The sequence below is a fragment of the Bubalus kerabau genome, chromosome 1 (assembly GCF_029407905.1).
Source record: "Bubalus kerabau isolate K-KA32 ecotype Philippines breed swamp buffalo chromosome 1, PCC_UOA_SB_1v2, whole genome shotgun sequence".
NCBI classification, from domain to species: Eukaryota; Metazoa; Chordata; class Mammalia; order Artiodactyla; family Bovidae; genus Bubalus; species Bubalus kerabau.
In genome coordinates, this window is record NC_073624.1 from 237,846,342 (window position 1) to 237,906,809 (window position 60,468).

The 60,468-nt window shown below is 40.2% G+C and overlaps 1 protein-coding gene and 1 pseudogene across 1 annotated transcript; both read right to left on the bottom strand.

Moving 5' to 3' along the window:
- Nucleotides 1-2,710: 2,710 nt before the first annotated feature.
- LOC129631670 (hepatitis A virus cellular receptor 1-like) lies at nt 2,711-27,144 on the bottom strand. Its single transcript, XM_055552872.1, has 8 exons — nt 27,120-27,144; nt 23,014-23,268; nt 17,357-18,712; nt 16,213-16,308; nt 13,049-13,104; nt 7,349-7,463; nt 6,426-6,462; nt 2,711-3,848 (listed from the first exon to the last, which is right to left on the bottom strand). Exons 1-8 carry the CDS (start codon nt 27,142-27,144, stop codon nt 3,746-3,748), a joined length of 2,043 nt encoding a protein of 680 aa, XP_055408847.1. The 3' UTR covers nt 2,711-3,745.
- A 17,043-nt stretch (nt 27,145-44,187) lies between these two features.
- LOC129631730 (plexin-A1-like) lies at nt 44,188-46,163 on the bottom strand (annotated as a pseudogene).
- Between the last annotated feature and the right edge of the window lie 14,305 nt (nt 46,164-60,468).

Below are 60,468 nucleotides of genomic sequence, written 5' to 3' on the forward strand. Positions count from 1 at the left end.
AATAAAATAGAAAGCCCAGAGATAAATCCATGCACCTATGGACACCTTATCTTTGACAAAGGATGCAAGAATATACAATGGAGAAAAGATAATCTCTTTAATAAGTGGTGCTGGGAACATTGGTCAAACACTTGTAAAAGAATGAAACTAGAACATTTTCTAACACTATACACAAAAATAAACTCAAAATGGATTAAAGATCTAAACCTAAGACCAGAAAATATAAAACTCCTAGAGGAGAACATAGGCAAAACACTCTCTGACATAAATCATAGCAGAATCCTCTATGATGCACTCCCAGAGTATTGGAAATAAAAGCAAAAATAAACAAATGGGACCTAATTAAAATTAAAAGCTTTTGCACTGCAAAGGAAACTATAAGCAAGGTGAAAAGACAGCCTTCAGAATGGGAGAAAATAATAGCAAATGAAGCAACTGACAAACAACTAATCTCAAAAATATACAAGCAACTCCTACACCTCAATTCCAGAAAAATAAATGACCCAATCAAAAAATGGGCCAAAGAACTAAATACACATTTCTCCAAAGGAGACATACAGATGGCTAGCAAACACATGAAAAGATGCTCAACATCACTCATTATCAGAGAAATGCAAATCAAAACCACAATGAGGTACCATTTCACGCCAATCAGAATGGCTGTGATCTAAAAGTCTACAAGCAATAAATGCTGGAGAGGGTGTGGAGAAAAGGGAACCTGCTTACACTGTTGGTGGGAATGCAAACTAGTTCAGCCACTATGGAGAACAGTGTGGAGATTCCTTTAAAAACTGGAAATACAAAACTGGAAATTGCGATATGATCAGCAATCCCACTGCTGGGCATATACACTGAAGAAACCAGAATTGAAAGAGACACATGTACCCCAATGTTCATGCCAGCACTGTTTATAATTGCCAGGACAGGAAAGCAACCTAGATGTCCATCAGCAGATGAATGGATAAGAAAGCTGTGGTATGTATACACGAAGGAATATTACTCAGCCATTAAAAAGAATACATTTGAATCAGTTCTAATGAGTTGGATGAAACTGGAGCCTATTATACAGAGTGACGTAAACCAGAAAGAAAAACACCAATACAGTACACGAATGCATATATATGGAATTTAGAAAGATGGTAACAATAACCCTGTATGCGAGACAGCAAAAGAGACACAGTTGTATAGAACAGTCTTTTGGACTCTGTGGGAGAGGGTGAGGGTGGGATGATTTGGGAGAATGGCATTGAACTGTGTATATTATCTTATGTGAAATGAATCGCCAGTGCAGATTCGATGCATGATACAGGATGCTCGGGGCTGGTGCTGGGATGACCCAGAGGGATGGGATGGGGAGGAATGTGTGAGGGGGGTTCAGGATGGGGACCACATGTGCACCTGTGGCAGATTCATGTCAATGTATGGCAAAACCACTACAATATTATGAAGTAATTAGCCTCCAATTAATATAAATAATGGGCCAAAGAACTAAATAGACATTTCTCCAAAGAAGACATACAGATGGCTAACAAACACATGAAAAGATGCTCAACATCACTCATTATCAGATAAATGCAAATCAAAACCACTATGAGGTACCATTTCATGCCAGTCAGAATGGCTGTGATCCAAAAGTCTACAAGCAATAAATGCTGGAGAGAGTCTGGAGAAAAGGGAACCCTCTTACACTGTTGGTGGGAATGCAAACTAGTACAGCCACTATGGAGAACAGTGTGGAGATTCCTTTAAAAACTGGAAATAGAACTGCCTTATGATCCAGCAATCCCACTGCTGGGCATACACACTGAGGAAACCAGAAGGGAAAGAGACACATGTACCCCAATGTTCATGCCAGCACTGTTTATAATTGCCAGGACAGGAAAGCAACCTAGATGTCCATCAGCAGACGAATGGATAAGAAAGCTGTGGTATGTATACACAAAGGAATATTACTCAGCCATTAAAAAGAATATATTTGAATCAGTCCTAATGAGGTGGATGAAACTGGAGCCCATTATACAGAGTGAAGTAAGCCAGAAAGAAAAACACCGATACAGTATAGTAACGCATATATATGGAATTTAGAAAGATGGTAACAATAACCCTGTGTACAAGACAGCAAAAGAGACACTGATATATAGAACAGTCTTATGGACTCTGTGGGAGAGGGCGAGGGTGGGGTGATTTGGGAGAATGGCATTGAAATACGTATAATATCATATATGGAACGAGTTGCCAGTCCAGGTTCGATGCACGACACTGGATGCTTGGGGCTGGTGCACTGGGACAACCCAGAGGGATGGTATGGGGAGGGAGGAGGGAGGAGGGTTCAGGATGGGGAACACATATATACCTGTGGCGGATTCATTTCGATATTTGGCAAAACCAATACAATATTGTAAAGTTTAAAAATAAAATAAAATTAAAAAAAGATTTATAAAAAAAATAAAATAAATAAATTTATATTTAAAAAAAAAGCATCCAGCCCTCATGGACCACTTTGGTGTGAGTAGCTCTGAATGTCCCCCAAATTACTCAAGCATGAGTTATTTCAGGGTTTACTCAAAGTGAAATTAATCTCCAGTCTTTTAACTGTTCATGTAGAAATGCTTCTAAATGATTAAAATTATCCTTACATTTAGCCTTTGTCTAATTCTCCTGGGAAAACCAAAATTTAATTAAGTTGTGAAAAAGAAATATAACACAGGTATTGATTCAATATGAAAAAGAATTTTTATCCTTCCAAAACAATTCTAAAATTTTTATCCTTCCAAAACAATTCTAAAAATCAAAGTGGTTTGAGGACAATTTAGCATTTTGTAGAAACTGGTAACACTCTCAAACAATACTATTATATTTGCAAACTCTATTTTCTAAAACAGAAAGCCTCTTTTGCTACTCCCTTCTTCTCTTTTTTCCTTGTATTTATTTCTGCCCTGACTCATTCTAAAAATCAGAGCCTCCCAGTTGTCAATATAAGTACCTAGAACTGTGGCACTGAGGTAGCAAAAATATCATAAATTATATGGCTATTGATTTTCTTCTGGTGCCTTCATAGTCTACTCAATACCATTGCTTCTTCTAACTGCTAAAATACCATCCTCCTCCCAAAGAAAGCATTTAATGCCTTGTATTTCCAGAACCCTGAGAAACCAAATTTGTCTATAATGGGAAAATCACACTCACCTACATTTTTCTATTGGATAAATAGAAACCTGTACACACCATGATTTGAAACCTTGAGGACCCTATGCAATATCACATTTGGAGTCACTTTATTAAAAAAAAAAAAAAAAGGGACAATCATGAAATGCTTCCATGTTAAGTCCTCTAAGTCCCAGACTAGATGTTCTAATTCTAAGTTGTTTTCAGGTATTCTTGACAGCCTTGGTAACTGAGGTAGAAGTGTTTTTTCTATCTTGCCAATGAGAATTCTTGATGGAAAACAGGATTCATGAGATCTAAAGAGAATGTACAATTCTAAGAAGTATGTTTCATGTTTTGAAGAGACCTCTGCAATGATCAGAAAGTTTGAGCCAATTTAGTATAAAAAATTAGGACTCTGTGACAGTGTTGACTTTACACAGTTGACCTAGCATCACTCTACCCAGTGTCCCTGACTCATAGGAATGCCATGGGAAAATGACTGAAAAATTCTGCAGCTGATTGACAGGACTCTTATATGGTGCCTGGTCACTGTCTGCTATAGTCAAGGGCATAATACTTTAGAATCTGGATCCAGGACCTAGTGATAGTCATCAATAATGTAGACATTGTCTTCTGCTTGGATAGGCTTCAGAGCTGCATTTTTCAAAGCTCCAATGCGAGTATCTTTCAATGGAATCACACTGTAGAAACAATAACATGAGTAAGAAAAAGAAGATCAATTCTCAGGTATGAGCAGCATATTTGTTTATATTCATTCAAGGCTGGGTATTTGCATTTCTCAGAGCCCCACTCAAACATCCTATGAAATGAATAGAAGCTTCCAGAATTGTGAATATGAAGTTACAGGAAATTATTTTTGATAAGGAGGTAGAAAGTCACACCTTTTGGTTTCAAAAATCTCACACTGGTCTCTTTCAAGACACTCCTCATGCAATAGAACACAAAAATTTATAATCTACGAAGACAAATACCACACATCAAATTGAAGTATTAAACCAGGATGCACAGTCTCAAAGATGGCCAGAAAATGGTTTGGCTGGTGTTTTTCTACTTGAGGACTGTGAGCCTTTAGTGAATGTTATTTAGTGGTATGTATCCTGTATTTAAGATATATATATATATATATATCTTATGAATATGAATATATGAATACAAAATATCAGAGCATATCAGATGTAGTAAAATAGTATTGCTTCACCTAAGCATGTTCTAGATCCCAGAGTCAAAAATCACACCCTGCCTTAACAGTCAAAATTAGAAAGCCATGGGTTAGATGAGTTTTATAACATGAATGCTCACACATCAAGTGTACACAAAGGTCATTTGTGGAGTTTTAATATCAAGGCTTTTTTAGAGGTTGTCTGTAGGCACCATTTTTATTACCTAAGCCTGCCCAGAAAAGAAATGCACTGAATCATAGCTGAATGATGAAATAACATCATGAGGAAATACACCTTTTTGTTTTGTTTTGTTTGATTTTCTATATTATACAGCATCTTCTACAATAAATATTTTCTTTTCTATTTAGTTGATTAAAAACTGAAACTTTAAAAAAGTAACATTGAAAAAACAAAAATGAACTAAAAGGATGTTATCATTCATAGTTTTCTGTCTGTAAAGAGTACTTTTTTCTTTTTCCCTCTTGGAAGACAGTCAAAAACTCCTAAAAGTCTAGTTTTGGACTCCAGGGGACCTCTGTGTGATATGACATTGGATGTCACTTAACATCTCTAAACCTGTTTTCTAATTAGTAAACTGATAATAATACTACTGCCTGTCTCACAGGTTTATTGCTGTGAAGGGCATGTTTGCAATAATAAAATCCAGCATCTATGAAACACTTGCAATATGCTGGAGATTATTCAAGGCATATTTTGTGGACTGGCTCATGTGATTAACTCAGATATAGGAAAGATTGGGTACAAACATTCAATGAAAGAGAACTAAGAATAATGGATGGCAGTTAAAGAGGGACGAATTCGGAATCAAAGAAAGACTTGACTTAAAGCCCAAGCTGGACCAGATGAAGCAGTTTATTTTGCTGGAAGTCGGTAGTGGTTTCCTACCTTTACAGAGGCTTGGGGAAATGACTGCAGGGATGCATACAAAGAAGATTTAATTTTTGACTGGGTGAAGGGGTAAACTTGCAAAACTGTAAATTGAAATGCCTGTGAGGCCAGACAACTAATGTAAATGAACAGAGCAGGCTGGGTATGGAATAATAGGGGATGGTGGGAACTGTGGGGAGCCGGAGGCATGTCCCTACCCACTGCCTTTGCGGGTCTTAAGCCTGGAGGTGTCTTCCTGCAGATTTTTGCAGAGCTACCTTCTGCTAATTTGAGGTTCACTCACATAGCCTACTGCCCTGCTCCAGTATTCCCCATGGTATTTCTCTGGAAGTTCTATGCTGCTACTCCTGCTAAGTTGCTTCAGTCATGTCTGACTCCGTGCGACCCCATAGACAGCAGCCCACTAGACTCCTCTGTCCCTGGGATTCTCCAGGCAAGAATACTGGAGTGGGTTGCCATTTCCTTCTCCAATGCATGAAAGTGAAAAGTAAGGGAAGTCGCCCAGTAGTGCCCGACTCTTAGCGACCCCATGGACTGCAGCCCACCAGGCTCCTCTGTCCATGGGACTTTCCAGGCAAGAGTACCAGAGTGGGGTGCCATTGCCTTCTCCGGGAAGTTCTATAAGACCCTGCTTATTCGTTTATATGTTTTCTGTCTGTTCTCATCTTTTCAGAATATAATAGAGATTCAATACACATGCAATAAACAAAACACTGAATGAAATCAAATAACAAACTAAACAACCCATTCAAATGACCCCTGAAACAATATCTGCAATTTAGTTCTCTTGCTCTAACAGATAAGGTTTGAGGTGTTATTTCTGTAGCAGTTATGACACAATTCCAGGGAAATATAGAGGTGCTTGGAGAAGGAAATGGCAACCCACTCCAGTATTCTTGCCTGGAGAATCCCAGGGAAGGAGGAGCCTGGTGGGATGCCTTATATGTGTTCACACAGAGTCGGACACAACTGAAGCGACTTAGCAGCAGCAGCAGCATAGAGATGCTAAAATCATCACTGGAAGGTTGAACAGCAATGGAGGTGCTCTATATACTAGATTTTTCAGGATGCAGAGTATAAAATGGAGAACTTGGAAGGAAAAGAGGAGAGGGACAGAGAAATTTTCCTTATGTTTACTAGAGTAAGAACATCAAAAGGCATTATTAACACAAACCATTTCAAACTTACCGTAGTAGCTCCGCCTTGCTCCCCAGGCAAAAATATCCTAAATTGAGGGGGAAATGAAGAGAAAATTAAACAGGCAAGCCAAAGAGTTCATGAGATTTTTTTTCTAAACCAGTATATTATTACCATTATTAGTTTAATATGAGCAAAATCAGTACAGCTCTCAGATTCTAAAAAAAAAATTAATTTAGAAGAAAGAATATTTTTAAAAAGGAGAAAAAAAAATCAATCTGACCCTAACGTGATAACTCCAGGTAACTTCTCTTGAATCTCCAGGAGCCAAGTATACCCTTGGTATAGAGTATCTTGTGATTCGTAGGTTTAGTGTATTGGCCTACATGCCCTAGCTTACTTTAATGCCATTATATTTCACGGAAAAGAAACCCTGAATATTGTGCTTCTCCCATAGAAGACAGGTTTTACACACACATACACACACAACTGGTGGAAGGAGACCACAACGTGCTGGATGACTGTCATGTGAAACCCTTTGTTCTTCTCCTAGCTCTGAAATCATGTACCCTCCTAATGTCTCTTGTGCTTCTTCTATTAAGTGGGTGTTATAAAGCCATCAACAGTTTTACTCCCGATAGGGATAAAATATTGTTATTGAGGGAATAGGAAAAGAACAAAATGGGAGGGAACAAATGTTGTATATTACAGTGGCTTTTGGCTTCCAAATCTCAACTTTACACAACCAGTGCTTATTTCTCCATATTTAATTTCTCCTATCTAGAATTTAAATATCATGTTTATGGAATGATAAATTTAAAATAAATAAAAAATTAAAAAAAGAACAAGGCAAGAACCAAGGAAGTTACGTGAAACTGATATCATATCAAATGTAAAGCCATATGTATTTGCCGCAAGAATACTCCTGTGGGCTCAAGAATATTTCTGAATATTTCAGTCCTGAGGTGACTTACTTCTCCTAATCCAGAATACCACAAACATGACCAACAATGCTAAAATAGTAACCGAGATTCCAATGTAGACTCCCTTGTTGGTGCTCATCCATGTTTCCTGTGCCAGCGCCTCAACCTACAGAAACATCAGCAGATCAAACACAAAACAGAAAAATAAAACAATCTTTTTAGAGTTATAGGCAGAAAACATTTCAGAAAATAATATACCCAGGCAAATTATTGTTTATTGGCCCCTGGCTACTTCTGGATCATGAGGGATAAGACCAAGTGATGTACAGTTATAGACTTATGATGAAATTCTAAGACAACTCAAAATTCAAAATGTATTTGTGGGTGGTGGAAATGTTTACATCTTACATGCGGTGGTATTTAGACAAGGGTACACATTTGTTAAAACTCAAACGGTATGCTTCAAATGAGTGTGCTTTATTATTATAAATTATACATACTGTAAAAAAAAAAAATAAGCTCTTTTCATAAATAATCCTCTTCAGTTCAGTTCAGTCACTCAGTCGAGTCCGACTCTTTGCGACCCCATGAATCGCAGCACGCCAGGCCTTCCTGTCCATCACCAACTCCTGGAGTTCACTCAGATTCACATCCATCGAGTCAGTGATGCCATCCAGCCATCTCATCCTCTGTCGTCCCCTTCTCCTCCTGCCCCCAGTGCCTCCCAGCATCAGAGTCTTTTCCAATGAGTCAACTCTTCCCATGAAGTGGCCAAAGTACTGGAGTTTCAGCTTTAGCATCATTCCTTCCAAAGAAATCCCAGGGCTGATCTCCTTTAGAATGGACTGGTTGGATCTCCTTGCAGTCCAAGGGACTCTCAAGAGTTTTCTCCAACACCACAGTTCAAAAGCATCAATTCTTCGGTGCTCAGCCTCCTTCACAGTCCAACTCTCACATCCATACATGACCACTGGAAAAACCATAGCCTTGACTAGATGGACCTTTGTTGGCAAAGTAATGTCTCTGCTTTTGAATATGCTATCTAGGTTGGTCATAGCTTTCCTTCCAAGGAGTAAGCGTCTTTTAATTTCATGGCTGCAATTGCCATCTACAGTAATTTTGGAGCCCAAAAAAATAAAGTCTGACACTGTTTCCACTGTTTCCCCATCTATCTCCCATGAAGAGATGGGACCGGATGCCATGATCTTCGTTTTCTGAATGTTGAGCTTTAAGCCAACTTTTTCATTCTCCTCTTTCACTTTCTTCAAGAGACTTTTTAGTTCCTCTTCACTATCTGCTATAGGGTGGTGTCATCTGTATATCTGAGGTTATTGATATTTCTCCTGGAAATCTTGATTCCAGCTTGTGCTTCTTCCAGCCCAGCGTTTCTCATGATGTACTCTGCATATAAGTTAAATAAGCAGGGTGACAATATACAGCCTTGACATACTCCTTTTCCTATTTGGAACCAGTCTGTTGTTCCATGTCCAGTTCTAACTGTTGCTTCCTGATGTGCATATAGGTTTCTCAAGAGGCAGGTCAGGTGGTCTGGTATTCCCATGTCTTTCAGAATTTTCCACAGTTTATTGTGATCCACACAGTCAAAGGCTTTGGCATATTCAATAAAGCAGAAATAAATGTTTTTCTGGAACTCTCTTCCTTTTTCCATGATCCAGCGGATGTTGGCAATTTGATCTCTGGTTCCTCTGCCTTTCCTAAAACTAGCTTGAACATCAGGAAGTTCATGGTTCACGTACTGCTAAAGCCTGGCTTGCAGAATTTTCAGCATTACTTTAATAGTGTGTGAGATGCGTGCAATTGTGCGGTAGTTTGAGCATTCAATGACATTGCCTTTCTTTGGGATTGGAATGAAAACGGAAATTTTCCAGTCCTGTGGCCACTGCTGAGTTTTCCAAATTTGCTGGCATGTTGAGTGCAGCACTTTCACAGCATCATCTTCCAGGATTTGAAATAGCTCAACTGGAATTCCATCACCTCCACTAGCTTTGTTCCTAATGATGCTTTCTATGGTCCACTTGACTTCACATTCCAGGATGTCTGGCTCTAGGTGAGTGATCATACCAAAATGATTATCTTGGTCATGAAGATCCTTTTTGTACAGTTCTTCTGTGTATTCTTGCCACCTCTTCTTAATATTTTCTGCTTCTTTTAGGTCCATACCATTTCTGTCCTTTATCAAGCCCATCTTTGCTTGAAATATTCCCTTGGTATCTCTAATTTTCTTGAAGAGATCTCTAGTCTTTCCCATTCTGTTGTTTTCCTCTATTTCTTTGCATTGATTGCTGAGGAAGGCTTTCTTATCTCTCCTTGCTATTGTTTGGAACTCTGAATTCAGATGCTTATATCTTTCCTTTTCTCCTTTGCTTTTCACTTCTCTTCTTTTCACAGCTATTTGTAAGGCCTCCCCAGACAGCCATTTTGCTTTTTTGCATTTCTTTTCCCTGGGGATGGTCTTGATCCCTGTCTCCTGTACAATGTCACGAGCCTCTGTCCATAGTTCATCAGGCACTCTATCTATCAATCTAGGCCCTTAAATCTATTTCTCACTTCCACTGTATAATCATAAGGGATTTCCTTTAGGTCATAGATGAATGGTCTAGTGGTTTTCCCTACTTTCTTCAATTTAAGTCTGAATTTGGCAATAAGGAGTTCATGACCTGAGTCACAGTCAGCTCCCAGTCTTATTTTTGCTGACTGTATAGAGCTTCTCCATCTTTGGCTGCAAAGAATATAATCAATCTGATTTCAGTTTTGACTATCTGGTGATGTTCAAGTGTAGAGTCTTCTCTTGTGTTACCTCCTTTACATAGCTTAATTTTAATTCTAAAGAAGTCCCACCAGGTAGGTATTTTAACAGAAAGGAAGTGGAAAATCAGAGAAAAAGATTAAGTCTCAAGTCTCCTCCTGCATAAGAGTTTAATCTCTGGAGTCAGAATCCCAGATTAACTTTTATTTAGTTGCTCTGTGACCCTAGCAAGTTATTTAGCCTCTCCAAACCTCTTTTGCAGTCAAATGCAGATTAAATAGGGTTCTTGGGAAAGGTACTTCAGGTAACTCCTGATAAACACTCTGAGGAATACAGAGGAGGGTGACCTAGCCTCTGAGCTGTCCTTGCCTAAACGGAAAACAGTCAGTGCCCTGGAAGGGAAAAGCTGTGTTATCACCTTACTTGTGGGAGGGAAAGCAGTTAGATGGAACACAGGCTTACAGGAAGCCATCTTTGCTTGCTTTTTAAAAAATATTATGTTACATAAAAACTGGAAGTTCATTTTAGAGTGTGCAGCTCAGGATAAAGAAAGGAAAACAAAAATCAATCATAATTTCAACATCCAGAAATAGTTACTATTACCATTTTTCATTACATACTCTTAGAATTTTATCTTTCTAGTAGTTTTCTTAACAGACACAGTTACCATATCCAATGTATACTACAGTATATACATCATTTTACCTTGTATCTATAATCTATATATAATAAATATATATATATTTTTTTAAATTTTTGGCAATGCTACATGGCATGTGGGATCTTAGATCCCTAATCAGCCATCGATCCTCTACTTACTTCATTGGAGGCATGAAGTCTTAACCATTGGACTGTCAGGGAGGTCCCAATGCTATCTGAAAAGTTAGTTTCTTCATTTAACAATTGACACTGTCTTCTCATGGCAGTAAGTACACTGAAGTGACACCATTTTTAATGGCAATAAATGCGCATGCTTAATTGATAAGTTATTAATCTCTTATTATTGAACATTTAGGTTGTTTATAACATTTTCATGATTATAAACAGCAGCAATGTATATCTTGTTTTATACATCTTTATGTATATGTTCATTCTCCTCTTAAGATACAGCTCAAGAAGTTGACCTACTGGGTGGAAATATAGGCTGCTTGGTTTCAAGATACCCGGGAGACACCTTGATATCTTCACGATCAAGACACAAAAATCCCACGATTGTACTACCACCTATTGAGAACTTGCTTCTGTATTACTTACATTATATAGAAGAGATTAATTGCTATTGAATATACCTGTCCTGCAGGTAACTGAGGTCAAAAACAATCTTCTCATTTGCAGTGTTTGTTTCTTTTTTTAAAACTAGCATAAGTCTGACTGACATGACATTTACATGGTGGCAGTTCTGCTATTTAACAAGCACAACAAATTCAGCCCATATCCAGCAGATCAATCAGTACCCATATCATCAGAGTGACTAAATCTTTCATATCATTCCTATGTGGTAGTGTTCTCATTGTCACTAAGTTATGCAACATAAGGCCATTTGACGTCACATTAACCCCACTTTGCTTAAACTTGAATATCTCTTATAATGTCCATGCTGCAATTTCTCACCACTTGCAATCAAGATTACTCTCATACCTGAATCTGTTCATGTTTTTTGCTTCTATGAGTTATTTGCACATAGTGAAAGGAAAGTTGTTTCACCCAAAGGAGCCAAAAGTGAAAAATCTCACTGATAAATTCTTCTAACTTACACACAAAGATGAGGCTTTGATGAACATCATAAGACTATAATCCCTTGGATATTTCCCAAGCTAATTGTGGGAAAAGTGCAAGAACAAATTACAGATTACAAAGTTGTTGAAGACCTTAGGACCTTAATATGTCATCATATGGGGAGGATCATATATAGAAAGACTCAGCAGTGGCCTCAAAATTTCTCTATAGGAGGAAAATTGGATTGGAAAAGGATATTAGGGGGCCAATGTTTAAGGAACCACACTTTCGCTGACATAATATTTTTGGTGGGGATGGCTCTCATTCCACTACATCAATTCAAGGCTTATTATTTCTCTAACAATGATCTAAGTCTTTCTTAGTATGTAATGTTAAGTCACTATGCCTGAATTAATTCACTCTTTTTTTCTTATTTTCTGGTCAGGGGAAATTCTGTCTTGGGTGTATATGTGTGTCTAGAGAAAAATATCACTTTTCAGGTATTTCTAACAAAGTAGTGCATCTATATAGACTTTTTAAATTAATTAAACTATCCATGAAATTAAAAGATGCTTACTCCTTGGATGAAAATTTATGACCAACCTAGACAGAATATTCAAAAGCAGAGACATTACTTTGCCACCAAAGGTCCATCTAGTCAAGGCTATGGTTTTTCCAGTGGTCATGTATGGATGTGAGAGTTGGACTGTGAAAAAAGCTGAGCGCCAAAGAATTGATATTTTTGAACTGTGGTATTGGAGAAGACTCTTGAGAGTCCCTTGGACTGCAAGGAGTTCCAACCAGTTCATTCTAAAGGAGATCAGCCCTGGGTGTTCTTTGGAAGGAATGATGCTTAAACTAAAACTCCAGTACTTTGGCCACCTCATGCGAAAAGTTGACTCATTGGAAAAGACCCTGAAGCTGAGAGGGATTAGGGGCAGGAGGAGAAGGGGACAACAGAGGATGAGATGGCTGGATGGCATCACCGATTCGATGGACGTGAGTTTGAGTGAACTCTGGGAGTTGGTGATGGACAGGGAGGCCTGGCATGCTGCGATTCATGGGGTCGCAGAGTCGGACACGACTGAGCGACTGATCTGATCTGATCTGACCCCTATTTAACAGTCAAATTCTTTTCTTCCTTTATTTTAAATTAGAAAGAATCAATCTGTGGACTAGTCTGACAATAATAATCTCTAAATGTAACTTGATTCCAGAAGAGACATATAAGTGAATCAGGCTAATAAAATAGGAAGGAATATGCTTACAGTTTGATTGTTATGCCAGTGGGGATCATGAGATGGTGTCACAGTGCCATTTCCATCTGCTCAACAAGAAAGAAAATTAATAAGAATTACAAAAAGATTTTGAATTTTCCTGCAAGCACCAAATATATTCACACTGCGTTCTGGTAATGAAGGGAAAGTTGAAAAATTATATAGTTTAATGCTGTAGGCATCCCAGGAATAATACCAAGTTAATAAAATTTATTAATTTAAGTAGTAAGGTTGTGTTTCTTAACCATTTTGTCAGGAAGCCTTTGAAAATGAACCCTTTTTCTTTTCTCCCTATGGGGGGAAGGAAATACATGCTCACAGAAAATTTACTGAAAATTTTAGACAAGTCAGAGTGACCCATTCTCAGAACTAGGTTAAAACTTACCACTTACAGATAAATAATCAATATTTTCATGACAACTGAGAAACTTGCAATGAGTGCTCAGAGGTCATTACACATCCAAAGAGCAGAACCACTCTGTTCAAAATGAACATTACATTGGTTTTACATTCAAAATGTGAGTCAAATGCACTAAGTTACCTCAAACAGGTGGCATCCAACTCCTACATTATATGCCAGTGTGCACAGACACTGATCCAAATGTGCTTTAGAAAATATGTTACAACACTCCCAAGACCAGTATACCTTATATTACCTAAACTCCCAATAAAAGGATACTATGCCTTAAAGTCTTCAATGTCCAAATTTTAATAGTGTTTTGATATATCTCTTTTGTCCCACTGAACATATACTGTTGGCCCTTCTAAGCAAATATAGGTCAAATACAGGATTCTCTCTTTACTGAGTATCGATTATATACAAGCACTTTACATCCTTATACCAATTTTCTTAATCTGAAATTTTAGATGAAGTGCTGAATTGGTTGAAGTTTCCAACTCTACTAAAGGACAAGAGCCTCAGCTCATAACCACCGCACACACTATGTTCCCATCCAATGAAAATACTGCAGGTCTCAGAGATTCACATACTACTGACAGAGCTATAAAATCATCATGTTCTAATGGTAGTGAAAATAAGTAACCATATTCCCCCCAAGTTTTCACACTTTATACTACTGTATCTACAATTTAAACATTCCGACACTACTTCTTCAAGAGACAAAGACAGTGTCTACGGTCTAGTCTCTGTGTATGATTTATGTTATAACCTTAAATCCTTAAGCTATAGAATGAGTGATGTTGTAAAAAAAATAGCATGGACTTGAGTCAGATGAAACTTGACTTCAGTGCTGATATGTCACTTACCAATGTGACCTCGATTAATATCCTTTACATACAAATTACATACATATGCATGTAAATGTATGTATTTATATTTCTAGCTGGGGTAACCTTGAACTACAAGCTGTTGATAGCACCCGTCTCATAAAGTTATCACATTAGATGATGCATGTAAGGTGCTTAACACCATATTAAACAAATATCAGGTGTCACAATTATGTTGCTATATAACAATAGGAGCAAAGGGGAAGGGACACCATGCAATGGATTTTCCAAATAGCATGTCCTTCATTCCTTACAAACATGTAGTGAGGAATGAAACAACTTGCCCTCGGGCGTGCAGCTTGAAACTCGGGCAGTTGAATTGGAAGCTGTTTGTCTCCAAAGTAGACAAATGTCCTCCTCAGTCTGGCAAAGGCAAGAAATAAACCTGCCCTGAAAGAATTAAATGAGATAATGCACAACAATTTGCTGGCAAATGCATCTGAAAAGGTAGGTGCAGGCCCTAAGAAAACCAAAATTCCTCCTGGACTAACATTCTTGGCTTTGTGAGGCTTTAACCCAGTGAAGTGTGACTCGGGCACTGTGAGGATTTGGTTCAAGGGCCTCAGAGATGCTGCCAAGATGGCAGCAGTCACAGAAGTCGTGGGGACACAGCTGCTGCAATGTCTGTTCCATGTTGCCAAGTCTACTTGACCAGGTTTAGTGACATATTTTAGAGAACAATTTCCCATTTTCTACTTTGTTCTTCCTCTTAGCCTAAAAGTGTGGGGTGCAGTTGCCCCAACTGCTCTTACCTGTATTTTTATCTGCTTTCTCCTTGTTTCTGTGCCAAGAAACACTTCACACCAAGGATTCCACTTTCAAAACCAAATCTCACTATTAGCTAATTTCAATTAAATTGGCCCCTCTCTGAGTCCCGCTGCATGTTCATTTTCAATTAAGAGCTTCCTTGAATGATTGGCTAAGTAGGCCACCCTGGGTGTCTCCTACAGCAACTCCTGAGCATGATGAATCATAGGCACAAGTCTTACAAAATCTTACAAAATCTGACCTTGTTTGGGTGCTTTACAGGTACATGGACAAATAAGCCAGTTCTGCATTACAAAGGGGTTCACCTGTGGCACTCTCCAAATATACCACCATGGGTAACACAGTTAGCTTGGAAAGATGACAATTCAATATCATGTTTCTCCATTATAGGAAAAACAAACTAATCTTACATCTCAAAAGAATATGGACTTTCCAAAACTAGGGAGAACTGGGAGACTTTTGGAGTGGAATAGCACAATCCTAGTGGGCCCTGCCTCTTTGGCTCTGGTGTCCATGTCCTCAACCCAACTCAAAGTGTCCATGTGAAATGAAAGCTCGACAAGGCAGCAGGGGAGACTCCTGGCTCTGTGTAGTTTCTGGGGCTTAGAGGAAGCATAAACAGGCAACCAGTTCATTCTGGACCAGTTTGGATTTAATTGTTTTAAGGCTCTGTCCAGGGAAGTATGCCTAGAAATAAGTTTAAAGACTAGGCTGATTCATTTCATTTAGAAAAATGTGGATATGCATGTGGATGGTCCCAAATCATACTACCTGCCTATGTCACTCAAAGTACATATTTCTGGACATTCTAAGTAACAGTCATAGTTGCCACTCTATCATTTACCTTGTAACTGTGTCCCCAGATCTTTATCTCAAAGAACGCTTGTAAGAATAAGTAATATTTCCTCCATTTTCCAAAGGATAAAAACAGATTCAAAGAGGGTAATAAGACATTTGTTCAAGTTGCATAGCTGAATGGAATAGCCATTGTTGGCATTCAAGTCACGCTTGTCTTATTTCAGAATATGTGCTCTGAACAATGTGCTAATATTATCAAAATTTGAATGTTCCCAGGTGTTCAGGAAAGAAACTGAAGTTACCTGTTGAACAAGAGTGCCATGGTGAGCTGGTTATGTTTGTTTCATACAGGGTAGTAGGCTGGCTTTCTGCTGTCTGACTTGGAGAAGATAAAGAAGCTATAGGAATGACAAGAACGGGAAAATAGTGTTCAATTAGTGGAGGAAAATTTACACCCCCAGCAGAAAGAACAAACAAAACTAAATCAGAAATTACCCTTTGACTCTTTCTTAGAAATGTATTAATAGATGTCCTTGAGGTATTACCCTGCTATGAAGGCATTTCATTATCATGAATAAATCTGATCTAGATAATGATCTGAGAGCCTAACAACAGAATTATTTCACTTTTTATACTTCTTTTGTTGTTCAGTTGCCAAGTTATGTCCTACTCTTTGCAACCCCATGACTGCAGCATGCCATGCTTCCCTGTCCATCTCTGTCTCCTGGAATTTGCTCAAACTCATGTCCGTTGAGTTAGCAATACTGTCTACCCATCTCATTCTCTGCCACCCTCTTCTCCTTTTGCCTTCCATCTTTCCCAGCAGCAGGGTCTTTTCCAATGAGTCAGCTGTTTGCATAAGGTGGCCAAAGCTTTGGAGCTTCAGCTTTAGCATCAGTCCTGGGGTTGTCATAAGAATTAAGGGGCTTAATACTTATAAAGCAGTTAGCATGTTTCCTGACACAGGAAACAGAGTAAGCATTAACTTCACTGAAATCTTATCCTCAAGTGTTGGGTTAGGCTTCAAAATGGATTAAATGATCTCTATTCAGATTTTTGTCATAATTCTATGTTAAACTGGGCCGAATGCACCATCCTTCTAAGATGTCCGTGACTAGTGGTCTGGCTTTTTTTTTTTTTTTTTTTTTTTTTTGCTACTAATGATTCCTTTGAGAATCTAGTAAAAACCATAGGTCCCTCTCACTCTGAAAATTCTTAAAGATACACAAGATGAATATAAGAGGGCACAAGTGGTTCACAGTTTCCAAACTGTGAAGCCAGGTTTGGAAACCTATATAGCAAAACCAATACAATATTGTAAAGTTAAATAAAATTAAAAAAAAAAAGAGTCCCTACCCTAGATTGTACGTCTACCTTAACACAGTGCACTGAATGGTGCATATCCTTACTTTAGAAACTTCTGTGCTTAGAAGTACTTTTGCTTACCTGGCTGGAGGTCCTTTGTGGGTGCTGGCATTGGAAGAGCAGAAGTAGAGGACCTTGCTGTCACTGGAGCAGTGGTGACTGTCATGGTTGGAGTAGTGGTATTGATTGTTGTTGGCACAGCAGTGCTGGTGGTTGTTGGAGCAGTGGTGACCATTGTGGTTGGAGTAGTGGTGGTAGTTGTCTTTCTTGTAGTGGTTCTTCTTGGAGTAGTAGTAATGGTTGTCTTTCTCATAGTGGTGGTTGTTCTTGGAGTAGTGGAGGTGGTGGTGGTGGTTGTTGGAGTCATGATGGTTGTTGCAGTCATGGTGGTTATTGTTTTGGGAGTAGTAGTGGTGGTTGTTGGAGTAGTGGTAGACATTCTTGGAGTAGTAGTAACAGTTGTCTTTCTTTTAGTGGTGGTTGTTCTTAGAGTAGTGGAGATGGTGGTGGCGGTTGTTGGAGTCGCGGTGGTTGTTCTTTTGGGGGTAGTAGTGGTAGTTGTTGGAGTAGTGGTAGTCGTTCTTGGAGTAGTAGTAATGGTTGTCTTTCTCATAGTGGTGGTTGTTCTTGGAGTAGTGCTAGTGCTGGTGGTGGTAGTGCTTCTTGGAGTAGTAGTAATGGTTGTCTTTCTAGTAGTGGTGGTTGTTCTTGGAGTAGTGGAGGTGGTGGTAGTGGTTCTTGGAGTAGTGGTGGTAGTTGTCTTTCTTCTGTTTGTTCTTCTTTGAGTAGCGGTGGTAGTTGTCTTTCTTCTAGTGGTTCTTCTTGGAGTAGTGGTGGGAGTTGTCTTTCTTCTATTGCTTCTTCTTAGAGTAGTGGTGGGAGTTGTCTTTCTTCTATTGCTTCTTCTTAGAGTAGTGGTGGGAGTTGTCTTTCTTCTATTGCTTCTTCTTAGAGTAGTGGTGGGAGTTGTCTTTCTTCTATTGCTTCTTCTTCGAGTAGTGGTGGCAGTTGTCTTTCTTCTAGTGGTTATTCTGGGAGTAATGGTGGTAGTTGTCTTTCTTCTAGTGGTTCTTCTTGGAGTAGTGGTGGGAGTTGTCTTTCTTCTATTGCTTCTTCTTGGAGTAGTGGTGGCAGTCGTCTTTCTTCTAGTGGTTATTCTGGGAGTAATGGTGGTAGTTGTCTTTCTTCTATTGCTTCTTCTTCGAGTAGTGGTGGCAGTTGTCTTTCTTCTAGTGGTTCTTCTTGGAGTAGTGGTGGCAGTCGTCTTTCTTCTATTGCTTCTTCTTCGAGTAGTGGTGGCAGCTCTCTTTCTTCTATTGCTTCTTCTTGGAGTAGTGGTGGTAGTTGTCCTTCTTGTAGTGGGGGTCGTTGTTGGAGTAGTGGTGGTAGGTGTTGTTGTAGTAGTAGTGGTGGTGGTCGTTCTCGTTGTAGGTGGAGCTAGAAATCAACATGAAAGCAGGGATTCATCAAGCAGCAGGAAACAAGAGACTCGTGCTGGGCCTGTGCACCAACACAACCAAGCACACTGTCCCCAGGCAGAACTCAGCACTTCTCTCCCATGAACTCCAAGTTCTTGTTATGGGTCAACTAGAATCTGTGACTGAGGAGGGAGTGAAGACATGGTCACAATAAGGCAACAGCAGCATTTAAAGGATGATATTTCAGGAGGTATTGCTATTAAAAAATGACACATGGGATTTGTGTTGAAGAACTTTGTAAAGTGCTTATTAAACTTATATGCAGAGTACATCACGAGAAATGCTGGACTGGAAGAAGCACAAGCTGGAATCAAAATTGCCAGGAGAAATAACAATAACCTCAGATATGCAGATGACACCACCCTTATGGCAGATAGTGAATAGGAACTAAAAAGCCTCTTGATGAAGGTGAAAGAGGAGAGTGAAAAAGTTGGCTTAAAACTCAATATTCAGAAAACGAAGATCATGGCATCTGGTCCCATCACTTCATGGGAACTAGATGGGGAAAGAGTGGAAACAGTGTCAGACTTTATTTTTGGGGGCTCCAAAATCACTACAGATGGTGACTGCAGCCATGAAATTATTCCTTGGAAGAAAAGATATGACCAACCTAGATAGCATATTGAAAAGCAGAGACATTACTTTGCCAACAAAGGTCCATCTAGTCAAGGATATGATTTTTCCAGTGGTCATGTATGGATGTGAGAGTTGGACTGTGAAGAAAGCTGAGCACCGAAGAATTGATGCTTTTGAACTGTGATGTTGGAGAAGACTCTTGAGAGTCCCTTGGACTGCAAGGAGATCCAACCAGTCCATTCTGAAGGAGATCAGCCCTGGGATTTCTTTGGAAGGAATGATGCTAAAGCTGAAACTCCAGTACTTTGGCCACCTCACGTGAAGAGTTGACTCACTGGAAAAGACTCTGATGCTGGGAGGGATTGGGGGCAGGAGGAGAAGGGGACGACAGAGGATGAGATGGCTGGATCGCATCACTGACTGGATGGACGTGAGTCTGAGTGAACTCCGGGAGTTGGTGATGGACAGGGAGGCCTGGCGTGCTGTGATTCATGGGGTCCCAAAGAGTCGGACATGACTGAGTGACTGAACTGAATTGAACTTAACTTTGTAAAGACTAGTCATAGATATCAGATTTACATATCTTCATAAACATCTGTGAAGGAGGGAAAAGTGTCTAGAGCCTGAAGCTGTCTTTGTCCTCTCAGCAATACATAACTAGAACACAAATAGTAGTTCCTAAGAACCAGACTATCGACCAAATAATAGCATTTGCTTCTGTCAGTTCTAAGGTACCAAACATATCTGCATCTTAAATGTGGATTAATTCACATCATTAACATACTCTGGATAACACAGATGCCATATGCCACCTGGGAAGCCCTGAAAACAGTCATAGATAGTATATACATGAATGGATGGGGCTGTGTTCTAATAAACCTTTATTTATTTAAAAAAAAACAAAAAAACAAAAAACCTGTTGGTGAGCTTATTTTATAATCTGATCTGGTCCTATGGCTACAGTTTGCCGACCTGGGCCTAACAGTGTAGTTAAAGATTTTGAAGAACAGTGCAGTCTCAATCCCCTCCCTTCAGTTTGAAAAGAAACTTAAGAAAAAGAGGAAGCAAGAAAAACATCTGATCAAAGGAGTATAACAAGGAGGAAATTTAATCAGCTTGTTCCACTAATGTGTCTTGTTCAGGAGTAAATATTTCCTAAGAAACTAGGACACTAAGGCTAGGAAAAGCTGCTGAGGAAGAGCCCTAAGAGAGGTTGAAAGTAAACTCTTTCTGTGAAAAGTGCAAGAAAACTCAAGTAAAGTATTGGGTTGGAAGCAGAGAGTCACTTTGGCTCAGTTATGAACCCGTTTCCCACTGGACAGAGTGGTGACTTTGTAAATATTCATCTATTAAAGAATTTATAAGCACTATAAATGTCCCCTATTAATTTCTTTCTTCCTCCAGACCAATCATATAATTTCACAACTCCAAAAATAATCTCTTCTCCACACACAGCCTCCTGCCACATGTGTATAGCACCAGCATCTTTTGGCTTTCTTAAATTGCCTCCTAGATGTTTTCCCAGAGTCAGCTATTTTCTGCATCACAATTGACCTGATTTTACTTGCCTTCATCAAATAAGCTAAGTGTCTTTGATGAAGTTAGGAAAAGTTATGAAATTGAAATATCAAGTTCATTTAAACTAAAAGAGACCTAGCTTATAAAGGCTCTGAATATTGGCTTCTGTTTTCATTAGAAACTTTAGTGGGAGAATACTTACTATGAAAGAGCACCAGAAAACATGAAATCCTTTTGAACCTGCTCCTTTCACCAAGTGGTAAGAAAAATTAAAATGTCTACATCAAGATAGAAAAACATAAACTTCCCAGTCTTTCGGATTTCACAAAATTCTTAAAAGCCAAAAGTGAACAGTTATTGAGATGAAAATGTTCTCATATTGCAATAAGGTGATTTTAACGACTTTTTTTCTTTTTTTTGTTATAATTGTTCTATTTTATTATTAGTTATTCTTAATCTCTTACTGTGCCTAATTTCTAAGTTAAAATTTATCGTTGGTATATAAGCAAAGAGTCGTACATGACTGAGCAACTGAACTGACAAGCACAGGAAAAAACATGCACAGGATTTGGTACTCTGTGCAGTTTCAGCTATCCACTGGAGGAGACACACTTGGAATCAACCCCCATGGAAATAAAAGCAAAAATAAACAAATGGGACCTAATTAAAATTAAAAGCTTCTGCACAACAAAGGAAACTATAAACAAGGTGAAAAGACAGCCTTCAGAATGAGAGAAAATAATAGCAAACGAAACAACTGAAAAAGGATTAATCTCAAAAAATACAAGCAACACCTGTAGCTCAATTCCAGGAAAATAAACGACCCAACCAAAAAATGGGCCAAAGAACTAAACAGACATTTCTCCAAAGAAGACATACAGATGGCTAACAAACACATGAAAAGATGCTCAACATCACTCACTATCAGATAAATGCAAATCAAAACCACAATGAGGTACCATTTCACACCAGTCAGAATGGCTGCTATCCAAAAGTCTATAAGCAATAAATGCTGGAGGGGGTGTGGAGAAAAGGGAACCTGCTTACACTGTTGGTGGGAATGCAAACTAGTACAGCCACTATGGAGAACAGTGTGGAGATTCCTTTAAAAACTGGAAATAGAACTGCCATATGACCCAGCAATCCCCTGCTGGGCATACACACTGAGGAAACCAGAATTGAAAGAGACACATGTACCCCAATATTCATTGCAGCACTGTTTATAATAGCCAGGACATGGAAGCAACCTAGATGTCCACCAGCAGTCGAATGGATAAGAAAGCCATTTTAACTTTTAAACAAGCAATTTAGTGATATGATGTGAGTGAAAGTGAAAGTCACTCAGTTGTGTGCAACTCTTTGAGACGCCATGGACTATAGAGTTCATGGGATTCTCCAGGCCATAATACTGGACTGGGTAGCCATTCCCCCCTCTAGAGGATCTTCCCAACTCAGGGATCGAACTCAGGTCTCCACATTGCAGGCTGATTCTTTACCAGCTGAGCCATGATATGGTGTGAATTGTGCTTCAAAAAATCCAAGGGTAGAGGGAGGGGATGAAACTATCTAGACTCTTTCAAAGTATATACTACAAAATTGAGTTTACAGTTGTCTAAACCAAATGCTACATCTATTTGACAGGACCTTATATTACCTGTTTTATATGTGTGAAACTCTCTATGAGTTTTAAAATGTTAAGAAAGAACATTTGAAAATTCTCCAAAGAAATGACCTCAGAGAAAAGGTCAGATTTTCAAGAAAAAGAAATTCAGCTCCATAAAAATACTCACTATATCTCAGTGTGGAACAGTGAATGCTTTTTCATGAACCAACTAGTATTCCTGAAGCACTGCTTCAGGAGACAGTTTGCTGACTGGGAAGACCCTCTAGCCTACGGTCTTGAATCAAGGTTAGTCTTAACACTTCACTCTACACAAATACAAGATATTCAGTTGAAGAGTTATTAGAAAACAAGATCATGGGAAACTTTTATTTCCCTTCTAAAGGAAAAGAAAGTTAATATCAAACAGAAAACTCTGTCTCTGGGAACCCACAGAAGTGATCAAAGAAGTAGGAAGATAAGCTCACCTGGATTGATCCTCAACTCTAGGGTGGTTTTTATGTCATTGAACCACCCTCTCACCTCAATTCAGCAACAATACAAGCCACTGTCAGACACGGCAGCATTGTTTATGGTCAAAGACACATCCCTTCCACGAATATTGCCATTTAGCTGATAACGTCCATCCCTCCGATAGGTGACTCTGTATCCATCAGTCCAGATGATGTTAGTTCCACAGTTCAACCGAGGACATGCCCCTCGTCCCCAACACATGCTTGTGACTTCTCCATTATAGTAGCAGGGTAGAGTGACACTCTGACCCACCACTCCAGTCACTCGATGGTAAGAGGTTACACCATCTGTAAATAAAGAGAAACCAGAGCATGAGGTCTCAAAATTTTAACTTTAATTTTATGTTCATTTTGTTCTTTATATAGTTTGTGCTGTTTGAAATTATCTAACTGTATCTTGAGTTTGTAAATTAAATATATGCATTTTTCTTGTAAACATATTCTTTAGCAGTATTATTATTAACCAGATATATTTGAGGATGAAACATCATATAAATGTCTTTCTGTATTCAGGATTACTTCCTAATAGGACATCACCAGATGGTCAACACCGAAATCAAAGTAGCCAAAGATGGAGCCAAAGATGGAGAAGCTCTATACAGTGAGCAAAAACAAGACCAGGAGTTGACTGTGGAAAGATATAAGCATTTGAATGCAGAGTTCCAAAGAATAGCAAGAAGAGCTAAGAAAGCCTTCCTCAGCAATCAAAGCAAAGAAATAGAGGAAAACAACAGAATGAGAAAGACTAGAAATCTCTTCAAGAAAATTAGAGATACCAAGGGGACATTTCATGCAAAGATGGGCTCAATAAAGGACACAAATGGTATGGACCTAACAGAAGCAGAAGATATTAAGAGGTGGCAAGAATACCCAGAAGAACTGTACAAAAAAGATCTTCATGGCCCAGATAATCACTATGGTGTGATCACTGACCTAGAGCCAGTCATCCTGGAATGTGAAGTCAAGTGGGCCTTAGAAAGCATCACTACGAACAAAGCTAGTGGAGGTGATGGAATTCCAGTTGAGCTATTTCAAATCCTGAAAGATGATGCTGGGAAAGTGCTGCACTCAATATGCCACCATATTTGGAAAGCTCAGCAGTGGCCACAGGGCTGGAAAAAGTCAGTTTTCATTCCAATGCCCAAGAAAGGCAATGCCAAAGAATGCTCAAACTACCGCACAATTGCACTCATCTCACACACTAGTAAAGTAATGCTCAAAATTCTCTAAGACAGGCTTCAAAAATACGTGAACCATGAACTTCCAGATGTTCAAGCTGGTTTTAGAAAAGGCAGAGGAACCAGAGATCAAATTGCCAATATCTGCTGGATCATGTAAAAAGCAAGAGAGCTCGAGAAAAACATCTATTTCTGCTTTATTGACTATACCAAAGCCTTTGACTGTGTGGATCACAATAAACTGTGGAAAATTCTGAAAGACATGGGAATACCAGACCACCTGACTTGACTCTTGAGAAATCTGTATGCAGGTCAGGAAGCAACAGTTAGAACTGGACGTGGAACCACAGACTGGTTCCAAATAGGAAAGGGAGTACATAAAGGCTGTATATTATCACCCTGTTTATTTAACTTATATGCAGAGTACATCATGAGAAAGGCTGGACTGGAAGAAACACAAGCTGGAATGAAGATTGCCAGGAGAAATATCAATAACCTCAGATATGCAGATGACACCACCCTTATGGCAGAAAGTGAAAGGAACTAAAAAGCCTTTTGATGAAAGTGGAGGTGGAGAGTGAAAAATTGTCTTAAAACTCAACATTCAGAAAACAAAGAATATTGGCATCCGGTCCCATCAGTTGATGGGAAATAGATGGGGAAACAGTGTCAGACTTTATTTTGGGGGGCTTCAAAATCACTACAGATGGTGATTGCAGCCATGAAATTAAAAGACGCTCACTCCTTGGAAGGAAAATTATGACCAACCTAGATAGCATATTCAAAAGCAGAGACATTACTTTGCCAACAAAGGTCCGTCTAGTCAAGGCTATGGTTTTTCTAGTGGTCATGTATGGATGTGAGAGTTGGACTGTGAAGAAAGCTGAGTGCCGAAGAATTGATGCTTTTGAACTGTGGTGTTGGAGAAGACTCTTGAGAGTCCCTTGGACTGCAAGGAGATCCAACCAGTCCATTCTGAAGGAGATCAGCCCTGGGATTTCTTTGGAAGGAATGATGCTAAAGTTGAAACTCCAGTACTTTGGCCACCTCATGCGAAGAGTTGACTCATTGGAAAAGACTCGGATGCTGGGAGGGATTGGGGGCAGGAGGAGAAGGGGACGACAGAGGATGAGATGGCTGGATGGCATCACTGACTCGATGGACGTGAGTCTGAGTGAACTCCAGGAGTTGGTGATGGACAGGGAGGCCTGGCGTGCTGCGATTCATGGGGTCGCAAAGAGTCAGACACGACTGAGCAACTGAACTGAACTGAAGGACTGGTTTATGAGACAAAGTATCAGGATAAAGGGCAGAAATATGTTCAGTCTTTTGGTGAATATGATTCAAATTCCTCTCCAAAAGGTTTGAAACAAATGACACTCCAGCAATGCATCAGTGTGTGTGCATTTTATCCTGTGTTTGACAGGTATCTGCTTACTAAATGTTAATACATACAGGTGGCTTTTCCTCTCCCCTAGATTCAGTCACTGTCTCAGTTGAAATCTGATTTTAAAACAGAGTTGCATTTAAAATTTTGATTTTCAATTTTATTGCAACTTTTTAAATGGCTATGCAAAAAATGTCACCTCACAAATCTTCTCTAAGTTAAAGAAGAAACAGCTAATATCCTAGTTTCAGCATCATTGGCTAGAAGGCAAAAGCCTAGTAAACTCTTTAGAAATCAGTTTTTAGAAAAAAGGGTTTATAATACTCTCAGAAGGAACTGAGGCTTGTAATGGGCTTTGTTGTTTTTGTTTAGTTGCTTAGTTGTATTGGACTCTTTCCACCCCATGGACTGTAGCCCGCCAGACTCCCCTGTTCATGGAATTTCCCAGGCAAATTCCCTGAAGAATTTCCTTCTCCAGGGGATCTTCCCGACTCTGGGATCAAATCCATGTCTCCTGCATTGGTAGGTGGATTCTTTACCACTGAGCCACCTGGGAAGCCCATCATGGGATTTAGGATCGATTAAAAAAAATTCAAGCAGGGATCTCTTCTTGTGAATTGATGACTGTCCTGCAATGGAGCACTGTCCAGTTAGCCAGGTGAAACCAAAAAAATTGGACAATATTTAATCAGATATTAAACTTTGCCTCTTATAAACAAACAGGCAGGAAAACTGTCTCCTGCAACAGTGGTTTAAAAAACTGTATTGCCAAATGAAGTCTGAGTGGTCCTTAAAAGAAATCTGAGATTCAACAAACAGTCATAGTTAGAACTGGGCTGTAAGTCTGGGAAATGCTATGGGAATAAACACTCATTGTTATATAAAATAAGTCTAGTTTTTATTACAGGAATTCTGATTATATTTAATTTTGCTTAATATCATTTTTTAATTATAAATGTAATTTATGCTCATTATAGATATTTGTTACAGAATATAATTTTAAAATGTACTTTTCCTCATATTCCTACCTTTAGAGATTTTTTCTTAATTTAGGATTATGTCTATTCCTAAAAATTTCCCCTATCTCATAGAATGTTAACATATGAGATAAATTAAATTATTTTGTTTATTAAAAATTAAATTTTTTTGTTTATTGATTAAAAAAAATAGGGCCACATGGCATCGCATATGGGATCTTAATTCCCCAACCAGGAATAGAACTTGTGCTTCCTGCATTGGAAACACAAAGTTTTAACCACTGGTAAACCAGGAAAGTTAAAATACTTTCTTCTTAAATGAAATAGTTACACATGGTTAAAAGTATCAAAAAGTACAAAATGGTACAATAAAGGACTCGTCTCCTTCCCACCCATCCCCATTTCTTCTTCCCACCCTCGTCCACGGTTACTCTCTTACATACACTTGAGTAGTTCATGCATACACATCCATATACCTACTATTTTTTTTTTTTATTTAAACACAAATGGTAGCATAAGCTGTACTGTACTGCAGCATGCCTTATTCACCTACCCATAGATTTTTTAATTCTTAGAACTTGAGCTTGATCCCATTACCTTTGACAAAGCCCCCCTCCACCATGCCCACACATCCCCTACACACCCCCTACATCCTTGGGGTTCCAAAGCACAATCCACCTATTCACTTACCTGGAAGGAGTAGGAGGCCCAGGATGACTACCCAAGGATGCATGATGCCATTGGCCTGAAGGAAAGAGAAAGCAGACTGCTTGGTGTGGCCCTCAATCAGATGGTATCAGAACAAGACTTAATTCTCAGATTGCAACTTCTCCTTTCACCCTTACAGGGTGAATCACATAAGCCTGCCTGCAGGAAGCAGGAGCACACTTGCAAATGCTTCCGCTGTCTGTCTGCTCCAGGTGACTGAGAGCTCTGACCCTTCCAACAGACAGGCAAAGCTGTCCTCTGAAACAGTGCCTACTTACCCAGCTCCTTTCCTACACCTAGAGTCCAAACTGACTCTAGGTGCTGACAGAGGAGATGAGGGAGCAAACACGAAGGAAATGAGAGGAAGGCTTAGCAGGGAAAGCCAGAGCAAAGACCAGACTTCCCATGGCAAAGGTAAACTTATCCTTAGCCTTGAAGATGAGTCACCTGCCTTTCTGAAGAGAGGAGGGTACTTCTTCTTTTGTGGTCACAATGGCTAGTCCACAGCCTTAGTCAAATTATCAAATGCCCACTGAGCTAAGAACTGAGAGTTGTGATTTCACTTATGGCTCAGGAGACTGCCTCTCAGATAGCTCTGAGTAACCACACCCAAGACAGGTGGAGAGATAAGCTTATCTGTGATTTTGGAGAAGTACAATACAACATCTCAGTAGAAGGTCCCCACTAGGTACAAGAAACAAATACCTCAATTAATGCCTTTAGCGTTTTTCTAAGTACAAGAAGATGCAACTTGGATTCATAAAATTTTCTTCTGTAAATACCTACCTGAAGGCCTGTTTTACCAGTTTTCTCAGAGCACAGAGTAGTTCATTTTGGATCACTGCACTGAATTCCTTTCAGGGTATATTGAGTATCAATGACTACAATGGCTAGTGACTTAATTCTTACAGAACCAGATGGCTAGGGACACGCCTTAGCTGGCAGTGCCCCCTAATGGTTATAAATTCAATCATGATTTAGGAGGCAGTTCATGACCACTTTATCTCATCAGATCAGATCAGATCAGTTGCTCAGTCATGTCCGACTCTTTGCGACCCCATGAATCTCAGCTCGTCAGGCTTCCCTGTCCATCACCAACTCCCGGAGTTCACTCAGACTCACGTCCATCCAGTCAGTGATGCCATCCAGCCATCTCATCCTCTGTCGTCCCCTTCTCCTCCTGCCCCCAATCCCTCCCAGCATCAGAGTCTTTTCCAATGAGTCAACTCTTCGCATGAGGTGGCCAAAGAACTGGAGTTTCAGCTTTAGCATCATTCCTTCCAAAGAAATCCCAGGGCTGATCTCCTTCAGAATGGACTGGTTGGATCTCCTTGCAGTCCAAGGGACTTTCAAGAGTCTTCTCCACCACAGTTCAAAAGCATCAATTCTTCGGCGCTCAGCCTTCTTCACAGTCCAACTCTCACATCCATACATGACCACTGGAAAAACCATAGCCTTGACTATATGAACCTTTGTTGGCAAAGTAATATCTCTGCTTTTGAATATGCTACCTAGGTTGGTCATAACTTTCCTTCCAAGGAGTAAGCATCTTTTAATTTCATGGCTGCAGTCACCACCTGCAGTGATTTTGGAGCCCAGAAAAATAAAGTCTGACACTGTTTCCACTGTTTCCCCATCTAGTTCCCATGAAGTGTTGGGACCGGATGCTATGATCTTCATCTTCTGAATGTTGAGCTTTAAGCCAACTTTTTCACTCTCCACTTTCACTTTCATCAAGAGGCTTTTGAGTTCCTCTTCACTATCTGCTATAGGGTGGTGTCATCTGCATATCTGAGGTTATTGATATTTCTCCTGGCAATCTTGTTTCTTCCAGCCCAGCATTTCTCATGATGTACTCTGCATATAAGTTAAATAAACAGGGTGATAATATACAGCCTTGATGTACTCCTTTTCCTATTTCGAACCAGTCTGTTGTTCCATGTCCAGTTCTAACTATTGCTTCCTGACCTGCATACAAATTTCTCAAGAGGCAGATCAGGTGTCTGGTATTCCCATGTCTTTCAGAATTTTCCACAGTTTATTGTGATCCACACAGTCAAAGGCTTTGGCATAGTCAATAAATCAGAAATAGATGCTTTTCTGGAACTCTCTTGCTTTTTCCATGATCTAGCGGATGTTAGCAATTTGATCTCTGGTTCCTCTGCCTTTTCTAAAACCAGCTTAAACATCAGGAAATTCATGGTTCACATATTACTGAAGCCTGGCTTGGAGAATTTTGAGCATTACTTTACTAGCGTGTGAGATGAGTGCAATTGTGTGGTAGTTTGAGCATTCTTTGGCATTGTCTTTCTTTGGGATTGGAATGAAAACTGACCTTTTCCAGCCCTGTGGCCACTGCTGAGTTTTCCAAATTTGCTGGCATATTGAGTGCAGCACTTTCACAGCATCATCTTTCAGAATTTGGAATAGCTCAACTGGAATTCCATCACCTCCACTAGCTTTGTTCGTAGTGATGCTTTCTAAGGCCCACTTGACTTCACATTCCAGGATGTCTGGCTCTAGGTCTGTGATCACATATCATGATTATCTGGGTCATGAAGATCTTTTTTGTACAGTTTTTCTGTGTATTCTTGCCATCTCTTCTTAATATCTTCTCCTTCTGTTTGGTCCATACCATTTGTGTCCTTTATCGAGCCCATCTTTGCATGAAATGTTCCTTTGGTATCTGATTTTCTTGAAGAGATCCCTAGTCTTTCCCATTCTGTTGCTTTCCTCTATTTCTTTGCATTGATCTCATAGTACAGAGAATACCTTTTTCTCAGTCAGGCCAGTATTTTGATGATCTTCAGTGTGCTCTCACTGGACTAGGCACTGCTAATAGTAGCCAAAAGTCTTTGGACCACATGTCTTTCAAATTTGTTTTGGTCCAAGTAAAATATCCTGTGTTGCTTCTTCCCATATGTAGAGCTACACTATTACAATCTTGAGTTCATAAATAAATATATACATGTATAGCTCTTAAATAAATTATATGTTCAAGTTGCCTGGTCATCATTTTTATCAGAGGCTTATTCACACATTTAGTAATGCAAGAAATCACAATCTTGTAAAATAGGCCAAATGCAAGTAGCATAGCATGTAGCATTAATAGGGTCATAAGTAAATATTTAGGCCAAGAGTTTCAATTAGGTGTGATCCAGTATATTACCAGCTCATCTGACTCAATCTGTCCTGTACAAATCACTATCTTAAAGGCAATGAAATACTTGTATTGTTCACAAGGCATCCAGCCTAATTCCCTAGTGTTATTAGGCTGATAATCCTTAGTTTAACTGTTCCCAATGTAAGGCAACTTTTAAACTTAAATGATTTAAATAATCTGGTGGGACATATAAATCCACCCTGTAACTGAAGGAGGGTCCCTCCTAATAATCAGGAAGTTATATTTGCTGACTGAAATTTAGTTTGTTATTTTTGAGCTTGAGTAAAATTAAAAGAAAATTTATATTATAGCCATGGTCAGAGAAAGCACCATTGATTGGCCAAGTGAGGGAGTCCAATCTAGTAATATCAATATCTGCTCAAACAGAACTATAGCTTTCTTCTGGAATAAATTTCCTAAGAGTCATCGAATTAGACCCATGGAGAGGAGAAATCCACCAAGGTAACCCAGAAGTACTAGGTGTAGGCAACTGATCATATGCCTAACAATTGGATTAATTTTTAAACTCTGTGTAAGACTTACAGCATGAAAAAAAAATATGGATTTATGAAAAAGTCCAAGAAATTATCAAAAATATTATAATATATAATTATATCCATATTTCTATTATATAATATGACATTATTATCTAATATAACTATTATGCTGAAAACTCTATAAATAATCATACAAGTCAGGTCGGTAATCCAGGGATAGCTGTCCACTTCTGACGTTGTCTTCTCTTTGTCTTGGTAGGAGTGAAATTTCTCCTCTGTTTGAACTTTGTTTTAAGGTGAGTCTAAGGGCTCCAGTCGGAGAAGACATTGGCACCCCACTCCAGTACTCTTACCTGGAAAATCCCATGGACGGAGGAGCCTGGTGGTCTGCAGGCCATGGGGTCGATAGGAATCGTATACGACTGAGCGACTTCACTTTCCCTTTTCACTTTCATGCATTGGAGAAGGAAATGGCAACCCACTCCAGTGTTCTTGCCTGCAGAATCCCAGGGACGGGGGAGCCTGGTGGGCTGCCATCTCTGGGGTCGCACAAAGTCGGACACAACTGAAGCAACTTAGCAGCAGCAGCAGCAGCAAGGGCTCTGGTGCAAGAACTCTTTCTAAGTGAAAAATACAAATCCAACAGTCAATTTCTTTCATTTGTTCTGTGCATGAGCTAATCAAGCAAGTCTGACAAGTGTCCTTTCATGTAGGTTGGAGACAGTCCTTTAAATGATGCCTTTCCAAAATGCATAATCTGGTTATAGGTCATGGGGCATCTGATATTCATCCAAAGGTAGATTACAGTGATAATCTTCAGAAACAAACTTAGAGTGTTCTTTTAATAATTCAATTAAACTCTACAATAATGTAACCTAACAACAGGGGTCTATCTCAGAAGTGAGTCTTGGGCAGTAAACACAGACCTAAATTAACAATACTAGAATTTAATATCCATATATGTAATTTTTCTCTCTAAAATTATGCTGACTTCTATCAAATATAGTCAAATTAAGAGTAATTTGTTTGCAAAAATAAGTCTGCTTTCAGTAAACTTGGCCTGATTACTTATATAAGTGTAATTGATCATACAATCCTTTTAAAAATTGGTTTAGGTGGAACTTTTTATAAAGAATCTCAGATTGAATTTTTAAAAGGCTTCTTTCTCAAGGTGAGAAAAGTCATCCCAAGGGCATGCCATCAGATCCCACGTGTGATACCTAAAGATCTGAATTAATTTCTCTCTTCTCAGTGTTCCAAAGTGTCTTCAGATTCCTGCAACTGTCAGGAGGTGGACTTTCTCATTTACTTCATAAGTCTGCTAGCAACCTAAGGGTTTACAATTTTAGAGAGATCAGGTAGAAAGAAAAGATACATGTTTCAGTTTTGCTTACAAAGGTATCACTAACCAAATTGCTGTAAGTCATAATTAGTTTAACGGGAAAGATTTCCTTATATCTGGAAAACAAAAAGCAGTAATATTTCAGACCAGAAAAACCATAAAATCTATAACCATGTTCATCAATTCACTCAATCCTATGTAACTAATCCTTGACCTTTTGTTAACAGTTTTATAAAGCTTTTAAAAGCCTGCACTTGTCAAAAATCCTTTCTGTGAATTTTCTTGAAAATGAAGCATTTTTGTAAAGACATCAGGATCAAACAAAAACAGTCTATGAACAACAAAGATTTTTAAAAACATAGTTAAAGATCCGATTGTGCTGCAATTGACAAAGAAACTTCTTTACTGCTGTGACACACATTTTAAGATAATAGAAATAAGACTGATAACATTTTACTATGACATACCAGATTCTTAGGAATTCCAATAATTTCTAAAGTATCTAAAAATTGCCCGCCTGCCCCATACAATATAGCCTAAGGATATTTATCACCATCCGTTTGAAATGCTTCCCATGCAGTTTGAAGTGAAAGTGAAGTCGCTCAGTCCTATCCTACTCTTTGCGAAACCCCCGGACCACTAGGCATCTCCGTCTTTAGGATTCTCCAGGCAAGAATACTGGAGTGGGTTGCCATTTCCTTTTCCAGGGGATATTCCCAACCCAGGAATCGAACCCAGGTCTCCCGCATTGCAGGCAGACGCTTTAACCTCTGAGCCACCAGGGAAGCCCTTCCCATGTAGTTTAACATAGGATATAAGCCTAGTTAGTTTAATATTTTTATCTTTGATAAAGAGAGAAAACAATTCCCTTAGGTGTTTCAGGACCTTTTGGAAAATCTCAAAGTAAGCTAAAGGTCAAATGAACTTCAAGTAGAATTTGATCTCTGGCAAGTTTGCCAATAATATCAAAAGGCTTTAAAAAAACACTTGGTCAGATGGCATCACAGGTCACTGTGAAACAATACTTATTGACTTAACTAAGAAACAATAAAATATTTCAAAGGCAAATACAGAAAGTTATAAAAAATTATTTAAAATACAAAGAACATTCACAATCTGTTACAAAAAGCAGATCAATATTCTTAAGAAAACTCTCCCCTCTTAATAGAGAGAAACTAAATTCAGGTTTTGTACCATTTTACATTTGATATTGAAATTCATTTGCCCAATTAAATTAATCCTAATCTTAGTTCTGCACAAACATAGAATCCTTTCTAAAGATTCTTATTTCCTCTCAAACCTACAGTTTTCTATACTTATAATAATCTCTCTTCTTTTCTATTTAGAAATAACTAGCATCAGAACAAAATTATTTTCTTTTTCCTTATTAAAATGCATTTTTATTTCTTATATCTTCTTCTTGTGAAGTCGCTCAGTCGTGTCCGACTCTTTGCAACCCCATGGACTGTAGCCTACCAGGCTCCTCCATCCATGGAATTTTCCAGGCAAGAGTACTGGAGTGCGTTAACATTTCCTTCTCCAGGGGATCTTCCCAACCCAGGGATTGAACCCAGGTCTTCCATATTGCAGGCAGATGCTTTACCCTCTGAGCCACCAGGGAAGCCCCTCTTCTTCTTACTTGCATACAAAGACATTTGTCATATTAATTTTATAGGCTGCTGCTCCTGCTAAGTCACTTCAGTCGTGTCTGACTCTGTGCGACCCCATACACGGCAGCCCACCAGGCTCCCCCGTCCCTGGTATTCTCCCAGCAAGAACACTGGAGTGGGTTGCCATTTCCTTCTCCAATGCATGAAAGTGAAAAGGGAAAGTGAAGTCACTCAGTCGTGTCCCACTCCTAGTGACCCCATGGACTGCAGCCCTACAGGATACTCCGCCCATGGGATTTTCCAGGCAAGAGTACTGGAGTGGGTTGCCATTGCCTTCTCTGAACTTTATAGGCTAATTACTTAGAATTATCAAATTTTTAAAAATATTTATTTATTTGATTGCATTGGGTCTTCATTGGGGCATGCAGGATCTTTAGGTGCCGAATGCAAACTCTTAGTTGGGGCACATGGGGTCTAGTTCCCTGACCAGGGATCAAACCCAGGTCCCTGCATTGAAACCACAGAGTCTTAATCATTGAACCACCAGAGAAGTCCTGAATTATCAACTTTCAAAAACCTTAATCTCTAGTGAAAACTGAGAAGCAAGTAATTACATACTGTATTTTACATTAGCATCCCACAGATTGGCAAACTTGAAATACTGTTTATAAAAACTCAACATGAAAAAAATAAGATTGTTCAAAATTGGGAAAGGAGTACATCAAGGCTGTATATTGTCACACTGCTTATTTAACTTACATGCAGAGTACATCATGTGAAATGCTGGGCTGGATGAAGCACAAGCTGGAATCAAGATTGCCAGGAAAAATATCAATAACCTCAGATTTGCAAACGACACTACCCTTATGGCAGAAAGCAAAGAGAAACTAAAGAGCCTCTTGATGAAAGTGAAAGAGGAGAGTGGAAAAGCTGGCTTAAAACTCAGTGTTCAAAAAATGAAGATCGTGGCATCCAGTCCATCCACTTCATGGCAAATAGATGGGGAAACAATGGAAACAGTGACAGACTTTTCTTAGGCTCCAAAATCACTGCAGATGGTGACTGCAGCCATGAAATTATAAGACACTTGTTCCTTGGAAGAAAAGCTATAACCAACCTAGACACCATATTAGAAAACAGAAACATTACCAACAAAGGTCCATCTAGTCAAAGCTATGGTTCTTCCAGTAGTCATGTATGGATGTGAGAGTTGGGCCATAAAGTAAGTTGAGCACTGAAGAATTTATTCTTTTGAACTGTAGTGTTGGAGAAGACACTTGAGAGTCCCTTGAACTTCAAGGAGATCCAACCAGTCCATCCTAAAGGAAATCAGCCCTGAATATTCATTGGAAGGACTCATGCTGAAGCTGAAGCTCCAATACTTTGGCCACCTGATGTGAAGAACTGACTCTTTAGAAAAGACTCTGATGCTGGGAAAGATTGAGGACTGGAGGAGAAGGGGACAAAAGAGGATGAGATGGTTGGATGGCATCACAGACTCAATGGACATGCATTTGACCAAGCCTTGAGAGTTGGTGATGGACAGGGAAGCCTGGTGTGATGCAGTCCATGAGGTTGCAAAGAGTTGGACACAACTGAGAGACTGAACTGAAGATCATGGCATCCAGTCCCATCACTTTATGGCAAATAGAAGGGGGCAAAGTGGAAGCAGTGATAGATTTTCTTTTCTTGAGTACCAAAATCATTGTGGACGGTGACTGCAGCCATGAAATTAAAAGACACTTGCTCTTTGGAAGAAAAGCTATGATCAACCTAGACAGTGTATTAAAAAGCAGAGACATCCCTTTGCTGGCAAAAGTCCACATAGTCAAAGCTGTGGTTTTCCCAATAGTCATGTAAGAGTTGGACCATAAAGAAGGCTGAACACTGAAGAACTGATGCTTTCAAATTTTGGTGCTGGAGAAGAATCTGGAGAGTCCCCCAGACTGCAGGAAGATCAAACCAGTCAAACCTAAAGGAAATTGACCCTGAATATTCATTGAAGGACTGATGCTGAAGCTGAATCTCCAATACTTTTTCCATCTGATGTGAAGAGCTGACACATTGGAAAGATCCTGATGCTGGGTAAGATTGAAGACAAAAGGAGAAGAAGGCAGCAGAGGATGAGATGGTTAGATAGCATCACCAACTCAACGGACATGAATTATAGCAAACTCCAGAAAATAGTGAAGGACAGGGAAGCATGGTGTCCTGAAGTCATGGGGTCCCAAAGAGTTGGACTAGACTTAGTGATTAAAAAACATAATTTCTAAAATGTATGTGCTTTCTTAGAGAAAAGGTTACAATGTGGCACCAAATGTATTTATTAATAGTCCTGAATCTTTAGTTTCTCTGCAAAATGATGTTGACATTCAGTAATTAATGTGGACAAGGCTCTGTGATGTGCAGTAAGTGTACAACTTCATAGGACTGAATTTTTGGACAAGCTGTTTCCAAAGGGAGCACCCACTATGTCCTCAAGGCTCCCAAACAGCACAATCAGATCAGATCAGTTGTTCAGTCGTGTCCGACTCTTTGCGACCCCATGAATCGCAGCACACCAGGCCTCCCTGTGCATCACCAACTCCCGGAGTTCACTCAGACTCACGTCCATCGAGTCAGTGATGCCATCCAGCCATCTCATCCTCTGTCATCCCCTTCTCCTCCTGCCCTCAATCCCTCCCAGCATCAGAGTCTTTTCCAATGACTCAACTCTTCGCATGAGGTGGCCAAAGTACCAGAGTTTCAGCTTTAGCATCATTCCTTCCAAAGAAATCCAAGGGCTGATCTTCTTCAGAATGGACTGGTTGGATCTCCTTGCTATCCAAGGGACTCTCAAGAGCCTTCTCCAACACTTCAGTTCAAAAGCATCAATTCTTCAGCACTCAGCCTTCTTCACAGTCCAGTTCTTATGTCCATACATGACCACAGGAAACAACATAGCCTTGACTAGACGAACCTTTGCTGGCAAAGTAATGTCTCCGCTTTTGAATATGCTATCTAGGTTGGTCATAACTTTCCTTCCAAGGAGTAAGCATCTTTTAATTTCATGGCTGCAGCACCATCTGCAATGATTTTGGAGCCCAGAAAAATAAAGTCTGACACTGTTTCCACTGTTTCCCCATCTAGTTCCCATGAAGTGATGGGACCAGATGCCATGATCTTCGTTTTCTGAATGTTGAGCTTTAAACCAACTTTTTCACTCTCCACTTTCGCTTTCATCAAGAGGTTTTTAGTTCCTCTTCACTTTCTGCCATAAAGGTGGTGTCATCTGCATATCTGAGGTTATTGAGATTTCTCCTGGCAATCTTGATTCCAGCTTGTGTTTCTTCCTGTCCAGCATTTCTCATGATGTACTCTGCATATAAGTTAAATAAACAGGGTGACAATATACAGCATGACGTACTCCTTTTGCTATTTGGAACCAGTCAGTTGTTCCATGTCCAGTTCTAAACAGCACAAAGGATTTTTTCAATTTGAGCTATTCGACAGTTGCTACTCTAGAATCAACTTTGTGACCCCTTGAAGATACATCCCAGTTGAGGGATAAGGCTCAGGCAGCAAACATGAATGTCCACAGGAAATGAAGCCCCAGTGCAGGCACAGAGAATGAGAGGATCAGACTCACCTTTGAGAAGGAATGCAGGGGCCACTATGGTGAGAAGCATGAGGACCTGTCAGGAAGCTATTGCAATATTTCTATCTGGGGGTGCTTCAGTCTGAAGAAGGCCTTGGTTGGAGGAGGCCCAAGTCTAAGAGCTTCCTCGACCTACTTAAACACAAGCTCCCTCCTGTTGCTGGGCCTTCACACATGCTGTGCCCTGAACTACTTGCTAAAAATCAACCCTTCCATAAAACCAAGAGATATGCTTATATGTCTTTAACAGAAGAGAGGAGGGAGAGCAGCCCAGGCCCTGGTTGTTTCAACACAGGACCAGCAGGACTTCTCGCAGAGTGTGGAGTAACAGCCTAAAGATGACTCCAAGCGATGTGACCTGATCAACTGGAAAGACTGGAGGGGCCACCAACTGAGACAGGGGTAGCTGTGTGTAACAGTTTGGGAGGAAATATTGTGGACTTCAGACATGTCGAGTTTGAGATTTCTCAGACACCCAAGTAAAAACTCTTCCGGAGAGGGGATCTGGACTGAAAATACTTATTTGAGAGACATCAGTCTAGAAGTGGGATTTTAAAGCCATGAACCAGAGTTGATGCTCAGGGGATCTTCTTGGCTTAGAGACTAGGCCCTGGGGCCTTGTGCAAATGGTGGAGGTGGAAGAGGCACCATCACACACATAGAAACAAGCCAATGAAGCAGAAGGAAAGGTAAAAAGTAAATGGGATCCTACTGCAGCCAAGTGAAACAAATGCATTAACAAAGAGGCAATGATCATGAATCAAATGCCGCAAAAGCAAGGAATGAGATTTGCCTGTAGGACAGGGCAACCTGCAGATCATTAATGACCTTAATAAAAGCAGCTTCAGTAAAGAATAGTTGAATGACTGTTCACTTTCCCAATCTATGTTACATCTCAAGAAAAGGGTTTACAAGAAAAGGGAAAATCAAAAGAGAATTAAAAATTGAAGTCAGGGAACTCTTTCAAGGAATTTTGTGACAAAAAATAAAAGGAAGGGGGAGTTTGGAAGTAGGGTTAAGAGAAAGATGATAAAAATAACAGCATGTTTGTATGATCTGGAGATGACTGAGTGGAAGAATTGATTTGGGCAAGGAAAAAAATGCATGGAGCAATAGAGGGACAGAATCCACTGTCCAATTAGGGGATTCTACTGAGACATGACTGGGATAGCACATCTTCGAGAGCAAATGGACGAGGGACTCAAACATGACCATTTGGAAGTGCTGAGGTGCCACTGGAAACCAAGGGGTCATGAAAGCAAAGCCCAGGAGGCCAATGCTCTCCAGCTATCTGCAATTGCCAACTATGAGGAAGAAGCCACATCAGAGGATAGCTATTTTTTAAATCTTCTCCAGTATTTAAATAATCCCATCAATTATCTTCCTAAGCATTCAGGCGTTTCCTAAGACCAAAGTTGAAACTATAAAAGCTGCCCAAAAGAGACTTCCCAAGATAGCCACACCCTTCCTTCTATCCCAAGCCTAACAAAACTCCAAGCCAAAATTTGTACTTGCTAATCTTTGCAAGATCAACTTTCTAACACATACAAGAATACTATCAAACCTGCAAAAGTCAGAAGCAAATATCAGGCTCCTCCTTTACATTTTACAAATATTTAAACTTTACAAACCACAGACATTGATGACCAAAATTGTTCACAGAGATACACATATTACACCCATCTAACAGATAAGGAAAGACTCACCAAAGGGATGTATTGACTCTAAGTTACACAGCTTTTGTTTGTTTGTTCCCCTTGCATGCCTTGTGGGTTTTTAGTTTCCCAATCACAGATTGAATCCATGCCCCCTGCAGTGGAAGCTCTGAGTCCTACCACTGAACTGTCATGGAATTTCCCACACAACTTTCAAGTGAGCCTCAGTGAGTATTCCTTCCTCCAAAGATCCCACACAATTCTGCTCAGGTTTCTTTTCCTCTCTCTTTCCCTCACTGATGTTACCCAGGAAAAGCTTAAACAATTCTAATGTGTAAGTCCATTATTCTATTTAAATGAGGATTTCTCTCTCAAGAGATACAAATCCATTTTACATGAATTACTCAATTTCTATTGGTTCATTCATCATTGTATTAAGATTTCATATTTTACTGAGAAAGTTCAAGCAGCAATGTTCCAGTTTTCTCTTCAGCATAAGACAGAATTGTATTTACAGGTGGATGTAAGTACACCCATCGATGTACTTGAATTCGATCTGTGATTGGGAAATCCCACAAGCCATTCAAGGGGACCAAAAAAACAAACAAAAGCTGTGTGACTTAGAGACAATACATCCCTTTACTGAGCTAAAAAGAAGTACAATGCTTTACAGAGAATTGTACATACAAGTGAGTTAGGAGGTAGTTTTCCAGCTTCTCTGGCGGTCTGTCACTGATTCTGTCTCTTTTCTCTTTATTGATAAAGATGAAATTGTAGTCCTCATCTCTTTGCCACACCTTTCCAGAGAATGTTGGCAGGTATCTTTAGAAGTTAAACTTCTCTAGTCTGCCAGTCTTTTTGCTGGATTTGATCGAGTCACTAAATAGATTACCAGGAGATTTTAGTGAGCTGGAATAGAATTTGCTCTTTGCTGCTGCTGCTGCTGCTAAGTTGCTTCAGTCGTATCCAACTCTGTGTGACCCCATAGATGGCAGCCCACCAGGCTTCCCCGTCCCTGGGATTCTCCAGGCAAGAACACTGGAGTGGGTTGCCATTTCCTTCTCCAATGCATGAAAGTAAAAAGTGAAAGTGAAGTCATTCAGTCATGTCCGACTCTTAGCGACCCCATGAACTGCAGCCCACCAGGCTCCTCCATCCATGGATTTTCCAGGCAAGAGTACGACTGCTTTTATTTTTTAATTGAAGTAGAGTGGATGTACAATATTATATAAGTTACAGGTGTATAATGTAGAGATTCACAATTTTTAAAGGTTATGCTCCATTTACAGCTATTATAAAGTATTGGCTGTTGTACAATATGTGTTGTGCAGTCTATCCTTGTAGCTTATTTTATACGTTGGGGTTAATGTCTTTTAACCCCCTACCGGTGTTTCCTACCCCATTCCCTCTTCCACTAGTAATCACTTGCTTGTTCTCTATATTTGTGAGCCTGCTTCCTCTTCAATTAAATTGACTAGTTTGTTTCATCTTTTAGATTCCACATATAAATGATTTCAATAATACAGTATTTGTCTTTCTCTGACTTATTTCACTAAGCATCAGTTCAGTTAAGTTCAGTTCAGTCACTTAGTCGTGTCCGACTCTTTGCGACCCCATGAATCACAGCATGCCAGACCTCCCTGTCCATCACCAACTCCTGGAGTTCACGCAAACACACGTCCATCGAGTCAGTGATGCCATCCAGCCATCTCATCCTCTGTCGTCCCCTTCTCCTCCTGCCCCCAATCCCTCCCAGCATCAGAGTCTTTTCCAATGAGTCAACTCTTCGCATGAGGTGGCCAAAGTACTGGAGTTTCAGCTTTAGCATCATTCCTTCCAAAGAAATACCAGGACTGATCTCCTTTAGAATGGACTGGTTGAATCTCCTTGCAGTCCAAGGGACTCTCAAGACTCTTCTCCAATACCACAGTTCAAAAGCATCAATTCTTCGGTGCTCGGCTTTCTTCACAGTCCAACTCTCACATCAAATACATGACCAATGGAAAAACCATAGCCTTGACTAGACGGACTTTGGTTGGCAAAGTAATGTCTCTGCTTTTGAATATGCTATCTAGGTTGATCACAACTTTCCTTCCAAGCAGTCAGTGTCTTTTAATTTCATGGCTGCAATTGCTGTCTACAGTGATTTTGGAGCCCAAAAAAATAAAGTCTGACACTGTTTCCACTGTTTCCCCATCTATCTCTCATCAAGTGATGGGACCAGATGCCATGATCTTAGTTTTCTGAATGTTGAGCCTTAAGCCAACTTTTTCACTCTCCACTTTCACTTTCATCAAGAGGCTTTTTAGTTCCTCTTCACTTTCTGCCATAAAGGTGGTGTCATCTGCATATCTGAGGTTATTGAGATTTCTCCCAGCAAGCTTGATTCCAGCTTGTGCTTCTTCCAGCCCAGCGTTTCTCATGATGTACTCTGCATAGAACTTCAATAAGCATGGTGACAATATACAGCCTTGATGTACTCCTTTTCCTATTTGGAACCAGTCTGTTGTTCCATGTCCAGTTCTAACTCTTGCTTCCTGACCTGCATATAGGTTTCACAAGAGGCAGGTCAGGTGGTCTGGTATTCCCATCTCTTTCAGAATTTTCCACACTTTATTGTGATCCACACAGGCAAAGGCTTTGGCATAGTTAATAAAGCAGAAATAGATGTTTTTCTGGAACTCTCTTGCTTTTTCCATGATCCAGCGGATGTTGGCAATTTGATTTCTGGTTCCTCTGCCTTTTCTAAAACCAGCTGGAACATCTGGAAGTTCACGGTTCACGTATTGCTGATGCCTGACTTGAAGAATTTTGAGCATTACTTTACTAGCGTGTGAGATGGGTGCAATTGTGTGGTAGTTTGAGCATTCTTTGGCATTGCCTTTCTTTGGGATTATACCCTCCAAATCCACCCAGGCTGTTGCAAATGGCAACATTGTGCATGTATATACACACACTGTGACTTTTTTTTCCATTCATGTTTATGGACAATTAAGTTGCTTCCATATCTTAGCAATTGTAAATAAGGCTGCTATGAATATTGGGGTGCATATATCTTTTTGAATTTTTGCTTTTTTGGGGGGTATATATAACCAGGAGGTGAATTGCTGAGTCATACCATAGTCCCATTCTTAGTTTTCTTATAAACCTCCGTAGTGTTCTCCACTAAGGCTGCACTAAATCAAATTCCTAACAACAGTTTACAAGGATTCTCTTTTCCCCGTATCCTTGCCAACATTTGGTTTTGTGTTCTTTCTTATGAAAGCCATTCTGACAGGTGTGAGGTGATACCTCATTGTGGTTTTGACTTTTTAATTTGCATTTCTATGAAGAGAAGCAATGTCAAACATGTGCCTGTTGGCCATCTGCATGACCCCTTTGGAAAAATGTCTACTCATGTCTTCTGTCCATCTTGTAACATGGTTGTTTTTTTGACATTGAGTTGTATGAGCTATTTGTATATTTTGGATATTAGCCTTTTATTAGTCATATCATTTACAAATAATTTATACCTTTCATTATGTTGCCTTTTTGTTTTGTGATGGTTTCCTTTGTTGTGCAAAAGCTTTTAAGTTTAATTAATTCCCATTTATTTTTGTTTTTATTTCTCTTGCTTTAAAAGGAACAGATGCAAGAAAACATAGCTACTTTTTTTTTTTTTTTAATGTACTGGTTTTATAAATCATCATGTATTCTCTTGCTGGCTGACTGCAACATGGCCCAAACTCCAGAACCTCTGGTCCCTGTATCCTGCTGCCAACCAGGCCACTGGGTGTGACCTGAGACCTCAACACTGCCAGGTGCCTGAACAAAGTAAGCAGGAGTCCATTGTTCCCCTAAAAAATGAACAATGGCCCCCAGATGTCCCCTTGCTGCAAGGGGCCAACATGCTGTTGGGGAGCCAGACTGAAGCCTCTGAAAGGTTGGTGGCGGGTCAGGGAGTGGGGAGGTGTGTGGTCATGACTACTCCTGGACTTCTAGAGCTCAGAGCTCAGCCTGAGGCAGGGTGTGGGGGATGGTGGGCATGGTGAGGGGGAATAAATGAGATAAACTTACACTCATGACCAGGAGCCCCAGGCCCCAATAGCTCCCAGAGGCACAGCCCTGAGGACAGAGCAGGAAGTCACTTGGGCCCTGGGTGGAGCCATCCTGCAACCCCTCCATAGGATGGACCCAGGGCCTCTCTCTGGGTGAGACTGATGTGTCACTCCAACCTCAGCCATGGACAGCATATGGTGAATCTAGAGGATGGTGGTTGTGGGTGTGTAGTAGTGAGCATAGGGGTGCTGAAACATAGCAGGTGGGGGATGATGGCCCAGACAGACTTCAGCTCATCATGACCAAGCCCTGGGCATTCACTCTCCCCACCTGGGCTACCAGCCAGGCCCCCGTCCTCAGACTCTGCCCAGGAAGCCAGGCACAGTTGAACCCTCCCAGCCGCTGGGCCTAGTCCTGGCCTTGGCAACCTGGTCTCCCCCTCTCAGGAGGTCCAGCCTCACCTCCAGGCCCTTAAGTGAAGTGAAGTCACTCGGTCGTGTCTGATCTTTGCAACCCCATGGAATGTAGCCTACCAGGCTCCTCTGTCCATGGGATTTTCTAGACAATAGTACTGGAGTGGACTGCCATTTCCTCCTCCAGGGGATCTTTCCAACCCAGGGATCGAACCCGGGTCTCCCACGTTTTAGACAGACACTTTATCGTCTGAGCCACCAGTGAAGTCACCTTATTGTCCCAAGAAGGACCCTGGTCACACCTGGGTTCCCCAACCCCATAGCAAGCAATTCTGGGCATGGAGGGTGCTTCAGGCATCGTCTCATCCACACCAATTAAGAACTGGGACCCTGGCAGGCTCCAAGGGAAAGGTTAGTGCCAAGGGGACCAGGACTGGACACATGGCCCCCAGCACAGGGCACCTGGCACAGTTGGGACCAGACCTCTTCTACAGATCTCCCAGCTCTGGCTGCTAGATAAGGGCCAGCCCCAAATTCACTCAAGTCCCCCTGGTCAGATGGTCATAGGCCCATGACTCAGCTACTCAGGGGTTTGGTGTGTACTACTCGCTCCAGCTTGCTCCAAAGCAGCTGCCACCAGGTCTGCTTATCCTTCTCCAGGGCTGTGTTGGGGTCTTGCCCTTGTACTTGGTGATGTAAGAGTAGATCTCATGCAGGACACTCGTGCTATTGAATTGACTCGGGTCCAATGTGAGATATGCATTTGTGTGGTAGCTCATGGCAGGCCATCTTGGTGATGTAGGCATAGTTAATCTCCACCTAGCTCTTGTAGCTAAGGATGTCCTTGGTGTAGAGCAGCTTCCGGGAGGAAAAGTCCTTGCCCAGCTTGTGCTCAGATGTGGAGCAGGAGTCCATGAAGGCCTAGGCCACCACTGAAAGCCAGGCGTGAGCGCTGCTGCTCTTGTAGATGTTAAATAGGACCTGTCCGTTCTTGATCATGTTCAACCAGGAGCATGGGAACAGGCAGTTTTTATTCCAGGTGTGATGCATATCTGCATCATGTACCTGGTGCTGATCGGCCTGCTCGTCCAGGAAATCAAACATGTACTCGATGGCCAGCAGCAGGGCTGAGCCCCAGTGCATGCTGAAGATGGTTTGGAAGAGGGCATTCACGAACTTCCGTAGCATGCCCTTGATGGCAGAAGCTGCATCAGGAACTTCTCGTAGACTGTCTTGCTGCCTCAGTCACCACTGAGCTGTTCCAGGTGGTCATGGTTCTTGAACAAGAACACTGCTACTTTTTATATGAAGAGTGCTCTGCCCATGTTTTCCTCTGGCAGTTCTATGGTTTCTGGTCTATTTATGTCTTTAACCCATTTTTGTATGTGATATTGAATGAGTGAGTGATTCAAAGTCACTCAGTCGTGTCTGACTCTTTGCAACCCCATAGACTATACAGTCCATGGAATTCTCCAAGCCAGAATACTGGAGTGGGTAGAATTTCCCTTCTCTAGGGGATCTTCCCAATTCAGGGATCGAACCCAGGTCTCCCGCATTGCAGGTGGATTCTTTACCAGCTGAGCTGTCATTCTTCTACCTGTAACTGTCCAGTTTTCCCAGTACTGCTTTTTGAAGACTGTCTTTTCTCCATTGTCTATTCTTGCCTCTTTTGTCATTGATTAATTGACCAAAAGTATATGATTCTGAATTCTCCATCCTATTCCATTGATCTGTGTGTCTATTGAACAAATTTTGATTACCATAGCTTTTGTAATATAGTCTGAAGTTGAGGAGTGGGATTTCTCCACCTCAGTTCTCTTTCTCAATATTGTTTTGGCCTTTTGGGTCTTTGTATTTCCACATAAATTTTAAAATTGTTCCTAGTTTTTGAAAGATACTATTGGTATTTTGGTAGGGATTGTATTGAATCAATAAGTTGCCTTGGGTAATTTTAACAATATTATTCTAACATTATTAATTATTGTTAAATATTAATAAAATATTTTCATTAATAATAATTTGTTAATATAAATTTATGATATATAATATATAGTACATTGTATATAATTATATGTATATTATATATGATATATAAAATATATGAGTTTATGTATTTATATAAATTTTATATAATATTAATAAATATTATACTTAATAATTACCAATATTAATTATTTTAATAATCTTTTTAACAATATTAATTCTTCCAATGCAAGAACATGGTATAATTTTCCATCCATATTATCTTCAGTAGTTTTCCAAGTACAGTTCTTTCACCCCCTTAGGCAGTTTTATTCTAGGAATTTTATTCTTTCTGAGGTAGGCTATTTTTAAAAATTTAGTACAGGTCTTGATTTAGGGTCAGAATTTAGGCCTGAAAAGTCATATGAACTTTGAGACTGTTTATACAAGAAGGGACTTTAACTACCTGGGCCAATCCTCTTGATATGTATGTGAATAAACTGAGGACCAGAGAGAAATAGACAAGAGGACCCACAGAAGTCACTCGGGACTAATGCAGAAGTGAAAGCCAGGTTCACCTACCCCTATTCCACTGTTCCTCTTCATCAACAAACATTATTTCACCAATGTTTTTGTTGTTCTTCGCAACACTCAGCTTGTGGGATCTTAGTTCCCCAACCAGGGATATAAACCCACAGCCTCTGCAATCAAAGCTCAGAGTCCTAACCAGTGGAGTGCCAGGGAATTCCCATTTATTTCACCAAATATTCATCAAGCATCCCATACTAAGCAATGCAACATTTTAAGTAGATAAAACAAACCCACAATCCCCACCTTTGAAAGTTAAGGAAAACATGACACCACTTTCAGTATCAATGAAATCATTATAGGAAACCAAAGGGGAAGGTGGGAGATGAAGTAGGAGTATACAGTTAACAGATACACACTCAATTACATCAGTCGTTCAGTCGTGTCCAAGTCTTTGTGACCCCATGAATCACAGCATGCCAGGCCTCCCTGTCCATCACCAACTCCTGGAGTTCACTCAAACTCACATGCATCGAGTCAGTGATGCCATCCAGCCATCTCATCCTCTGTTGTCCCCTTCTCCTCCTGCCCCCAATCCCTCCCAGCATCAGAATCTTTTCCAATGAGTCAACTCTTCGCATGAAGTTGCCAAAGTACTGGAGTTTCAGCTTTAGCATCATTCCTTCCAAAGAAATCCCAGGGCTGATCTCCTTCAGAATGGACTGGTTGGATCTCCTTGCAGTCCAAGGGACTCTCAAGAGTCTTCTCCAACACCACAACTCAGAAGCATCAATTCTTCAGTGCTCAGCTTTATTCACAATCCAACTCTCATATCCATACATGACCACTGGAAAAACCATAGCCTTGACTAGATGAACCTTTGTTGGCAAAGTAATGTCTCTGCTTTTGAATATGCTATCTAGGTTGGTCATGACTTTCCTTCCAAGGAGTAAGCGTCTTTTAATTTCATGGCTGCAGTCACCATCTGCAGTGATTTTGGAGCCCAGAAAAATAAAGTCTGACACTGTTTCCACTGTTTCCCCATCTATTTCCCATGAAGTGATGGGACTGGATGCCATTATCTTCGTTTTCTGAATGTTGAGCTTTAAACCAACTTTTTCACTCTCTACTTTCACTTTCATCAAGAGGCTTTTTAGTTCCTCTTCACTTTCTGCCATAAGGGTGGTGTCATCTGCATATCTGAGGTTATTGATATTTCTCCCAGCAAGCTTGATTCCAGCTTGTGTTTCTTTCAGTCCAGCGTTTCTCATGATGTACTCTGCATATAAGTTCAATGAGCAGGGTTACAAGATACAGTCTTGATGTACTCCTTTTCCTATTTGGAACCAGTCTGTTGTTCCATGTCCAGTTCTAACTGTTGCTTCCTGACCGGCATACAGATTTCTCAAGAGGCAGGTCAGGTGGTCTGGTATTCCCATGTCTTTCAGAATTTTCCACAGTTTATTGTGATCCACACAGTCAAAGACTTTGGCATAGTCAATAAAGCAGAAATAGATGTTTTTCTGGAACTCTCTTGCTTTTTCCATGATCTAGCAGATGTTGGCAATTTGATCTCTGGTTCCTCTGCCTTTTCTAAAACCAGCTTGAACATCAAGAAGTTCATGGTTTACATATTGCTGAAGCCTGGCTTGGAGAATTTTGAGCATTACTTTACTAGCATGTGGGATGAGTGCAATTGTGCGGTAGTTTGAGCATTCTTTGGCATTGCCTTTCTTTGGGATTGGAATGAAAACTGACCTTTTCCAGTCCTGTGGCCACTGCTGAGTTTTCCAAATTTGCTGGCATATTGAGTGCAGCATTTTCACAGCATCATCTTTCAGGATTTGAAATAGCTCAACTGGAATTCTATCATTTCCACTAGCTTTGTTCATAGTGATGCTTTCTAAGGCCCACTTGACTTCACATTCCAGGATGTCTGGCTCTAGGTCAGTGATCACACCATCGTGATTATCTGGGTCATGAAGATCTTTTTTGTACATTTCTTCTGTGTATTCTTACCACCTCTTCCTGATATCTTCTGCTTCTGTTAGGTCCATACCATTTCTGTCCTAGCCCATCTTTGCATGAAATGTCCCCTTGGTATCTCTAATTTTCTTGAAGAGATCTCTAGTCTTTCCCATTCTGTTGTTTTCCTCTATTTCTTTGCATTGATCACTGAGGAAGGCTTTCTTATCTCTCCTTGCTATTCTTTGGAACTCTGCATTCAGAATCTTATATCTTTCCTTTGCTCCTTTGCTTTTCACTTCTCTTCTTTTCACAGGTATTTGTAAGGCCTCCTCAGACAGCCATTTTGCTTTTTTGCATTTCTTTTCCCTGGGGATGGTCTTGATCCCTGTCTCCTGTACAATGTCACGAACCTCATTCCATAGTTCATCAGGCACTCTATCAGATCTATAGAGTATAATGGAATTAGCCAATTCAATACTGTAAGGTTGTTTATATTAATCCAGACCTTATTGAGGCAGCTGAATTGCTAAGCCTTAAAATTATCTATGCATCTTTTCTAATATTCTTACCAGAGAAGCAGAGGTTTAAACATGGTGGGAGCTTTGATAAACCTCCATAATTAATGGAGTTAGTAATTCAGTGAGAGTTCCAAGAAAGATTCAGCAGCAAGGGAGGGAGGGAAAAAAGGAAGGAAGAAAGGAAGAGAGAGAGAATTAAAAGTAGAAGTTGTTCATCAAGGGTCATTAAAGGCATCTGGAAAACTTTCCTCAGTCTTTTATGCCTAAACACAGGCTTGAGCCCTGTCAGGATGGTACAAGTGTCTGACCCAGGGGGACATTTTCTGGTTCTTTAAGTGTCTCCAAGACTCATGGGATGTCAACTGGAAAAGCAAAAATGCTGACTTTTCAGAAGCACAGAGGAAAAAAAAGATAGCAACAAAAAAGTAAATCATAAAACAATGAAAAGAAAAAAATTATTGAAACTATATATATATATATATATATATATATATATAATTCTGTGTGAGTGTATATACTGAATTATGGAATGCACTGGGTATCCATAACAACCCCTTGTTATTCCTACCCATAAATTCATTTGCTGAAGCTCTAACACCTAGTAGCTTGAATGTGACTGTATTTGGAGGTACCTTAATAAAGAGGTATTTAAAGTAAAGTGATGTTGTATGAATGGGCCCTAATTGAATATGACTGGTGCTCTTACAAAAAGACAACATTAGAATACAAACACACAGAGGAAGACCACCTTAGAGCATAGAGAGAAGAGTGTTATACAAGTTAAGGAAAAAGGGCTTGGAAGAAACCAACCCTGATGAAACCTTGATCTCAGACTTCTAGCCTCCAGAATTGTGAGAAAATAAACTTTTGTTGTTTAAGCTACCCAGTCTGTGGTGTCTGTTATGACAGCCTTGGCAAAGACCACACACACACACACACACACACACACGTATATATAGACCCTAGAGCAAGTTTCTGGGCTGCCCCATTCAGTAGGAGAACCCTCTGCCAAGGGATCCAAGGCACACCTGAGCAGCAGAAGGGAAAGAATGGCCAGGTGAGCCAGGTACCTGCAGTGAGGATGGACCCTTCAGTGGAAGGCTCAAGGGTCAGAACTGTCATGTCTTCCTCAGGAAGCAAACTTGGTGTTGTCAGAAAGCACATGGAGGCCATGGTTTTTGTAACATCAGTGTTTCTCATCTGGAGGAGAGGTGTGGTTGTGAAGTCAGGTGTAGTCATGACTGTTGATGGAAGTACAGTTGTGGGTGTTGTCAAGGCAGTGGGATTGGTGGTGGTGGTATTGGCTGAGTGGCAGATGGTTGTTGAGTGTGTAGTTGTGGGGACTGTAACCAATAGAAGATACGTCTGGTACCAAATGGAGATAGAGGAAGATGAAAACACCACAGGAATAGCCAGCATATGTCCATTTCTCTGTGTTTCTGCTGCCTCACCTAACCAGGATCATTAAAATGCTCATGAAAACTGGGTTTATTAACTCTAGTCTTGGCCTTTCTAACCCATACATCACACAGTAGCTAGAGTAATCTTTGAAAATGAGAAATTATTATGTAATGTCTGCTTCTTCTAGTACACTCTTACCTCCATGAGGGAAAAGCTGGAATTTATGCTGTTTTCTGCTACAAATCTAATACCTACCACAGTGTCCTGTACGTAGTAGGTGCTGTGTGTATGCTCAGTGATACAAAACCATCCCATAAAAAGTATGTTCAAACATTTCAGTCAAATAAAATGAATAAGTTCTAGAAATGAGCTGCACACATTGTAAACACAGTTAACTAAAGTACATTTTACGCTTGAAAAAGCGTAAAGTGGGCAGAAGACATTCTAGGTGTTGTTTCCACAATAAAAATCTAAAACTAAAAAACAGTTCAAAGATCATAACATAAGGTGAAAGTATACTCTTTCAGATTAAAGATTGGGTCATGCCCAAATCACTCATTCCTTAAACATCGGAATTTGGATTCATTTGCAACAGTTATTCTACACATACCATCCTCTCATAAATATTCCAAATTTCCATTGACTCTAATGGACCAGAAAGACATTATGAATTATGTTTAATTTCAAGTAAACATAAATGATCTCATAGAGTATTAAGATCAACCTGTATTTTATAAATAATATCAATAGCTGGTTATACCAGGCTTGAAGAACAAAGATTTGGATTGGCATCATTTATTTTCCACAAATCCAAATAATACCTTCTGTCTCATAAAGTTGCTCTGGGAGAAAAAAATACACTAATGCTTGTAAAAGTTCTCTAATTAGGAGCATCCACAATAATTCTTCTCAAATTTTAGAGTACATGAGAATCCCCTAAGAAAATTTTTATGCATATGGCTGGTGAGACCCTGCCTTCTGAAATGCTGGTACAGTTAGGGAACAGAGCCCAAGAATCCTCAGTCCTTCGTGCAGACTGATATGGCACCATTTATCATTTAAGAGAACTTTCAGCTCTGATCCTTGATGAGTCTGAGTGGTCACTGTCTGAGTGACCACTGAGTGACAGTAAGAAAACACTCACTGTGTTCTAAAATGGTCATTTTGAAAAAGTCACTTGCCTTCTTCAAGTAGGGTTGAAGCCGGAAATGAGGTATTAGCAACTATCAGCATCACCAAAGCCTCCACACCTGGAGTCCACAGGAAAGATAAGACCAGGAAAAAACAGTGATAAAGACAGTGACAGGAATTGCTTGCATTGCATTAACTCCCACAGGCTATCTGGGGGGAGAGGTGGTTAGATGAATAATTACTGCGGCTGCTGCTAAGTCGCTTCAGTCGTGTCTGACTGTGCGACCCCATACACGGCAGCCCACCAGGCTCCCCCGTCCCTGGGATTCTCCAGGCAAGAATACTGGAGTGGGTTGCCATTTCCTTCTCCAATGCATGAAAGTGAAAAGGGAAAGTGAAGTCGTTCAGTTGTGCCCAACTCTTAGCGACCCCATGGACTGCAGCCTACCAGGCTCCTCCACCCATGGGATTTTCCAGGCAAGAGTACTGGAGTGGGTTGCCATTGCCTTCTCCGAATAATTACTACAGGGTGACAAGTTCTTTGACTTCCCTGTTGGCTCAGATGGTAAAGTGTCTGCTTACAATGCGGGCAGACTCCAGGGAGGAGAGGAAATAATAGTGGAAACAATTAAACCAGTTTGGCAGCATAGGTGGACAGGAAAAGCCTGACCTAGATGGAGACCTGAGGATGCATGGAGTTATAGAGGAAAGAAAGGAACAAAGAGCAGCAGGACAAGGGCTTGTTTTCCCTGGAATACAGATATTTTCTCATGCAGCATTTTTGCAAGATTCATGTGCAGAAACTGAATTATTAAAACCTCACGGGACATTAGATACTGTCATAGATTTTTAAAACTGTTTTTTCCAGGTCTCTCCTTTCTTATCTGGAAGGGCCATAGTCATCAGTGTCAAAGGATAATAACCAAAACGCAACTTCACCTCAGCCCAGAGCATCCTTCTCTATACCATCAGGATGTGAAGGTCTATACTGGTCCACACTAAGTATACACATTTGCATCATCCAAAACCTGGAAACAATTTTCAGAAAAGGTAAACTTCACCTTGATGTTGCCGAAAGGTTATGTCCAGCTGTATACAGCTGAAAAGCCAGTAAACAGGCTAGGTTGGTGAAAGGAAAGTTTGCTTTATTTCAGATGCCAGCAAGTGTGGGGAGGGTGGCAGACATCTGTTCAAAGGATGACTCCCCACCCTGACAAGCAGCGGGTTAGAGCTTTATAGACAGAATGGTGGGGTGGAGGGTTACATTCAGAAACAGCAGTCATCTCTAACAGTCTTCTTCAAACGGGTCATCAGTGATCTGACTTGCATCATCTTGGTTGTTTTAGGTAGAGTTAATCTTCAGTTCCAGGGTGCACTTGTTCCCATTTCTTTGAGGTCAATTCTTGAAATTGTGGCAGCTCAAGTCCTGGGTACACTCTGGTCATCATGTAGTTAACTTCTCCACCTGGTGTTTTGGTATCTATATGACAGCTCACAGGATATGGCTCAGAATATTATCTATAGCCCTTGAGAAATAACTAAAGGTCCTTGATTATGCTTAATAACTACAGTATTATTATTTAGTCTCTATTTAGTGTTTTAAGATTCTTGAGAGTCCCTTGGATTACAAGAAGATCCAACCAGTCCATCCTAAAGGAAATCAGTTCTGAATATTCATTGGAAGGACTGATGTTGAAGCTGAAACTCCAATACTTTGGCCACCTGATGTGAAGAACTGACTCATTGGAAAAGACCCTAATTCTGGGAAAGATTGAAGACAGGAGGAGAAGGGGATGGCAGAGGATGAGATGGTTGGATGTCATCACCAACTCAATGGACATGAATTTGAGCAAGCTCCGGGAGTTGGTGATGAACAGAGAAGCCTGGCATGCTGCAGTCCATGGGGTTGCAAAGAGTCTGACACGACTGAGTGATTGAACTGAACTGACACTGTTTTCCTTTCTTTCAGCATTTCTCACTTCTCTGATTAAACTGATCCTTTGAATAAAATTTTCCACAGGCAAAAGGCAGGCAGAGAATATGGTTGGGGGGTGGGGAGGAGGGTGACAAGAACCATATGGTCCTGCTCCATTTCGTTGACACCTGAACTCCAGCAAAATAAAATAAACCAAGAACCAAAAAAAACCTCCTAAAAAATAAAGAGAATAATAAACTGAATGTAATCTCTGAATAAACACTCAAAGATACTGAGCACACAAATCAGTTAAAGCAAAAATTAAATCTCAGTATCATTCAGTGTTTTATTTGGACCGTTCGGTTTATTCAGAGATTACATTTTCCAGGTTCCTGGGAATGAGGTGGGAAAGGACTCCAAAGTTGAGTGAGCAGTGGAAATACTTCCTCTGAATCCCTCTATTTTCATCACTTTCCCCCTCTGCTCTTGCATCTCTGAGTCCTGTGCCTCACCGAAGATTTGTACTTTCAACAGTATTTCAATGTGAGAAATATGAGGTTTAAGGCTTATTCGGTTGGTTATAATTAAATGAGATTTTTAGAAAATATTCTAAAACATTTATGTGTCATTATATTCCCTTTTGCATGTCCCCCAACAACATCAGGCTTCCATGGTTCAGATGGTGAACAATCTGCCTGCAATGCAGAAGACCTGAGTTCAGTTCCTGGGGGAAGATTCCCTAGAGAAGGAAATGGCTACCCATTCAAGTATTTTTGCCTGGAGAATTCCATGGACAGAGGAGCCTATGGGCTACAGTCCATGGGGTCACAAAGAGTCAAACATGACTGAGTAACTAGAGGGCTTCCCTGGTGGTTCAGATGGTAAAGAACTCATCTGCAATGCAAGAGACCTGGGTTCAATCTCTGGGTCTGGAAGATCCTCTGGAAAAGGGAATGGCTAACATGACTGAGCAACTGACACACTTTCGACAATATCAACCAAATGGGCTTCCCTCATAGCTCAGTTGATAAAGAATCTGCCTGCAATTCAGGAGACCCAGGTTCGATTCCTGGGTCAGGAAGATCCCCTGGAGAAGGAAATGGCAATGCACTCCAGTAGTCTTGCTAAAGAATTCCATGGACAGCTGAGCCTGGCAGGCTACAGTCAATCAGGTCACAAGAGCCCAGGAGTCCAAGAGCCTGACACAACATAACAACTAAACCACCACCCCTTCAATAAAGTCATCAGAGAATGATTCTCAGTACCTCTCCCAATTAGTTTTCAAGATATAAATAGACAACAAAGGATTGCAAACATTTCAGGAAAGTCTTCCACATGAAAATGATAGAAAAATGAGAGAGAGTAGAAGTTCAGTCAGTTCAGTTCAGTCACTCAGTCATGTCCAACTCTTACCGACCCCATGAACCTAGAAGGCCGGGCCTCCCTGTCCATTACCAACAGCTGGAATCCACCCAAACCCATATCCACTAAGTCAGTGATGCCATCCAACCATCTCATTCTCTGTCATCCGCTTCTTCTTCTGTCCTCAATCTTTCCCAGCATCAGGGTCTATTCCAATGAGTCAGCTCTTCACATCAGGTGGCCAAAGTACTGGAGTTTCAGCTTTAGCATCATTCCTTCCAAAGAAATCCCAGGGCTGATCTCCTTCAGAAAGGACTGGTTGGATCTCCTTGCAGTCCAAGGGACTCTCAAGAGTCTTCTCCAACACTACAGTTCAAAAGCATCAATTCTTTGGTGCTCAGCTTTCTTTATAGTCCAACTCGTACATCCATACATGACTACTGGAAAAACCGTAGCCTTGACTAGATGGACCTTTGTTGACAAACTAATGGCTCTGTTTCTTAATATGCTGTCTAGGTTGGTCATAACTTTCCTTCCAAGGAGTAAGCATCTTTTAACTTCATGGCTGCAATCACCATATGCAGTGGTTTTGGAGCCCCTCAAAAAATAAAGTCAGCCACTGTTTCCACTATTTCCCCATTGATTTGACATTAAGTGATGAGACCAGATGCCATGATCTTAGTTTCTGAATGTTGAGCTTTAAGCCAACTTTTTCACTCTCCTCTTTCATTTTCATCAAGACGCTCTTTAGTTCTTTTTCTCTTTCTGCCATAAGGGTGGTGTCATCTGTATATCTGAGGTTATTGATATTTCTCCTGGCCATCTTGATTCCAGCTTGTGCTTCATCCAGCGCAACATTTCTCATGATTTATCTGCATATAAGTTAAATAAGCAGGGTGACAATATACAGCCTTGATGTACTCCTTTTCCAATTTGGAACCAGTCTGTTGTTCCATGTCCAGTTCTAACTGTTGCTTCCTGACCTGCATACAGGTTTCTCAAGAGGCAGGTCTGGTGTTCTGGTATTCCCATCTCATTAATAATTCCACAGTTGTTGTGATCCACACAGTCAAAGGCTTTGGCATAGTCAATAAAGCAGAAATAGATGTTTTTCTGGAACTCTCTTGCTTTTTCCATGATCCATCAGATGTTGGCAATTTGATCTCTGGTTCCTCTGCCTTTCCTAAAACCAGCTTGAACATCTGGAATTTCATGATTCATGTATTGCTGAAACCTGGCTTGGAAAATTTTGAGCATTACTTTACTAGTGTGTGAAATGAGTGCAATTGTGCAGTAGTTTGAGCATTCTTTGACATTGCCTTTCTTTGGGATTAGAATGAAAACTGACCTTTTCCAGTCCTGTGGCCACTGCTGAGTTTTCCAAATTTGCTGACATATTGAGTGCAGCACTTTCACAGTATCATCTTTTAGGATTTGAAATAGCTCTACTGGAATTCCATCACCTCCATTAGCTTTGTTTGTAGTGATGCTTCTTAAGATCCACTTGACTTCACATCCCAGGATGTCTGGCTCTAGGTGAGTGTGAGTGATCACAGCATCATGATTATCTGTGTTGTGAAGATCTTTTTTGTACAGTTCTTCTGTGTATTCTTGCCATCTCTTCTTCTGCTTCTGTTAGGTCCATACCATTTCTGTCCTTTATTGAGCCCATCTTTGCATGAAATGTTCCCTTGGTATCTCTAAATTTCTTGAAGAGATCTCTAGTCTTTCTCATTCTATGAGAGTAGAAGAAAATAAGCAAACAAGAAAATAAACAAACAAACAAACAAAAAACCCAAATGCATATCACCCAGGAAAAAAAAGAGGAAACAGAAAAACTATTAAAGAGAAAAGTCAGAGAAAAACAAGAGCTGTTAATAGTTAAGATTATACTTACTCCAAAATTTTATGACAGGCTTTGAAAAATAACATTGAGGAAATTTTCTAGAAAATACAATCTATCTACAAAGTCAAATGGCTGAGTGTGTTTCAGAATATTAAAACAGAAAATAGAGAGGAAGAAATTATTAATTCTTATGCTCAAAAAAAAAAAAAAAAAATGAGTCTCCAGACTGGGAGGACCAACCAAATGCTAAACTTCATGAATAAAAAGATCCCCACAAGAAATAGTACATTATCATGAAATATAAGAATATTAGACATAAGGAAAGATATTAAAAGACTCCAGAGTGAAAATGAACAAAAAGATACTCACTGAAAGGACATACAGTCAGAACGGCATTGGTCTTCTAAATAGATAAGGTAGAAAATAATGCAGGTTTGCTTTCAGAATTCATGGGGAAATGATGGTCATTAAAATAAAAACTCTGACTACAGGTTTAATACAAACTTGTAATTTGATGACATTGGGAAAATGGGCAGACAGAAAGTAGGGTGGTGGAGGGAGAGAGTCAAATCCTATTTGCAGTTATAGGATGCCACTAGTTAATGTCCAAATTGACTAAAGAATACCAATATAAGCACATTATTACTAAAATCGAGGTAAAAAACAGAGGGAGAAACCTAAGGATTTAAAATTTTATGAAAAGAAATAGGAAAACAATTTATTATATTTTTTATTAGTAAGCCTTAAAAAATTTAGAGTAAGTTATTTATGTTATTTTTAACACATTTTTAAATGGAAATATTGAGCATACTTAGCACCTAGATCTTAGTTTCCAACACTGCCCTCCAACAAAAAGAAATAGAGCACCTTGGAAAAATGGCTGATTCTGGGACTGAGGCAAATACTTGAGATGAGTTTGGAACATCTTGCAATGCTAGGAAGTACAGAATGTTGGGGAAAATCCATATTTAACAGTAGGATTATTAAAGGGACAGAGGAGACAACAGAAAAAGCTCCCAGTGACCAGAGGAAGTACAATTTGAACAATAAAAAATAATGTAGTACTGGATTATTACACAAAGTAGACAATAAATCCTATGATTCCATACTGACACAATAAATAATTGAATCAATACATACGTTGGGGAGAAGAGACAAATCTTCACAGAATTCCAAATAATTGATGTAGATACTCCCTCCCCAAGGAGGTGAAGCAAAACTCCCCTCCTCATGTGTGGGCAGGACACAGTAATTTTCTTCCCTAAAAGTACAGAATGGAGAGGGAGAGAAAAAGACTAACTTTGCAGTGGAGAAACCTGGCAAACACTGCTTGAGGCAGGCGGTCAAGATCAATGTCAACAGAGATTAAGTCATGGTGATAGCTTGAGAGATGGGAGGTAAATGGAGCTTTAACTCTGCAGCCTCCTTCCAGAACCCACAACCTAAGTCTAGATACAAGGAAACCATCAGACACAACCAAATTGAGGGGTGCTCTACAAAAGTTCTGTCAATGTCATCAAAAATAAGGAAGGTCTAAAGAACTTATACCTAAGAGGAACCTATGAAAATATGATGACTGAATGCAATGTGGTATTCTGAATGGAATCCTGGAAGAGGAAAAGGCCATTAGGTAAAAACTAAGGAAATCTTTGGACTTTGGGTAATAATAATTAGCAATGTTCGTTCAATATTTGTCACAAATAACCACACTTGTGGAAGATATTAACAATAGGGGAAACTAGGTATTGGCTATATGGGAACTCCCTGCACACTTTTCAGAAGTTTTCTGTGAACCTCAAGCTGTTGTAAAATACATTGTTTACTTTTAAATAAGTACATATACCTTTGTTTTAGACATGAAAATGTTAATAGTAATGTGGTATCTGGAAGGGGTCACACACTGGAAACATGGACTAAACTTGGTTGTCTTCTCTTCCGAAGATAAGGTCAGTGGACAGACTTCAGGGAATTCACAAATATCCTAATACTGGATGGTTAATTCATATCATTGTATAAAAGTCTACTATTCTGGGGAGGGGCCATAGTAGTCCTAGACACTTCGTGTGTTTGCCACCTTCTCTCAGTGCATGCAGTTTGCTTCTAGAGAACCAATTCTCCCTCCTTCTTGGTCAACAAAGTTCAGCTGGCATTGATTTCATTTGTGGTGATTGGCTCAAGGATGGAGAGGTAACCCAAACAAAGGCAAGGATACACAGTCTTCTCACATTTACAGGCACAGTTGAGAAACAGGGACTTTCCCTGTTTATCACTGGGCTTTGAACGGTATGGACATGAGCCTGAAACCAGTGTTGCTCATTGTGCCGCCAGTGGGTGAAGTATGCCTACAAGAGAGCCATTCAGGCAGAAGGCAAGTGGAGACATAGAGAAACCCCGGTTCTCTGACATGGTTTGAGCCCCTGCAACAAGGTCTACTAATTGTGCCAATACAATCCCTTCCAGGTTCAGCATTGTTTTGAGTCTTCCATCATTTGGAATCAAAAGACCCCAGGTCTAAACCTAGAAGGACATCTACATGTGATGATTTGGCTGGATGTCTAAACTTTTCCCACTCTTAAGAATTTAACTATTATCTGGTCCAATAACCTGCTTCACTAAATGCCTTGCTTGTTGGTTTAGTTGCTAAGTAGTGAGGGACTCTTTTGTAACCCCATGGACTGTAGCCCACCAAGTTCCTCTGTCCATGAGATTTCCCAGGAAAGAATACTGGAGGAGGTTGCCATTTCATTCTCCAGGGTATCTTCCTGATCCAAGGATTGAACCCATGTCTCCTTCACTGGCAGGCAGATTCTTTACCATTGAGCCACCTGGGAATCCCCTCACTCAACACCTGACTTGCACCAACTACTGTCACCTATTTCAGTTTAGGCATGTGGGAATTCTTCTAGATTCTGGGCACTGGGAGTAAAGACAGATTTTTTACACTTAAGGACCTGAAAGTTTCAAAACTTTAAGCAGAGGCAGTATTATCAGGTCCCATTTTAATGATAAGATGCTGAAGGACATAGACATACAAGTCTTTTAAGTAATAGGAGAAAATAGAATCCAAGTTTTCGGATAAATGGCTCTTTCTGGTAGCCAGTAATTTCTCTCTGGTTAAATGTAATCCCACTCATTCATTTTTATGTGTTTGTTTCTTCATCAGTTATAGTGAGGGTCGGCAAACTGTGGACCATGGACCACATCCAGCTTTATAAATAAAGCTGCAACACAGCTTTACTGCAACACAACCATGCCCGTGTGTTTATCTATTGTCTGTGACTGCTTTCAAACTGCAATGGCAGAGTTGAATAAATGTGACAGATGTGATCTGTATGTATCTGTATACAGATATATCATCTGTATACAGTATGATCCACACAGCCAAAAATGGTTACTATCCAGTCTTAACAGTAAAGAATTGTCAACCTCTGAACTATATATTGCTGTGTGCCAGGCTGCAGAGTAACCCAAATGTTCTTGTCTTCAATAAGCTCACAGGCTAGTGCTTCCTAGTGGGAGACAAGCAAGTTAACAGAGGACAGAGCACATTGTGATAAGATGTGACAGGGAAAGGACAGAACACGGGGGTGGTAGGAAAGAATCCTAGCTCAGTCTTAAAGGCGAAAGGAGAGAGTCAAGGTCACTCTCTAAGTCTACAACTAAGGAACATTGGAGAGGATTGGGGTGGGATAGAAGGAATTTCAGAAGAGATTATCAGTGGTGATAGCTGCAAGACACTTTGGATTAACAAGAATTTCAGGTTTGCATGTGTTTTTTTGTATTATTTAAACTCTTTAAATATGTATATCATCGTATCGAAGCATAAAAACATTCTCTCTAAAAATAACTTTAAAAAACAGGGCTAACAATGAGACAATGTAGCAGCCCAAGGATTTTGAGTGATGTGTATGTGTGTGTGTATGTGTATGGAAACCCACTCCAGTACTCTTGCCTGGAAAATCCCATGGACAGATGAGCCTGGTAGGCTGCTGTCTATGGGGTTGCATAGAGTCAGACACGACTGAGCGACTTCACTTTCACTTTTCACTTTTCATGCATTGAAGAAGGAAATGGCAACCTACTCCAGTGTTCTTGCCTGGAGAATCCCAGGGAGGGCGGAGCCTGGTGGGCTGCCATCTATGGGGTCGCACAGAGTCAGACACGACTGAAGCGACTTAGCAGCAGCAGCAGCAGCAGCAGACTTGAAATAGAACTGGACATGGAACAACAGACTGGTTCCAAATAGGGAAAG

Coding starts and splice junctions, on each gene's coding strand:
- LOC129631670 (XM_055552872.1), bottom strand. CDS start 27,144: ATGGTGGAGGGGGGCTTTGTCAAAG. Junction 23,269..27,119: donor GGAGGGGGGCTTTGTCAAAG/GTAATGGGATCA, acceptor CTTTATTTACAG/ATGGTGTAACCTCTTACCAT. Junction 6,463..7,348: donor GGTATTCTGGATTAGGAGAA/GTAAGTCACCTC, acceptor CCCTCAATTTAG/GATATTTTTGCCTGGGGAGC.